This window comes from Malania oleifera, chromosome 2, assembly GCF_029873635.1.
Source record: "Malania oleifera isolate guangnan ecotype guangnan chromosome 2, ASM2987363v1, whole genome shotgun sequence".
NCBI classification, from domain to species: domain Eukaryota; kingdom Viridiplantae; phylum Streptophyta; class Magnoliopsida; order Santalales; family Ximeniaceae; genus Malania; species Malania oleifera.
In genome coordinates this window covers 91304739-91376827 of record NC_080418.1, presented here as the reverse complement: position 1 = coordinate 91376827, position 72089 = coordinate 91304739, and the positions used below count along the sequence as shown (strand labels likewise).

General features: G+C 36.6%; 1 protein-coding gene across 1 annotated transcript; it reads left to right on the top strand.

The window, feature by feature from the left end:
- Positions 1 to 12423: 12423 nt before the first annotated feature.
- On the top strand, positions 12424 to 69964 carry LOC131149063 (auxin response factor 6-like). Its single transcript, XM_058099130.1, has 14 exons — positions 12424 to 13061; positions 13679 to 13791; positions 15651 to 15749; positions 15829 to 15885; positions 15984 to 16142; positions 16242 to 16326; positions 28865 to 28955; positions 29344 to 29508; positions 29585 to 29707; positions 48935 to 49010; positions 49131 to 49278; positions 49399 to 50573; positions 68419 to 68609; positions 69433 to 69964. The coding sequence occupies exons 1-14, from the start codon at positions 13019 to 13021 to the stop codon at positions 69545 to 69547; spliced, it is 2640 nt and encodes an 879-aa protein (XP_057955113.1). The 5' UTR covers positions 12424 to 13018; the 3' UTR covers positions 69548 to 69964.
- Positions 69965 to 72089: the final 2125 nt, after the last annotated feature.

Here is a 72089-nt window from a genome sequence, read left to right as displayed (position 1 = left end):
GATTTTTCAGATGTCTTTCTAGATGAACTACCTGGTTTGCCTCCTAATCGTGAGGTAGTTTTCCCTATTGATCTACTTCCCGGGACAACATCAATTTCTAAAGTTCCTTACAGAATGGCTCCAACAGAGTTGGAGCTAAAGGATCAATTGCAAGACTTGTTGAATAAAGCATTTATTCGGCCCTGTGTATCACCATTGGGAGCTCCAGTGTTATTTGTAAAGAAGAAGGACGAGTCTATAAGGATGTGTATAGATTACAAGAAAATTAATAAGGTGACAATCAAGAACAGGTATCCTCTACCCCGTATAGACGATCTATTTGACTAGCTTCAGGGTACGCAATTCTATTCCAAGATTGACCTCAAATCAAGCTATCACCAGGTGAAAGTAAAAGCAGAAGATATCTTCAAAACAACCTTCAGGACTAGGTATGGGTATTATGAATTCTTTGTTATGTCATTTGGTCTGACGAATATTATATTGAATGTTATTATAAAAAAAATGGTAAAATAGGCAGGTCATTACATATACACTGCGTGGATTGGATATTAAATAAACTAAAGATTAATTTGATTTTGGGATTTGCGGAAACTGAAAGGAAGTACGTTGGTTGATCAATATAAATTGCAGAAACTGTCAAGGAGTACGTTAATTGGTTAACACCCAAGACTAATTAACTGAAAATTTATCTAAAGTCCAAGTTCTTGGAAGGAGTGTTAAAATTCATATTGAGAAATCAAATCCATTAATACAAGGCTTACATATATTCACAAGGCTATAAATAAGCAAATATCCTAAATTCTTGCAAAAGCTGAAATTGCAAAAGAATTGTATATTATATCTTGATTTGGTATTTTGTGATCAATTACTTTAAGTTGTTGATTGGTTGGATGCTTGTTTAAGTATTGGGTTGCGGATTGCTTAAGTAACTAAGCTTTGCTATGTAATTGTTGAATTAACAAAAGGGTTAATAATTCTTGAAAAGTGTCAAAAGAAATTTTAATAACCCAATTCACCCCCCCCCCTCTTGGGACTACACCTCAACTTTCAATTGGTATCAGAGCGGGGTTGTAGCAAATCCTAACTAGTAGCTACATAAAGATCTATATGGCACACCTAGGAGTACTCCTTTTGGGGAGGGTCAATTCTCAACTAGGCCTCCCATCTTTTGTGGTAAAAACTATACATTTTGGAAACAAAGAATGAGGATATATATACAAACCATAGATTGGGAAGCATGGAAGGTTGTCACACACGGTGGCTACATTCCTACTAAAATCGTAGATGACAAAGAAGTCCCTAAAGAAGAAAAAGACTTGACCGACATTGATTACAAAATGATGCAAGTAAACTCTAGTGCCATGAATGAACTATATTGTGCTTTAGATGTTAATGGGTTTAATAAAGTCATGGCATGTAAATCAGCCAAAGAAATTTGGGACAAGCTAGAAGTAACCTATAAAAGAATTATAGAGGTTAAAGATAGTATAATTGACATACTCACAAGCAAGTATGAGGCTTTCAAGATGAACCCGAATGAAATCATAACAAATATGTATACAAGGTTTACACATATCATAAACTTCCTTAACGCTTTAGGAAAAACATACTCAGCCTATGAAATGATCCAGAAAATGCTTAGAGGACTTCCTCCAATATGGGAATCTGAAGCTACAACAATTACAGAAGGAAGAAATCTCAAAAATGCATCCCTAGATGAACTCATAGGATCCATTTTCACGTATGAGATGGCTATGAATGAGAGAAGTGGAAAAACTAAAGCCCAAGAATCAATTGCTTATAAAGCATCAAATGAAAACTCTAGTGATGAAGATGAAGAAGAGATGGATGAAAAAGAAAGTCTTCATATCCAAGAAACTTGCAAAAATCCTTAGAAGGAAGAATAAATTTACAAGAAAAATCCGCAACTCAAAATTAGATGAAGAAGAAGAAAAGGAAATCAGTAAAAAGAAAGCAAAAGCTGAACCTCCAACAAGCTATAATTGTAAAAAAGTTGGACATATAAAATCATATTGTCCACAACTAATAAGAAAGATTCCAAAAAGAAAAGAAAAGGAAAGAGGCAATGAAAGCAACTACTTGGGATAATATGAGTACAAGTAGTTCCGATAATGAATCAAGTGACCAAGAGGTCGCTTGCTTTATGGCATGGGACGATGAGAAAGAACAAAGCTCCTCATCTAAAATCATTTAATGATTATAGTGATGATTCATCTAATGAATCCAATGATGAGAGTATGCCATCTTATAAAGAATTACAAAGTGAATTATTCAAGGCTCATAAGATTCTAGTTAAAGTAACCAAACGGTATGCATCATTGAAAAAAAAGAATGAAGTTGCTATGAAAGAATTAGAATCTCTAAAACTTGCTAAAAGAGAAAAAGATTTAACAATCAATAGACAAGAAAGCAAAAATGAGAAGATGATAAAAGAACTAGAAGATCTAAAGTCTAAAACTTCTATGGATAATAAAAAAGACTTATATATTTCTGAACTAGAAAATAAAATTACCAAGATGCCTCAAAACCAAGAAAAGCTGCAAGAAAAGGGTAAAAATAGTTTAGACTCAAGAATCAATGATCTTAAGAAGAAAAATGAGGATCAAGCTAAAATAATGTACAATTTCACAAGAGCAAAAGAGAACTTTGATAGAATGATTGGTGTACAAAGAATGTCTTTGAATAAAGAAGGTATAGGGTTCAATGGAGTTAAAAATACAAGGAAAAAGAACCTCTATATGAGGTACTTTACGAAAGCCTCCAAAGACTATGCTAGCACCTCCTCTAATGCCTATACTCACACTACATGTTTTCTATGTAAGAAGAAAGGACACATTTAGTTTGAATGTCCATTAAAGAGGAAAGATGTGAAAATTAGACAAGTTTGGAGAATAAAAGAAAAATCAACTCCTAACAAACCATCCGGACTCTAGAAAGTATGGGTACCTAGATAAAAAGCCTAGTTCACAAACTAAGGACTCCAAAGATATTAGGATTAGTTGTTCCTTTTTAAAAATTAAGAAAGCTACTTAATCTAATTCAATACAAGGATAATGAACTAGTTGAAATAAAGAAAAGCTTATGAGATAATTGACAAATCATAAAATGTCATTGGTAGCCTCAAATCAAGAGAACCTTAATTGAACATGGCTTATCTTCAAAGAACAAGGAAGCTATATGTCTCAAAAGGCAAAGCTAAAAAGATGCTTGAAGCCTAATAATTTGGTAAAGCATGGTAGGGAAGTAATTTAGGAAGGTTTCAGGATAAGAATAGAAATATTTTTGAAAATTTAGAGACTTCAAACGACTGAGCTTGTAATCTTAGACGACTAAACACTGTAGTACAAAAGGCTCATACGACTGAGCCTGAACCTCAGACGACTGAGGTGCTACTGCTTATTCAGTTTCCTAATTCTGAAAATCTTCAGAAGACTAAATTAAATCTTCAGTCTTCTGAGGTCACAGGAACTATATATTTAATACATTAAGAGCTTATTGACGACTATAAAATTGAATCAAATAAAAACAAAAATAACATTGTTGGCCAAAATCATAGGATGATTCATACAAGGCTTAACTTAGAAAGTATTAAGATTTGGAAAGCAATATGAATTTTGGGAATTCATATGAAATCAAAAGAAAGAAAACCTGAAACAAAATTAAGCTTATTGCATGAGTATTTTTTAGAAAAATGAGAGATATTTGAGAATGAGAGATACTTGAGCAGCATGAGAACAATTTAAGCAAAATTGTAGCACAATGAACAAATGATAATAATATGTTCCATGCTTATATGATATGCTGATATGCTACATACTTACATGTTAAATGCTGATATTCTGATATGCATATGTGGTGAGATACTGATAATATGATAATATGAACTAAATACTGAGCTATGACTATGCTAAAAAGCTGACATGTATGATATCTTGATATTGCCAAAGACATGATAATGACTTGACTTATATTGATGATTTATGGCTCACTATACATTGCAAAATTGAGCATGATTAAGAAGCATAAATCTTGGTATGATATGAAATTAGCATTGGTATCTATGAAATATATTGGTATCCATGAGTATGTTAATTGATACTTGAGCATGACAGCATACTTGTATCCATGAGTAGCGTATGATATGATATTGGTATTATTATTGATATTAGTATCCATGAGTACTTACATGAAATAAATTAATATTTGAAGCATGGCATGATAAATTTAAAAGCACAATTGGTATCTTCATGAATACATAGTTTACAATTCACAAATGAAAGTCTGAATTTATTGAATATTAGATACATTTCATTCAGGGGGAGTTAGATTTGTTAAATAATGATATCATGATTTATGGAAATCATTGAAAATTATGATATACAATCTTTTGTATTTCTTTCATGCTACTTTGAGACTTTTTGTCAATCTTATTATGCATGTTGAATGCAAAAATTTTGTTTTGAGCCTTCACTAGATCTATACTTTTTGCTTATGGTTGCTTATTGCCTTGGTATTTATACGTTTTTCTTGATATCTTACTCTTATTGTTTGATGTCAAAAGGGGGAGAAATTTTGGGCAAAAACTGAGCATGATATTGCATACCTAAGCATGTATATTGGTTTAACTATGAAAATATTTGATCTTGAATGATGTGATTTTGATATATGAGCATGATATTGAAATTGATCTTAATATTACAAATATTGTTAAGTTGATGCTTATTATAAGGGGGAGTCTTTTTAAGGCTTAATCAATTTTTTGCTCCTTGTTTGTCATCATCTAAAAGGGGGAGATTGTTGGCCTTACAAAACTTAAAATCTTGTTTTGATGATAACAAATCAGAGGAACACAACATATTTGGTTAAGTGATGATATTTCAGAACTCAAGTATGTGAATACAAGGTCAAGTGCTCAAAAGGATCATTGAAAGCTTATACTCCAAAGAAAGATGCTCAAATGAAACCTAAAGAATATTAAGGCATGGATTCAAAGATGATCTAATAAAACTTGAAGATCATGAGAGCATAATATTAAAGGGAACTTGCTAAAAGCTTAAAGTATATTAAAGCTTGAAAACAAGATGGAATCAAAGAAACACAAGCATGAAGACTTAAGTGCTTAGAATGTCAAAGTCTTATGAAGTCTTTATGTAAATACTTCAAAAAATTTCAATATGAGTGCATGAAGCTCTTAGGTTAATTTCTTGGACCTAGATACTTTTTAAAATACTTGGAGAGGCATTGCTCTGGCCTATTGAAGGAGTGACCGAGCGTGGGGTATCGCTTGGAGAGGCGTTGCTCTAGCCTACTAAAGAAGTGTTTGAGCATGGGATATCGCTTGTAACGGTTTATTCCGCCTGGAAAGGAATGGTATAGTGGAATCCTTTGGTGGTATTGGCCAAAGGTGAGGATGTAGGTTGGGGATAAGCCGAACCTCGTAAAAAATGTGGTGTCACTCTCCTTCCTTACTCTCTTTACTTTTCAGCATATATTAACTGCGTGGTTGAATTTATTTTTGATCATATATATTGCGTGGATTGGATATTAAATAAACTAAATATTAATTTGATTTTGGGATTTGCGGAAACCGAAAGGAAGTACGTTGGTTGATCAATATAAATTGCGGAAACCGTCAGGGAATATGTTGATTGGTTAACACCCAAGACTAATTAACTGAAAGTTTATCTAAAGTCCAAGTTCTTAGAAGGAGTGTTAAAATTCATATTGAGAAATCAAATCCATCAATACAGGGCTTATATATATTCACAGGGCTATAAACAAGAAAATATCCTGAATTCTTGCAAAAGCTGAAATTGCCAAAGAATTGCATATTATATCTTGATTTGGTATTTTGTGATCAATTACTTTAAGTTGTTGATTGGTTGGATGTTTGTTTGAGTATTGGGTTGTGGATTGCTTAAATAACTAAGATTTGATTTGTGATTGTTAAATTAACAAAAGGGTTAATAATTCTTGAAAAGTGTCAAAAGAAATTTTAATAACCTAATTCACCCCCCTCTTAGGACTACACCTCAACTTTCAGTTAGGGTTTTGCCTTGATTTCCTTTTTTCCAAAAATTCTCCTTTGAGGAGTAAGGGACTTCCCTCCTTATCGCAAGGGACGTTTTGGTAGATCCAGTGGTGTTAGCCTTACAAGACTTAAAATCTTGTTTTGATGATAAAAAATCAGAGGAACTTAACATATTTGGTTAAGTGATGATATTTTAGGACTCAAGTATGTGAATACAACGTCAAGTGCTTTCAAGGATCATTGAAAGCTTATACTCCAAAGAAAGATGATTAAATGAAGCTTAAAGAATATTAAGGCATGAATTCAAAGAAATCCAAAGATAGCTCAAGCAACATCAACTTGAGTAAAGTATGTAGAAATCTAAAGCTGACTCAAGCTCAAGTCAAAAGAGCACACAAAGCAATATACCATGGAAGACTTCAAGCTTAGAGTTTTAGGCTTTAAGACCATGTTGTAAGTACTTCATATTAAAATATCTTATAGAAATATGTTGAAGCTCTTTAGGAGTTATTGTGACTTAGAGACCTTATTTAAAACCTCGGAAAAAGTTTTATAAGTAATCAAAGTAAGAGAGCAAAAAGAATTTTTGAAAACTAAACTGAAAAACGAGAAAAGTGACTGCCTAGACGACTGAAGTGCAATTCCAGAAGACTGAAGAATTGCCTCAGAAGACTAAAGTTAAATTCAGTCTACTGAAGAATTTCCTCAGAAGACTAAAGAATAAGTTTAGTTTGCTAAAGAATTTCCTGTTGGAATACAGAAGAGGTAGTACACCATCAGAAGACTGAACCTTTCACCCCAGTCGTCTGACCCTGTATCCAGACTAAATTTTTCAATGATTTAAAGTACTTCAGAAGACTGAACCTGACACTTCAGTCTATTGAACACTGTTAATGGCTAATTTTTTTTTAAAGTTTTAAAATTCAAATTAAGATTTCTTGTGCTCCAAATTTAATGAAAACTTAGGAAACACTCCAAGTAATCTTGGACAACATGAAAATACTTTTAAAACCCTATAAATACATGGTTTTAGCAAATAAAACTCACCAAGAAATTCAAAATTTGTTTCAAAGCTGAAAGCACACTTGCTATCTCAAAGCTCTCTTTTGCTTAACTCTTTGCAAATCTGAATTGTTGAGAAAAACTAAAGTGACTCTGAGTTCTAATTGCTGATTCTCATTTGGAGAAGGAACTTGGTGAAATCACTCTTGAGCTTCAATCTATTTTAATTTGATATTTGATATTGAAGTATATAGTCCTTTAAATTGTACAAATCTGCTCTTTTGAGGGTGTTATTGTACACAGGAATTATTTCTTGTTTCTTGTAGTTGATTGACGATTCAAGGATTGTTTGGATCGTTGGATCAAGCATGGGGTATTGCTTGGAGAGGCGTTGTTCTAGCCTATTGAAGGAGTGACCGAGCGTGGGGTATCACTTGGAGAGGGGGCTCTACCCTTAAGAAGGGATTTGTAAAGGTTTGCTCCTCCCAGAAATGAGTGTTTTAGTGGAATCCTTAGGTAGTATTGACTTAAGGCGAGGACATAGGCTAGGGATAAGCCGAACCTCATAAAAATCTCAGTGTCATTCTCTACCCTTTCTCTTTATTTTCAGCAAACATATATATTGTGTGGTGTATGCAAAGTGTAGGTTGCTGAAATTACAAACCGTAATTAAGAAGAACTCTTAATTTAAGAAAGTACATTTTGATTAAACTTTTGTAGAAACCCAAAAGGGAGTACGTTGTTTAATCGTTTGCGGAAATCTTAGTTGAGAGAGTGCAAACAAATTTCATTCTTTATAGGGCTTTAAACAAACGTATATTCACAGGGCTACAAACGAACTCTACCTTGAGTTCTTGCAAAAAGCTGAGATTTACCAAAGAGCTTAATATTATATTTTGATTGAGTGGTTGAGTGCTTTAGTTGCTTAATTGGTTGTTTGATTGCTTGAGTATTACTTGTGTTGTGTTTAAGTGTTAGTTTGTGGATTGATTGTTAAATTAAGGTTTGGTTGTGTAATTGCTAAATTAACAAGAGGTTAAGAATTTATAAAAAGAATTAAAAGAAAATTTTAATAACCCAATTCACCCTGTCTTGGGATTTCACCTTAACTTTCAGGTGGCTCCATTCTCATCAGGAAATTGCCAATCCGGTTAGGAATAACCTTCTATTTTAACAATTGAGGGCTCAAAAAGGTAAAATAAAGACACAACCTAGACTTGAGCTCGGGATATGCTCATGATTTCCTAGAAGGGGATTGAAATTCTCAATTAATTTCCCTATTTGACCTTTAGTAACTCAATCAACTAAGAATTGATCAAATCTCAACAAATTGACCCTACATGGTTACAACAAAGTGCCAATAATCCCCCAAATATTAGGGGTATTTTGGTAATTTCCCCAATCAATGATCGAATGGCCCTTGTATCCCTAAAATAAGTATATGAAACAGAGGAAGGGACTCTAAAAGTTATAAGCTCGATTAGAATGGCCATCAACATTTGGTTTTGCACTTATTTCTTCACCATCTTTAATGTTTTTTCCTAATTTGTGATTGCCTTGCAATTGATTTATTAATATGTAAAAGGAAACAAAAAAAATGCAATAATCTTTTATCCAACCTTCAAGAACACAATAATCCTTCTCCCTCTTGATCAAACCCATATGTATGTCTCTATATATATATATTGTCTCGAAGTGTTCAGACCAACAAACTAAAATCATATTTCAAGAACAAAAAAAAATCTATTTAGTCAATTAATAATAAAATATTCAAGAGAAACTTCATCTAAAGGGTTCAATCTATTCATCATTCTATAAATTTGGGTTAAGCTCTTTCAATTGATGAATATAACTTTGGAACAATAACAAGAATTTCAAAACAATAACAACTATCCCTGAGATCAATCATAGGCACATGGACATGAAAACCTTAAGGAAAAAGATTCAAGATGTGTACCTTACACCATGGATCCCATTTTAAGGTCTAAAATAATTCTACAAATGTCCAAGGAGAGCTTACTACCCTTTTAATTTCCTTCTCTAAATATATGACTTGATGAGTAACCATACTAAATTAGGATGAGGGAAGGTCCTCTCCTTGTTGCTTAAATGTCATCATAAGGAAACCCTATCCATTATGGGGCCTTTGTGCAAACAAGGCCCATACATTACCAAAATCCCATAGATTAGTACTTTAGTCTCGTAACTAAAATATGGTGATCACTTATCTTAAGACTCATTAGTTCTAAGCTCCTAAAATGTTCAAAATTCGTTTATTTCTTAAGGCAAATTAATTTAACATGTATTCACTTGTGGCTAGGTTATACCCAGGAGAACATTAGTAACAACTGCATCTAAAGTATAAACTTGAGATACATCAAATGTATGGTAAATTTTTCTTAAATGGTGACCTAGAAGAAGAAATTTATATAGAATGACCCTAAAGGTTGAAAGTTCTGGGAATGGAAAATAAAGTGTGTAAAGTTACTCCTTATAAGGTCTCAAACAAGCACCCCAACAATGGAAGGAAAAAGCTTAACATTGCTCTCATTTCATATGGTTTCTAAGTAAATGATGCATATATATATATATATATATATATAAGTTTGTTGATAATTTTGGTGCTATCTTAACTTCATATGTAGATGTTATGTTAATAATGGGAATCAATCTTAGTATTGTATAAACAACTAAAGAGGTGTTAGCTTCTCCTTTTTATATAAAAAAACTTAGACAAAGCCAACACTATCCTAGGAATTAAGATTACAAGAATTGAAGAAGAATGTGCCTTTTATTTTAGTTACATTATTTTGAAAATCTAGCTACTTAAACAATGAATGCTATTTGAATCCAACATACACTTAAGAAGCACACATGGTGATAGTGTGACATAAAAGGGGTATATTAGAGCCATTATGAGTTCAAAATTATTTGATGAAGTATTGAGGTAGATAAGGCTTATGTTATTCACAAATTAAGCAGGCTTGCATGTAATCTTGGTCAAGATCATTGAATGGTAAGATTGAAGCTATTTTGATTATTAGGTTTTGGCTTTCACTATACTGGTTATTTAGTAGTATTGGATTTTTTAGTGCTAATTAGATCTATGACATTACTGGAGTTATATTTTTATATTTGGAGGTAGTTATCTCTTGGAGGTTTGTCAAAAAAACTCGCAAGGCACTATCTATGAGTGTGAATTTATGGCCTTGGGGTGGGTAGGTAATAAAGTTGAAAGGCTAAAAAATGATCTTTTGACATTTATTCCATTGTGGGAACTCACAATTCCACCTATTTAATTATATTCATAGTGATAGCTAGATTGTGAATAGCTCAAGCTGTGCTAAAGACTTAGAATTATGAAACAACTATTGAAACATGGCATTATCTCTTTGAGTTTTGCAAGCTCAAATGACAACCAAGTTGAGCCTTGGGGATTAGTATGAAAGCTAGTAAAGGAGATACATCAAGGGAGATGATATTAAATCCAATTATACAAGCTATCTAAAATAGTAACCCAATTGTAAGAATGAGTTTCTTGGGTGATCCGCGAAAACACCTATACTTAAAGCAAGCAAATAACTTAATTGTCCTTATGGTGAAAAGCTTGTTGCAATGACAAAGGTTGAGCGATAATCATTTTTATATATTCAAAGCTCTATATGGATGATTTTCTTGTGGAATACATTTGATGGAATCCACTTATATAAGTGTGAAGGTATAAGTCATGAGGCATCTTTTATAAGACTTTGGAAAAAAATTCTAAAGCACTTGTAAATTATTTATGTAGGGCACATGACTGATATGACAATTTGAGAATATAAACCCAATAACCAGAATAAAATATGTGAAGATTGTATAATTGGTTGCAAAACAAAACAAAAGAAATGTATTTTGGTATAATTTTTTTTTTCCAGATTGTATCGTCATGCACATCATCTATTCAAGTCTAAAATACATCTGGGGCTTATGCATTCTACTTAATCAAACTTGAGTCATTTCTTTTGTTATTTTTATATTTCTTATTTAATTTGTAGCATATGGGAATTATTAGCCTTTGTGTGTTCATGCTTCAAAAAAAATTTCACTTTTATTGCCTTGTGTTTGAAGGATAGGAAAATGTTTTACTTCTTACATATTGTTTCTTATTAAGCACGGTATCCTCTAGAGTTGTGCTAGTTAATAGAATCCCAAGCATCAAATGTGACGCCCGACCCAACAGGACTTGCGAAAAACACGACCCTCTTGACCTAAACCTGCCCAAGACCCATTTCTTTAGCTAACCCTACTTGGCAGTGTGCATAGCCAGATACCTACTAGAACCTTTCTATACCCAAGGGCGGAGAGCAATGCTTCGCACGAGCAGACCTTAGGCAAGCCCAAGGCACACACAAATTTCAATATCCTATAATTCAATTCATATATTAAATATGATAACCACTAATTTCTTGCAATTAAATTGATACATTAATTTTGATGTATAATTTTCAATTTTGCTACAATTAAATTGAGATATTAAATTCTAATTTTAAATATTTAGTTTTTTTTGCAATTTAATTACAAATTTAATTATGGATTTGTGAGCAGCAATACAAAAGAAAATGTTTCACTCTCATCAAAACATTTTCATTTGCTGTCTACTTCTCTCAGTTATTTTGAAGTTCTCTCTCGTTTGAACACTGAAATTATTGATAATGTTTAATATCACTGATTTATTTAATTTCTTATAAATGTTTTCTTTCTTTTGTAATTTTTATTTTCCATGTTATATCAACTTGTGCTTTGTAGATTTATGTGATGATGATACTGCTGTTGTCATCATCATTATCATGACCAAAATCTTTATAGGATGCATATATTTATATTACATCATTGCACAAAATAAGTTTTTTTAAAAAAAAAACTTTCAATGAGATGAATTTTTAGGTACAAAAATACAATTCATTATTTATAATTTTTAAATAATAAAATCTTATTTTCCAACAAAGTGTAAAAAATGCAATTTATTATTTTTATTTTCGAAAATTATTTAATTAGATGAATTTTTAGGTGCAAAAATACAATTCATTGTTTTTCAATTTTTTTTCGAACAATAATGTAGTTTTTGAGAGCATAAAATTTTTGGGTCTTAAAGTTATATTTATTTAAATTTGAAAAAAAAATCATTATAATTTTTAATTATGTTTTATTTAAATTTATATAAATTTAATCTAAAATTCAAAATTCAGAAGGTTTAAAATTCATTTGCCAACAAAATGTATATAATACAATTCACTATTTTTATTTTTCTAAGACAATAATCCGGATCTAAGTTTTCCCAATCTACCCTCCGATCCCCATTTCCATATCGTTTCTGACAAGCATCCGCAGCCCTCGCACGCGCTCTCTCACTCACTCTCTCTCTTCAAGCTCATGATCATATAAATTCGCACTCTAAAAATAATGTCGACTGCATTAATAATAATTGATTGAAGTGCCGAGGGGGGGGAGAGAGGTGCCATCAGCAGCTTCCCTTGCTTGGCTATGGAGCAAATCCAGCTCTGTAAGCTTTCACCCATATCTCTCTAGCTCTAAACAGTCTTTTGCTCGAATGCTTCTGAGCTGCTCAATTGGCTGCACGCTGGATACCTCTGCTCTTGCTTGGGCATTTTGGTGAATGATTTGTGCTGAAACCCTAAGGAGGAGTAAGCTGTGAAGTGTGTGGAAATTCGGAATTGTTGGGGTTGATTTTTGGGGGAGGGGATTGTTAGGGTTTTGGGGGGGATCTCGGGTGCTTGAGGTTGTGGAGGATGCGGTGGTGTAGTGAAAGTGGGTTTGGATGAGTGGGGGAGTGGGGGGTGGGGGTGGGTGGGGTGGTGACTAGACCGGCTTGCCTTTGTTTTGGAGGGTGTGATCCGAGATTGTGAGAGTGGAGGGGTGAGGTGAAAGAGATTTAGTAGGTGAAAGTGGAATTGAGATTGCAGAATGAGACTGTCTTCGTCGGGGTTTGCTCCTCAGCAGCAGGAAGGTAAACTTGAAGTTTGTTTGAATTGTATTTTCTTGAAGCTCGGTGTGTATATCTGTGGGAGGGGCCGAGGAGGTTTACGTTTGTGGTTGTTGAACTTTACATGCCTTATTTGCTCTCTGTGAATGTGGCTTGGGTGGGCGTGTGGGTGGGCGTTATTTGAGCTGATCGAGTCATACTTTATTTGGATGCCTTCCTTGGCGTGGGGTGTGTGTGTGTGCAAAATTCAGTTTTGAGCCACGGACACATAAATTTTGGCGACTGACAACTTGCATTTATGTACTTATTATCATTATTATTATGAACATAATTGTGCATTCATGCGCGTTTGTTAAGGTTAAGGTGATTGAACCCCCGGACTACATCCCCTAGATTTGTTCATCTGTGCATGATCACATGCAGCTTTGAGATGACTGAAACTGAAAATTTAAAATACGTATGTTTCTGCATGCTTTTTTTTTCTCCTGAAGGTTAAGCTTGGTTTAATCAAACAAAAATTGTTACAGGTATAATTGTTTTTAGCTCTACGAGCTTCTTACTGTAAACTGAACAATAATTTAATTTGAACATGTGCCTGCTTCTCTCCATGAAAATTTATGTAAAGTGGAAAATATGTGCAGGGGAGAAGAAATGTTTGAATTCTGAACTATGGCATGCTTGTGCGGGTCCTCTCGTATCTCTGCCTGCTGTTGGAAGCCGTGTGGTCTACTTCCCCCAGGGCCACAGTGAGCAGGTTAGTTGAAAAGACAAAAATATGTCTGTTTGTGGGAGAGGGGCTTTCTCATTTAATGCAGATTGGGTGGCATATGAACTTTAGAAAGTTTGCCAATTCAGCCAAGGATATTGTCTTTGGTTGGTTGCTGAATTATCAATGCTGTTCCATTTAATCATGATGACATGATCTAATGAAGTCCTTGGGTAAGACTGACATTAAAGCACTTATGGTACCTTGCTTGATGAATGTTGCTCCTAGAAATAATTTTTTGGATAGATTTTTTCTAAGCTAATAAATTATTTTCCTAAATTGGCTTGGCCATTATCTTTTTTGGATTGATTGTCAATGCTGTTCCATTTAATCATGATCTAATAAAGTCCTTGTTGCCAATTCAGCCAAGGATATTGTCTTTGGTTAGTAGCTGAATTATCTATGCTGTTCCATTTAATCATGATCTAATAAAGTTCTTGTGTAGGACTGACATTAAAGCACTTACGGTACTTCGCTGGGTGAATGTTGCTCCTAGAAATAATTTTTTGGATTGATTTTTTCTAAGCTAATAAATTGTTTTCCTAAATTGGTTTGGCCATTGTCTTTTTTCTCATGATTAGATTCTGAGCATAACTTTTGAAATTTAAAAATTGTCTCCTTATTTAATATGATCCCCAAACCTCAATTTAGAGAGAATATGAGATTGTTATGGATGTCGGATGGGCACTAGTGAATTATAATACAGATTTGCAGAATTTCCTCTTTTGGTTGCATTTGGCATAACTCATTTCTGACTTAGAAAAAATGCTTTTGGTATGATAAATACAGCTTGCTAGCGCAAAAAAAAAAAAAGAGTGCTTAAAGCATCATTGTTTCCACTCTTACCTTGCAAAAGTAGTTTTGAAAATGAAGCTTCAACCTGCAATTGGTAAAACTGTTGAGGTGTTAAGTGGTTTTTGCAGCTAATGTATGGTCATGCATAAAGCAAATTACCAAACATAGACGTGTATTCAAGTTGAATCAAATCAACATTCTACAATGCTTGAACTTGACTTGAAAATTTTAAGCTTGAAACTCAACTTGAGCTTGGTTAATCTTAAAATTATTGCACTCAAGCTTGACTTGACTGCCAGTTCATAAAGTTCAAGCTCAACTTGATTAAGCTTGATTTAATTGTAGAATAATATTTTATTAATACATGAAATACCTGTAACTGCCAATAAATTATATGTATAAAATATATGGTATATTGCTTATGTAATATAAAATAATAGAACCTCATAAAACTTGATTATTCTTGACGAAAGTTGCAAGTAGTATTGCTAAACTTTAACTTGACTCATCAAGCTAAACAAGCAGCTTAAGCTCAACTTGAATTCAAATGGAATCGAGCCGAGTCAAGTTATATTGCAAGTCTAAACCAAGCACCTCGCAAATCTGCTTGACTTACACCCCTAACCAAAATGCTTTCAGCAGTTTTTTTATTTTGCTCTTGGTTGAAGCTTCCTTAGGGGCCTGTTACTTGGACTTGCAGGCACTCCATTAGGGGCGTGGTTCATCTTTCATTGTCGTATTGATGCTTTCGAAGTCTACTTTGGTTTTTTATCAAGAAATACATGGATTTTGTTTTAGTATATATCAGTGTGTCACTGCTTTGCATATCTTAACTTAATGATTTTCTTCCTTTATTATTTATTCTAAGAAAAAAGCCTTTATGCCCTCTTCTACAATGTGAATTCCTATGGAGAAAATTCTTTTGGCCATAGAACTCATACTTCTAATAAGAAGATATCCTCTTTGGAGTAAGCCTCATCTTCCAAACTCCAAAGCCCTAGATTTTCTTTATTCCCGTTCTGATCTGACAGTCCTTAATATTGCTTCTGCAGGTAGCTGCCTCAACAAACAAGGAAGTAGATGCTCATATCCCTAACTATCCTAGTTTACCCTCGCAACTTATTTGTCAGCTTCACAATGTTACTATGCATGTGAGTGGCTATCTGATTCGGTTACTTTGTGAATGTTCTGGCGCTGCTCACTCAAATACCAAAACTTTTCTGAGTGCAGGCAGATGTGGAGACAGATGAAGTATATGCTCAAATGACCCTGCAGCCACTAAGTCCAGTAGTTCTCCACTTCCCTTTGTTTTGGATTCATGAAGCTTATGGTATTGCTATTATTCCTTCATGCCATGACGCAAACTTTTTTCATTTTTTGAGTAGCAAGAGCAAAAGGATGTGTATCTACTACCTGCAGAGTTAGGCACTCCTAGCAAACAGCCAACAAACTATTTTTGTAAAACGTTAACTGCAAGTGATACTAGCACTCATGGAGGATTCTCTGTTCCTCGCCGAGCGGCTGAAAAAGTCTTTCCTCCTCTTGTAGGTTACTTTTAATTATAAGCTTAACTTTATGATTTCCTGTGAGTTATAGACCTGATTTGTGTGCATTGGTCATTTGATCATTTATTGTTGTTTCAGGACTACTCTTTACAGCCTCCAGCCCAAGAATTGATTGCAAGGGATCTCCATGATAATGAATGGAAATTCAGACATATATTTCGTGGTGAGTTTTTTTCTTCTTTCTTTTTGGTTTTGTTTTGTTTTGTCTCCTTCAGTGATGAATTTTTTCACATATGTTCCTTCAAATTCATGAATATGAAATTGTAAATGTTCAACTTACAAGCTTTCCTTACTTGGCAGTTTTTCTATTTTGCGGTGACTACTCATTGGCTTTCTTTTTAATGTACGAATTTATTTGAAAATATGTTTTAATGTTTGAAACTATTGCTGCGGGTACATGGCAGTGGAAGTGAAGCAAAATTAGTGAAACTATACTTTCTCCATATCATTGCTTGTACTTCCAAAAAATTTACATCACTAATTTGCAAGTAAGGCGCCTCACATGCTAGTGTTTATATATTGATTGTGCTAATATCATTTATTTGCTCAGCCTGGTAAGTTAGCTAGATAAAATTATCCACTTTGGAAGCCAAGGGCTAAGGTCATAAGTTCTTCGACAAGGAAATCCTTTTGGTTCAATGGAAGTGTCCTTGTTACTTGATATAATTATATATCATGAGTCCTATAAATTGTTAGTTTAATTGAGTTTTTGGAATCAAGGGCTATTTCAGTAATTTTATTATTGTTGACAGTTAGTCATTGATGTGACCCATGGTACTTGTTGGGTTCTAGTATTCAGTATGGATCTTATGGGTGTAGTTGGGGTTCTAGGAGTCTCTTAATATACTTCGTTAAACTTGGGTTTCAAGTTTACTTGGTCCCTGAGAAGTTCTTGGTCCCCAAGTTATGTCCTTTGCATATGCATGCAATGTTTTAGCTGTATGAAGAAAGAGTTGGGTGATTGTAAACTTCAGTTTGTAAATGTGTCAGGGTGCTAGCCACTGGTAAGGGAAATCTCTTCTCTCTCCTCTCTTCTCTTCGCTTCCCCTCCCTTCTTTGCTTCTTCCTTCTTTGCCTGTTGTTACAGTTCTGTCTTGCTGATAACTGTAGAACTGCTTCTGCCTCCTTTCTTCCTCAGGTAGAATCAAATCCCTTTTCTTTTATCATTCAAACCTGGTAACCTGTACATACTTGTATACTGCCTATCAATTAAAGACTCCAACTACATGAACTAATCTTGTTTTTCTTGACAGAGGAGGATAGGGTCCATTGTGGAGAAGGGGACTAATCGAGAAATCCTATTCCTCATATGAGAGGATATATTAATTTTGCTTTATTTTATTTTCTCTTGTTTATTTCAGGCAAGTATGTCTTCTTACTTTTCGGAAAGTATATTTAGGAAAGTATTCCTTCTATTTATAAAGGTTGTAAGCACATTGAGGGTTTGTTTTTTGAATTGAATACTTGGATTTAAGTTTTGGGTTTTACCTGCGAGCTCTTGCTGATCATTTGGCAGCCGTTGTGGAGCTTCTCAGCCTTCATTGTGTGATGATTACCAGCATCATCTGCCATGGTCTACCATACCAAGAACCAGCCACCAATGGCCATCATCTTCCCAAATCAAACCCAATATCTGCCATCATCAATTTCCAGATCAAAACCCCCACCCAATGTTGTGATTTCCAGCCAATTCACTGCTCAAAATTGAACCACTGAGTGCAACTGTGCAGTACCGATGCCCTTTTTTCATTGTTACTACAAAACTGGCCCTTGCTGCTCATTGGCATATTCCTCAGGTTTGTTAGCCCAATCAACTCCAACTTGAAATTGGTGCCATAGCCTCGTTTTCCGTCCTTTTTTCCATAACCTTTCTTCTTTGTTATTACCATGTTCAGAGGACAAGCAAAGAGACAATATTAAGTTAGCCTAACCCAGTCGAAAACTCTCCCACTTGAGTATTCAAAGCCTGTTGGCCTCTAAATTTATGTTTACAAGTAGCTCAGGCTGTCCATGGTTTAGTTTGTAATAACTAATAACTAAAACCAAGCTGCACAGCCCCGAAGTGCAGGAAGACCATCCTGCCACAGCAACCCCAGCCCACACCATATCTGGCCAGTCAAAAAAAAAGAAAAAAAAAGAGCATCGTGGTGGCCAAGGATCAGTTTGAGCCAGTACAAGGGGACACCAGTACAAGGGGACAGCACTAGATGGAAATCCAAATGACCTTCCACGGAAAATTACTGACGTACATTGGCAGGCAGCTAAGGTGATTAAAAGAAGACTTGACCATGAAAATTCCCTCCTTGCTCAGGGACCTCTTGGGCTTATTGGAGGAGACCTGCCTGGCTCTGAACATTGCAAAGGCTGCTGTAAAAATTAATTAGATTATCAATCTCCCAATCAAAAATTTTTTTGATCAAGGGAACATTCCAAAAGGGTCCCATAGTTCGTGCATTCCTGGTGTTGACAAATGAGGGCATCTTTATCTCAGGCAAGCCTATATGTGGATGGGAATGGAGTGCTAAGCTAGGAATTGCCACACTGAATATCATGCCAAAAAAAAACACATCGTCCCCATTCCCATTTTCCATGCTGAAATGAATGTGAGAGAGAAAATTTTCCCACTCTCCCCTTATGAATTTCAAACACTTGTACCATAGCATTTGGTCACCTCTTTGGAGGCTCAACCTTTGTGATTAAGGCTGTATTTAGTTGCAATAACTTCCCTTCTGACATAATTTTTCTCAGACATGAACCTCCAAAGCCACTCCCCTAGAGTGCCTTGTTAAAAGTTAGAAGGGATCTAAGGCCAAACCTCCCTTTTGCATGGGTTGTTTGACAATCCCACATCTTACAAAATGATATTTGAATATAAAGCATTAGTTTGGCGGAGTTGGTGGCGATAGGAGGGGGATTGGACCTAGGATAGCTTGGATGGAGGAAATTGAATTTGGGAGGAGGAAACTAGTGGCAAATGGAAGAGAGTAGCTGGATGTGGAGAGGAGCCTGAGGAGCTTAAAGAATGGTGCAGCACCTAAATAGGTTGAAAAATGGAGCAGCCCAATCTTAGTCCCAACATAGGCATATGGCTGAAATTGAGTTGGATGTATGAGGTTCCAATGCTAAATATGATAACTTGAGTTTGAACTTTTAATGTGGTTGTTGAGCGCTTATAGTTAAGTATGTTCCACTGCAGGGTTGGGTTGTAATAGTTGGTATCAGATCCAACTCTCCTCTAGTTGACTGCAATCTCGGTAGCTGGTGGGATTGTGAGACCTCAATGGTGGATAATCTCTTCTAGTTGGAATTCTTAATGCTAGGCAAAGGTTAGTCTTGCTACACAAGGAGTGGCAGCAAGGAGCTTGCGGGCAGTCTCTAGCAAGTTTAGCAAGAGTATGATTGTGAAGTAACCTGCAGGTCCTAATGATTGCCCAACCTGAAAGGATGTGACAACGGGAGGTTCAAAGACAATATTCAGTAGGGTGGGAGGCATTGCAGTACCTTTGGATGTGCAGTGCATCCTTGGGGAGGAGTGGTAGCAGATGACAGTCCAGCAAGCTTTTGGGGCAGCTGGGTTTACGAAATGAGAAGGGTTGGGGCCTGTGATTCTAAGTGGAATGGTATGGGCTTGGAGTGGTTTGGGTCTGGTGTCATCAACATTACTTTGTATTTGGCCTAGATATTTGGTAAAGATTAATGGGCAGGCTGTTGCTTTTCTCAGCTCATCACGTCTGAATCAGGCTTTTATATCCAAATCAGACGCAACCCATTGCCTTTGTTAGTAATGAGGCCCATGGTTCAACTAAGTCTCTGTTTCAAGGTTTTGGGTCTGAACGGACTAAGTTAAAGAAGGGCACAGTTCAGGGGTTGGAAGTTCATTGCAGCGGAGCTGCTTGCTTGAAAACTGAGTTGAAATGGACAGTCTTCACTACAAGGCTTGGAGAGAAGCAGAAATTCAAGTCACCCTACTAGAGTTGCTTTGCAGTTGGAAAAAGGATTTCGCTGTATCTTCAACACAGGTGAGGGGTAATGACCCGGAAAGGACAGAATTGATTCTGATGGCTCTTGGAATTCAATTGATGCTTCTGCATCTTTGGTGGGTGAGGATTATTTGTGTGATGAATTTTTCCGGCTTGCATCCTTTGGGGACTCTTGTTGGGGGAGGCTTACTAAGAATCAGGAAGTTTGTGGGGATGATTTTTGGGGTAAGATTGATGCTCCAGGGGAAATGTTTAGTGAGAAGGGAAATAGTTTTCATGAGGCTAAAGGCAGCATGGTTTATTCTTGTCAGATGGCAATACCGGAGGGCTTTGAAAAGGACAAAAAAAAAAAATAGAAGAAAAATGGGGCAAGTCTAATGGGATTATGATAAAAAATTAAGAAGAAATTCCAGAGGAATTTGTTTATTCTGGATGTCTGAATGATAATAGGGAGACATAGATGAAAGGTTAGCAAGGATAAGGAGGAGAAGCAATGGGTATCTGTTGTATAATGAGAGAGATGTGTTGCCTGCAAGTTTGGTTGTGATGGCAATTTATTATTGGAAGAGGTTCAGAAACAATATGAATACATGCCTGGATCATCTGATTTACTTGGGGATATTTTACATATGCCACCATCTCTAATGGAAGGTTTGGAGGAAGTTCCAATTTTTGAGGATACCGGACTGGGTAAAAGAGCAGCAGTGTGGGGATGGCATTTTGCCTTTTCCTGTGGAGGAGGTTAATGGGAAGGAGTTAGAAGATCAACAACTTATGAATAAGTTGGGCTTGTGCCTGTTCTTGGAGGAAACAAAGTATGTTCAGATGGTTGTAAAATGAAGACGAAGAAAAGCCAGCATCAATCAGAAAATTTGAAGTGCTCTGTTAATTACAATGGAGAGGGTTTAAGAGGGGTTTTCTAATTTCGTTTTTTTTCTTTGAAAGTTTCTTTTTTCCTTCTTTCATCTTGTCTTTGGCTGGTATTTTCTTTTTGAGGATCGCTTGCCATCTCCAGGTTGTATTATACCCTTTCTTTTATTATTAAAAAAGGTTATTTTTGTGAGTCATTTGTTTGGTAATTTTAGAGTCCTTCAGGGAATTTAACTGTCAAATTATATGCTTGGAAGTTAGGTCTTTGGTTGGTTTTAGAAGTTCTCCCCTTTTAAGCAAGTTGCATCCTTGTCAGATTGGTTAGTGTGAAGTCTTGTGATTTTTGATAGATGAATGGAAGTGAATTTTCCAGCATTCTTCTTTCTCTTGGCCATATGGATTTCGTGGTGGTTGAGAGTGGATTTCTCACTCTGAATTTCTTGGGTATCCTACTTTTCTTCTCGCAGGTCTTGTTCAAGCACTGGTCACAGAACCTGAACTTCACATTTTTCTAGTCTATGCTATCCTAATCACTATTCCATCTTTTTGCCCTGTAAAAGCCTCAAGACCCTTGAATATTTCTTGCACTTTACACTCATAAAACCCTAATTTCCTAATTGCTACAAGATCCTCAAAACCCCAGTCTTCTTGCTGCCAGATTTTCCAGCTACCTTTTCCAGAATTCTTGTGATTAAATCCCAATTAAATCTAGCTCTTGTTCATCCCTAGTCCCGATCCTTCTTTCTGTCATAACCACGGGCTCCAAAATCCTATATTTTTCCAAACCCTAGGTTATTTTCCACATAGGCCTATTTATCCCTACCATCTTGCATCAGTAAGTTGATAACTTGATTTAAGTTTTTACTTTTGTTGTTGTGTACTTAAATGAAAGTAAGCTAAAAATTATTCAAAACTTCTGTGATAGGTTGGGAAGTTGTGGTGACCGGTGGTGGAGGGAGTAGGAGCCCATCATGGAGAATAGTCCTGTTCGGGGGGAATATTCATCGCTCAAGAAATTTAGGAAATCTAGATTTATTTTAGTTTCAGTTATTGATTTGAGCAAGTATATATTTTTTCTTTAAGAAAGAGATTTTAGGACTATACACACACACACATATGTGGAGTAATCATGTTGAAGTTGGTTTATGGAATTTGAAGAAATTGGGTATTTGAAAATTTTAGGGTTTTACTTGTTGAGTTCTTTGGGGCATTCGGCATCAATTGTTATTAGAACCAGCCATCATTCCAAAACCTTCATTTGATGCGGTACCACAGCACAGCCAGGTTGCCAACTCCAGCCTCATGCCATCTAATCAAAAAAGGGCCGGGGGGGGGGGGGGGGAGGGAAGCCACATCTATCGTATATCACCTTAGTCAAAGGCCTTCAACATCTTTGTCATAAGTTGTTTGTCATCATTGATTTCCTGTTCTCATTCCTCACTGTTACTTTTTACGGATGCCCCAATCATTGGCTCCCATTTGTGTCCGTCACTGTCATGCATGGTTGGATTCCTCCATTGTCAGAGCTCTTGTCAGCATCTTCTCTCATTGGTTCGCTTCAATGTAGACCATCCTTACCTTGCCATTTGCTGTCAAGCTTTTGTGTCTTCATGTGTCATTCATCTCCACTTTGCCTGATTTTCGTGGGGAGGTAGAACCAAATGACGTTTATGATTGGTTTAATAAACTAGAAAATATTTTTATCCATACAGATGTGAGGAATGATAACAAGTTGTGTTTAGCTATTACTTGTCTTGCAGTATGCTAGTACATGGTGGGGAAAGATCGAATCAAAATGTACAAACTGTTTGGAGGGCTATAAATGTTGGAATCAAGTGAAGTTATGACCCACAAAATTTATTTCCTGTTAACTAGCAGGGTGGTCTATTCTAGATTATGTTTTCCCACTTAGCATGGAAAAGATGTTGATTTATGTACGGGAGAGTTCACGAGCTCATCATGCCGTGCTGGTTTGAGGAAAGTGAGCAACAATGATTTGATCTTTCAAGCGGCAGCTTATGCAATTGATGTATAAGGGGAAGTTGTTTACTACAAAGGACAAATGAAAGAAATGTGCAAGTGGTGTTGAGCGCAAACTTGTGACTACTCGCATTTTGCTTAAACAAGTTGATTCAAAGAAGCCAAAGTGTTATGAGTATGGCTAGAAAGATCATTTTTAGTGTTGTCCTAAAAGAAGCATCTCAATGTCATCAAAAAGTCTGAACATAAAGAGAGTTAGTATGCATGAGCCATTGGAGCTTGTTAGCAGCAAGGAAGTGTTGTTGAGTGGTGAGTAGTCACTTGAGGCCGTCTCTGTCAGGATTCAAGAAAAGTGCAGCCTGTAGTCATCTTCCAAGTTCATTGAGCTTTTCCATTGTGCTGTGACAGTTACCTACGAGTAGGGCACACTTTTGCGGACACTATAGCCAAAATTTATTTTCTTGTCATGTTATGTAACCCTTTTGTATTCGCATGATGCATGTATCTTGTTATTGGACATGGTTTGGGGGTTACTGTTTCGTCTTGTGTGGATATGATTTTGGTGCTTTGTGGGTTTACATTCTAGCTCTATTGTTATGTTTGTCATTTGTATGTATGCATATGACTATGATGTATTATAAGGATGACCATAGTAGTTTTAGTGTCATATAATCTATGATGGGCAGGAATGCCGTAAGCGTCATGATTATGACGAGCTATGTTTTTAGTGTTTATCAAGGGGTGGGAAAACAAGTCAATACTTGGGGTTCAAGTCGGGTAGCTAAGGGTGAGGCCTAAAATGGTTCAGATTTGGGTTGACCTGTTTATAAATAGGTGAACATATATGCATGACCGCATAATTAATTAACAGGTCAAACGAGGGCTTGTTAACTAGAAATATAAAATGGGTGCGTGGGTGGGTGTGGGTCGAGATGTGTTGGGTCATTAGTGATACGTTTACCCATTTATGACCCATTTATATAAAATATTGACCCATTTAAGATCCTACCCATTTACCAATGGGTCAACTAATTTACCCATTCAGTTTTAAAATAGGTGAAATCAATTCGTGGGTACTAAGTCAAACTTATAACTTAAAACATTATTGTCACCTATCTTCCCCCCATCCTTTAGTGTAATTCTATTGCTTAGTTGAAAAATATCCAAATTGTAGTAGTAATTATGGAACTATGTAATTACATAGTTTAATTTTAAATAGGTGTAGTCGATATTATAACTAGTGTACCTATATAATTATGTATATATATAAACTAAACCAATTACATAATTCCATACATTCATATTAATTGGTTTGAATAATAGAAACAAATTAATTATTTACATATATAATTGCATAATTACTTATATATTTGAACAAAACTATCAATGATTACAACATTATGTACATAGATCTTTAAATTATATAATTAATTATGCAGTGATGTATGTTAATTTCAAATACTAGGTGTAGGCAATACTATAATTACATTTATAACCATAGACATATCTAAACTGATTATGTAATTATGTATATGCATGCATATTTATTGGTTTGGAAAACCAAACCAAACTAATTACTTGCATAAATAATTGCTTAACTACGTACATATTTGAACCAAATTGTCCATAATTATGAAATTATGTCCATAGATTTCCACATTATAGTATTAATTATGCAATTGGGTTTAATTTCAAATTATAGGTATAACCATATAACCAATACTATAATTACATTCCTACATAATTATGAACATATCTAAACTAAATCAATTGCATAATTACGTACATGCATGAGTATTAATAGGTTTGGTCAACCAAACCAATTATATATATATATTGCATAATATGTATATAATTGTATAATTGCATATATATATATATATATATAAATATAATTGCATAATTACGTACATATTCAAACCGACTTGTCCATAATTACATATATATAATTGCATAATTATGTACATATTCAAAACAAATTGTCCATAGTTACAAAATTATGTTCATAGATTTTTCCAAATTATATTATTATTTATGTAATTGTGTAGTTTAGTTTCAAATGATAGGTGTAGTCAATACTATAGTTACATGCCTTCACATAATTCAGACATATTTAAATCAAACCAATTATGTTGATCCAAATTAATTGATTCGAATAACAAGACCAAACCGATTATGTCCATATATAAGTACACAATTATATACACATTCGAAATGAACTGTTCATGATTTCCAAATTATAGGTTTTAATTACTTAAATAATTATGTAATTACATAGTTTGATTCCAAAGGAGAGGTACCAATAAAATAATTATGTGCATATTCAAACCAAGGTTTCAAAAATTACATAATTATGTAACTACATATCTTAAATTATAGTATTAGTTATATAATTACATAATTTTGTTTGAGGTGAAGGTGCAATCAATTTTATTATTACAGACATGCATAATTGTGTATATGTTTAAACCAAACCGATTACAACCAATTATTTATATATATATATTAATTGGTTTGAATAATTGAACCAAATCAATTACGTAATTACGTACATAGATATCCAAATTATGTAATTTCGTACATATATATCCATAATTATGTAATTATGTACATAGATATCTAAATTATAATATTAATTCCATAATCATAGTATAGTTTTATATGTGGTGCATTAAATCAATTATTATTACAATTAGTTAGGTTGGAAATTGAAATAGGTTGATGGATTAAGCAGTTATAAACAATTTCACCCATTAAATTTTTGGTTCTAAATGGATCACCCAATTATGGCCCACATAATAATATAGGTGTACCGAAACCCATTTATTTATGGTGGGTGTGTTTGCGTTAATGGGCATGGGTTATAACGGCCATCACTTTTGTTAACTAATAGTAATAGATTTAATAAATTTATTTTACATTTTTTCTTTAATATTTGAACATGTTTAAGCAGAATTCTGAAAGAATATCGTACACATGATCTCAGCCCATTGATTTTCTCTTGAGACACTTTCATATCTAACTATTAAAAAGAAATGGCTAAATAAATACAGTTTAGGAGATATTTTCTTTCCTTTTTATAAATATGGGTTACCCAACAGATAACCAAATTCGGTCCCTTTAACCTATTACCTTACCAGGTTGGGTTTAGGTTTGAATTGACTCAATTTTGCTTGTGTTATTGCATAAAACCAAACATGGTTTAAATGTTTGGGTTGTGGTAGGCTAGCCTAGGCTTGGGTCCTTAACTACCAAAGATAAAATTTATAAACCTAACTACTCCCAAGTTCAGTAGAACAGTGAGTAAGTTGGGTGTCGATCCTCAGGGATTGGTGTACAGTTGTTAACCACTTCTAACCTAGTTTACTATACTTTGTGTAAAAAGAAAAAAAGGAGAGATTTCGATTGGGTTTTTCTAACAACTACTGAAAGCAGTAAATCTACATTAACACTACTCCTAGAAAGCAGATTTCAGAGTATATAAATTACGCTTAGACTGTCGTGCGCGCTAGCTATGTCCGGTCAGCTATCTATCTTGGGCTAACGACTAAGTGAACCATTCGATGGCATAGAGTAGTGAAGGTGCACCAATTGTCCGGAGCACGATCGGGAACCAGGGTATCACGAGATCACCCCGTACATGAACTGTAGCCTAATCCGTATTGGTGACTGAATCCCTAGCTAGGCTATCCTTTATCCCAGGGTATCATCACACTCAAAGATGTAAACTTGCATGGTATTGAAATGAAAGCAGTAAAGAAAGCATGTAAAGGAAAGTAGTAAAAGAAAGCATGTAAAAATCATTCAATTGCGACTCAAACGTCTGTCACTAATGATCGGGAATACAATCAAACGACCATGTATCTACGCGGTAGCACAAGGAACTCGCGGGTTGTCACAGGTCTTCGAAGAATCCTTGCACGGACCAATACAGGAATTGAAAGGAAAAGCAATAAATCCTAATCTACTTGGCTCTCAATGGCTTCCTAGGCCTGTCACTAACCTAAGAGAGGGCAAAGAGGAACCCTAAGAACATAGACGAAGCTATTATTTATACCCAATAGGGTTTACAAGGTTTAAAATTCAAAATAGGAAAGTTCAAAAAAAATCTCGCGAAGCAGTTTGCGTCTGTCGACCAGGTCTCACCACTGTTCTCCCCTGGTCGCGCCTTGGTCGAGGCTCATGGGAAATCAGGAATTTAAATTTAGGTCTTCTCGACCTAGTCGCATTGAGTCTTGTTGGTCGAGATGATGGTCGAGACTTGCAGGATCTCGGTCTTCAGGAAAGTTCAGGATCTCAACTTGGTTGCCTTTCATGGTCTCCCTGGTCGAGCTGTTGGTCGAGACTCAATATCTTCGGTTCAGTTAGCTTCAGTATCTCGACCTAGTCGCCCTTTGGGATCACTTGGTCGAGCACTTAGTCGAACCTTGCAGCAATTCACTTTCAGTCTTGAACCTTGGAGTCTGCAACTTGTGACCCGGTCGCCCCTTGTGTTGCTAGTTGCACCACATGATCGAACCATGTCTTCTTTCCTTTGATGCATTGAGGCTCTAGGGGTTTGGTTGAGCATCTGATTTGAGCTTTGTGCTTCTCAAATACTCCCTTGGCTTCTCGTATTGATTAACTTATCGGTTTTAACTAGTTTTTCCTAAAACATGAACAAACCTTGCACTACTCCGAACTATGATAACAAAGGGTATTTACAAGATAAATGAAGAAAAAACAAAGGTAAATGGGGAATTAAAATAGTGCATTTTAGGGACTCATTAGGAGGTTGGTCATCTGTGACATTGATGCTGCAGTCCACTCTGAGTACTGGCTCATTTTTTTTTCTTTTTTGTTCTTTTAATCAGTGTTCAAGGACGAACCATTTTGTGGTGGGAGAAACTGGAGGGAGCAGGAGCTTGTCATGGTGACGGGTTCTAGGAATCCCTATTCATTTCTCAAGTAATTTAGGAGATATTAGTGTGTTTTATTTTTCAGTTATTTATTCACAGAAATTGATTATTTATTAAAGTAGATTTTAGGACTATATATGCGTGTTTCTCTGTGCACATGAAATTAAATTGAAGTTGGCTTTAGGAATTTGAAGAAATTGAGCATCTCAATTTTAGGGTTTTACTTGTGTGTGTGTTTTTTTTTTAAGCTGTGTTTGGCATCATCGGGTCATTATACCTATCAAGAAATGAAGGATGATGAAAATGCTGAAATAACATTAGGATAAAAAAGCTGCTGTCAGCTGGATATACGTATGTTAATTTATTTATTTTCTTAGATATGACATGGAGCAAACTATAAATAGTAAAAAATAGAAATAGGGAGCTTCGTGGATGAGTTGTAGGAGTAGCATATCCTAGTTGACAAGGTGAGATTTTCTCTCATCAAAGAATTTTATGCTGGTTTTCCTCAACATATAAACATATTGGAAATGCAAACGATTATTTTCATTAATTTTTATAGTAATTTACATGCCTACATGTGAATGAATCTTTGTTAGTGCATTAAAAGACTTGAAGGGGTTGCTTAATGATCTGCTGTTCACTTTCTTTTTTAATCTATTTCTAAGTTTTCTCAAAAAAAAAAAAAAAAAAAAAAAAAACGAAAAAACACAGAAATGTACATTCTTGCCATCCAAATAATGGAAATGTAAGTGATAGTGAATTTCTGAGATAAAAATCCTAGCTTATAGATTTATTATTTGCTTAGATTTATCATATAACAATCTCATCAGAGCTTGATGATTTGTTGTTGTGCATAATCTATGCTAAACTGCTTACTTTTTGCGTGCCAACTACTGAAAAAGAAAATTGATGAAGAATTTCTGTGATGACTATCCTGGATTTTAATCATTTATTAAACTATAATATGCAGGTCAACCCAAGAGGCATCTTCTTACTACAGGATGGAGTGTGTTTGTAAGTGCAAAGAGGCTTGTTGCTGGAGATTCTGTCATTTTTATCTGGTAGCCATTTTTTTACATCTCCCTAAATGATTTCCAATCTGTTTCTTTTATAATGGAATATTCTTGGTGGACATGTCATAGACAGGACTCATAGAAGGAGCAGCCCTCTCAGCCCATGTTTCGCCTTTGGTGCTTGGAGCAAAGAACCTTATTGATCAAATTATTCTCCTTATTTCTCCATGTTTTGAGTTTTGAACTAGATACTAATCACACTGACTATGATTGAATTTTTAGATATATAGCATGGCATTGCCTGAATATGCATCCATATTTATAGTGCTACTACCGAGGCAGCTTTTTTCCTTTCCTCCCATATATTATCTTTTGAAATGTAAATTGATCATGTTACAATTATGATCATCTTACTTGTATTGTTCTTATCCATCAGGAATGAAAAGAACCAATTACTCCTGGGTATCCGGCGAGCTAATCGTCCTCAAACTGTCATGCCCTCATCAGTTTTATCAAGTGATAGCATGCACATAGGACTTCTTGCTGCAGCGGCTCATGCAGCGGCTACAAATAGTCGTTTTACTATATTTTACAACCCAAGGTTGACTTTCTTCTTGTGTTACACACAGAAAATATGAAGGTTTTCATCTTAACTGTTCATATTTTGTTGATACTAGGGCTAGTCCATCAGAATTTGTCATACCTTTGGCAAAGTATGCGAAAGCAGTTTATCATACCCGAGTTTCTGTGGGCATGCGGTTCAGGATGCTGTTTGAGACGGAAGAGTCAAGTGTTCGTCGGTGGGTCCATTTTTTTTTTTTTTTTTTTAAATATAGCAATAATTGTTTTTACATGTTCATTCGAGATGACCTCGAGGCTCGAAGTAGCCTGTTGAGTAGTAAATGAATTCAAATGATAGTGGAGTGTTTGATAATCGATAGTCCGGTCATACTAAGGTTTCTGTTTGGGGATCAGTATTCTATTATCTTTTATTCTTCTAATCAATATCCCATGGTTGGTTCCCCATGATGCAGAAAAAAGGGGTTGGGATATGATTCTCAATATTTTCCGATGAATAAAACAAAGGGGAGGTTTCTTGGAAACCTATGTAGCAATCAGCATATAGTTGAGTTTTGAATCTAGAGTTTGAAATGTGACTCCTTGTTGAGCAAGGAAAGAAAATAGGTAAGATTGTACAAGTGTTGTAGCTCCTCTCACACTCTAAGCCCACACATTCAGGGGTCATTTGGTATCAATATTGAATATTATGGAAACAAAAACTAAAAATCAGGAAAAAAACTAAAATCTGAAAATCAGCATCGTGTTTTGTTAATATTTAAAAAAAAAAAAAAAAAAAACTTGATTAGATAAATACTCATTTTTTTCCTTGAATCAAATAAAAATTAAAAAATATTAAAAGAATAGAACTTAAAACTATTAAAACAAAAATAAAAATATTATAATTATCTTAATTATTATATTTCAAAACTCACTTTTTAGTGCTATAAGAACAATCTTATTGTACATTACTATTGAAAAATAGTAAAAATACAAATTCCGTGGGAAAGTAGTCTTCTCTCTCGTGCATTCGCCCCTTCATCTCTCTCTCTCTCTCTCGTCTATTATCATGCTATTGGTTAGGTGTGATTGTGGGGGTTCTCTCTATTTAGATCGAAGGGAAATCCTTTAATTTGAGGCTGAATAATGTAGGGAAGGCTGGAACTCTGTTTGTTCTTGAGAAGAATCGAAAGTGCAATCAATGGGTTTGATTCTCTTGAAGAGCAACTTTCTGGTTTTCTTAGGAGTTCTCAAATTTTGTTGAAAGTTTGTGCTAGGGATGTCAAAGATTCAAGGTGGGTTACGTTGATTATTGTATGGGGATTCATGTGACTAGGGCAGGGAAATTCTTGGAATTAGGACATGGATGGAGGGGAAAGAAGTATTCCATCTTTGTTCTTGAAGAGCTGGAAGGGCAAGGGTGGACTTGGTTTGGGGGATGCCTTTGTTGCTTTCGAGAGTTCTTGTTAGTCAAGCTTGAATGGAGTAGATAGTATAAAGATTGACAGAAATTGCTCATGGATCCAGGTCGTTGCTGGAAGCGTAGGAGATGGTGGAGGTTAGTCGACTTCTAATAATATACAAGAAATGGTTTGTGCTCGTTGCAAGAGAAGGTTGCAAGAGGAGTTCATTTTGTTAGCTTCTCAAGAAAAACTAATGGTGTTGAAGGCTTAGTTGAAAACAAAGGTAGCTAGGGTTTCTTGTGTGGACGGCTGGAAGACAAAGAGTGAGGCAGCTAGGGTTTCTTGTGTGGAAGATGGGTTGACGAAGATAGAGTGGGATGGGTCTAGCGTATTATCAATTAACATTGATTTGGGCTGGCTATTTGAAAATAATAAGAGCCTATTGAATTCTCTGTGGGACCTATTGGTTAAGGAGGCCCAAAATCTATCATTTGATTTAGAACTAGGCTTGAGTAGTGGCCTATGTTCAGGGAGTTGCTTCACCTACAACTAGGGAGGATACGGAGGGTCATCGTCCTTTGAAGTAGCAACAAATTGAATAGCGTCCATCTCCAAATGGTCTACAAAGTGATTCGTTATTTTGTTCTTCTAATAACATCTTTGATGGCCATGATGAGGGATGTTCCAACTATGATAAAGTGCAGTAGACGAGAGGAGGAAGGTTTGGTAGGTATGTTGCTTCTCGTCGGCTGGAGGGAAATGACACTATGGGGAGCTCTAGGATTAAAAAAGGGCCCCGGGGGGGGGGGGGGGGATTTTTTTATAAGAATTTTAATTCTTGTGATTTTGAGAATCAGGATTTCATTTTTGGTTCGGTGGGTAATCAAGCTGGAAAAAGGAGTCTATTTGAATAATTTGAGGAGTGGTAAGGTTTATGCTCATCATGAGGAAATGCAAATGGGTTTTGAAGGGAGGAAATGTATTGAAGGTAAGTGAAAATTTTTTGGTGAGAAAACACATAAACTTAGAGAGATTCCAAAGGGGTATTAAGAATACGGGAAAAGCCAATCAAGGAGAGGGAAAATTTGAGTAAGGAAAGTAAGAGATGGGGAGATGTTTTAGATGAGGACAACATAGGGAGTAGTGATTTTGAATGCGAAAAGGTCTATTATTGGACCATATTAAGGACTAGTGTGGATATTCCTTTGATTCTTTCATTGATCGTCTCTGGGATTTAACTTATGTTCCACCTCCTCCATTAGAAGGTTTAAAAGGGTTAAGGATGGAATTCTGCCTCTCTAATTCAATGCAAAATTCTTGAGAAGGGCATTGAAACTTAGAGTTATTGGATGACTTAGGCCTCATGTTGTTTGATCAAGGAGGTAATGAAGTCAGGCTTGATGGTGGCAAATCTAGGGTGAGAAAGGGGTCAAAGGGAATTAGGTAAATCTGAAGTGTTTAGTGAACTATGATGGGAAGGGTTTAAAGAGGGAATTCCTTTGCTGATTTTAACAGTTATTTTTTATTTTGTTTTCCATTTTGAAATTTTCTTGTGTTCTTTATTTTTTCGAGGATTTTGTTTCCTTGCTTTGATTGTACATTCTCTACCTCAATACATCTTCTTTTATTATAAAAAAATTGAAAATAGTAAAAGTATTAAATGACTTCTATTATTTTAAATTTTTTTACAAATTTTATGGTTATTATATAAAAAATTCACAGTGTCATTTAATATTAATTTTAATTAAAAAACTATGTATAAGACGAATGAGTTAATTCTAGATATTAAAGTATTCTGGCAAGTTGCAACAGGCGAAACAACTAATAACCATAAAATATGTTTTTCAATTTCTTTGAAAATAGTTGCATATCGACAACAAAAATGTGAATAAACAAAAGCTTTCTCATAATTTCTGTCTTCACTTTATAGAAATGATAATAGAAAATAGAAAGCAGAAATGATGCTGATTAGCCCTTAAATTACATGGAAAGTACTAGTATGCCCTTATTCCAAAATACCACTCATTCCAACACACCCCTTCTAGTTGGTGCACAAATGTCTTTCATGCTTTAAGATGGAAAACTTTGTTATTAACATCTTTGGTGAACATATCATCTAACTGCCCTCTAGACTTAACGAAGGGTATAAAAACCACTTTTGTCATGTTTTACTTTGAGTAAATGTCTATCAATCTTAATGTGCTTTGTCTTGTCTAGTTGAATTGGATTACGCACAATGTTGATTGTTGATTTATTGCCGCAATATAATTGCGTAGGTTCACTATTCTGAGACCTCTCATCAAAACTTGAAACCACACAAATTCACAAATTCCATGACCCATAGCTCCGTAAATTCATTGTGGATCTAGCCATTACTCGCATCTTGAATATGAGTTTCCCAACAAGTTTGTGATATCTTTCCTTATGGGCAAGAGCAACAACACCATTAGTGAGTCCACGTTTAGTCTCGGTTGGGGAATCTGTTGATTTACATCCTAACATACTCGTTTCCTTAAGAAAATCAAGAATATACTTCCTTTAGGAGCTAAGAATGTCATGCCTTTGTCAAATTTTGCAAAAAGTAATGTAGTGGACCCAATCCTTTGACTTCATATGCTAAAGCCTATTGAGTTTGCATTTATATGCCTCTTTCACATTGTTGCCTGATATCACCATGCCATCCACATTAACCATTAGAAAAATGAATTTAGCAATGATAGTTATCTTCATCTATGTTTAGTTTGCCAATTATAAGGGGGCAGGATAATTGGTATCTTATAAGATACACCCTTTGATGCCACAAATCGTATAGGCTAATTGATCATAAGACCTACATGTAATGCAAAATTATGAAAATTTATGTGTGACAATATGAATGTATCTGTAGATCAAATAAAAATTCATAACTAAATTCATAACTAAAGTAAGTCCCAGCATAGTTAATATCTTTTGTACAAAACCATAAATAAGGAAAATAGGCACTCAAACTATATACATTAAACAAAATGGCCTCACAAGTGACAACCTATTACAAATTTGATACAATAAAATCAACTCTTTCTGCAGCTTCTATTGGTTATGAACTTTGTGTAAGGATGATCTTACAAATAGGCATTCAATGTTTCATTATGGGCATTAGTTTTGTTTGATTTGGAATCCCAAGATAGCCACCTTTGTTGCAACAAATCGATGAATGTACCTTGATCGCTTTTCACACAACTCATCTCCTTTTGCTCAAAGCCTAACATAGGTCCCATCATGATAAGAGCGGAATGTTATATCATAGAGAAATTGGGGAAATTGAAAGAAAGGATGGTACTAAAAGAAAGTAGGGTAGATCACAGGAAGGTACTAAAAGAAAGTAGGGTTGATCACTTTGAGGGGATCTGCCTCCAAATTAGCCAAAGGCTATAAATTATGTTATTTCTTAAATGAAAAAAAAAGCCCCATAAGGTTACATATATATAGGGTCGGGAACCTCAGTCCTATTAGGAATGTAAAATATCCTAATCCAAGTCCAAAATGGACTCAGTCCTACTTGATTTTGGAATGATAACACATTAATTGGAAATCCCAATTGACTTGGGAATTCTATCACTAAATAGAAAATCCCAATTGATTTGGGAATCCTAACGCATTAATTAGAAATCCCAATTGAGTTGGGAATCCTAACACATCAACTGTAGTGTCTCTCTTGTAACGTCTTCTTCCAATCTCATTTAGGTTTGCAAAAGCCACAAACAATGCTAACATTTTTAAGTTCATATTTTTGAATGGTAATTGGTAAGGCGTCCAGGATGTTGCTCGCATTAACAATCCATTCTAACAAAGAATGATTTTCAAATTCATGTTCCAAAAAAAAAATAAAAAATAAAAAACTTTCTATGTTGATTAAATTTTCAAACATTAAATTTATTGATAGTGACAAGCCTAGAAAGCTTTTGTAGCTTATGTTAAGCTCCCATAATGATTCTGTGTTTTTAGGGCTAATATTAAGCTCTTGTTTACTGGGCATATCAGAGTGCAACTGATTATAATATAGCTTCCCTCCATATTTACCTGGTATGGAGGATAGATTCTTGTCACACATTATTTGTCTTTTTAAAAAAAAAAATTTTTTTTAAATTCTGTATTTTAAATATATGGTCACACAAATTTCTGTACTAGAATAATGACATGCTTTACTGTGGAAACAAATTTTTAACAATTGAATAGCACTGAAGTTGTGTTATCCAACTTTAAACAGTGCTGAGGCACTGTGCAAAATGCACATTAGTATGCTGTTTGTATAAGTTCATTGCTAGGTAAGCTTACATTTATTGGATGACTTTGCTTATGGCATTTTTAGTGGTTGTACTGCCAACATTAGTCAGGGCTATCTGATCTCAATGAGCTTGAACCTGAATGGGTTCTGCTGTGCATATTAAGAGGAATGTGGTTTATAGATCAACTTGAACATGACAATAATGCTGATGACAACTAAATATAACAGAACATAATCCAAAAAATGTGAATAAAGGTTGGCAGACTCTTGAAATTTGGATACTATGTTGAAAATAAAAAATTCCAAGAAGAGTCAAGCAAACTGACTCAAACAATAACAGGATTCATTAAAAGAAAATAAGTATTTGTACCTATAAAATAATTAATATAGCAGAGCAAGTCTTGTGACCTAATTAATGTGCCTTGACTCACCGTTGAACATTCAAGAAAATTATTCATGTTTATAATTAGAAAGCAAATACCAAAACCAAATATTAAAAACAGCATCAGTAGGATTGAATTCCAGAATACAAATTCTGAATCCAGTAATCCTATGTCGAAACATTTATAATCTCGTCCTAGCTCTGTAATGTGCTTTTAGCTGTGCCTGGTGGTTTAGTCAAGGTTACTATATCTTTCCCTAACAGTACATAAGCAATAACTTGTTTGGATTTTTGGAAAAAAATTGGGTAGCCCTCTTATTTGTAGAAATTCACAACATTTATGTTCAGCGGTTTTGGGAAGCGGAAAGAGAGGAATGCATTGTGGTATGGTACTGTTCTGGCTATCGTTTGGTGTATTTGGTTGCAAAGAAATGCTAGAATCTTGAAAGGGGTGGCCACTTTTATTAGCATGCTTCGGAGCAGGGTGGTGTTCCGTGTGTCCCTTTGACGTTTGCCAAGTGGCTTCATTTGTCATGTGCATTTGGAAGATTTAGAGCGGGATCGGTTGGTATTACTTTATTAGAATTGTCTTGTAATTATTTTATCCCTTGTCTAGCTGCTTTCCTTTTTTAATGGGAGGATATCTTGTTCTCTCTGTTTTTTTTATTTTCTTTCTTTGCTGTACTTTTTTTTACCCTATGAACCTGCCATGGAAGGCCAAAGTTCTGTGATCTTCTTCAAATGTTGCATGGAGAGGGAGAGAAGCTGATGACGGAATTTGTTATTGTTTGTTCTCTAGAAGGATAGCTTTAGCATTTTATTTTTCATCTTTATACCTTGAAAACTAAAGCCCACATATGTGAACAGTCAGCATATTTCATGTGCTGGGAATGAGGAAACAGACTCTGCGTCCTACCAAGTTTTAATTTTGAGTTTTGATGCATCAAACATGGGGCACGTCAAGTTTATCTAGGCCTACTCTTTTTTGGCTTGTGAAAGAAATGCACTGTTGGGGGCTGTGTCAATCCATAAACATAGTTTCTCAATCAACACACCTTTAGTTGCAGAGGATGAAAGACATGGAGGAGTCTCCATATACACTTCCTTTTTTAGATCCCCATGGAGAAAGGCATTATTTGCATCCAATTGTTGAAATTTCCATGTCAAAGTAGCAGCACAAAAAGCAGTACACTGATAGAAATCATCTTTGCAGTCAGGGCAGGGGTTTGTTCATAGTCTATGACACAGGTTTTGGTGTAGCCCTCGCCCCTGGGCTACAACTCTTGCCTTGTTTTACTTTATTGATCCATTTGCACTGTGTTTGATTTTTAATTGTTAACCCATCATGTCACCAAAAAGCTTAAGCTGAGAGATTGTGAGCCAACAATGTCAAGCCTTAACACTCCCCTGCACATGCAGCCTGATTGCACGTGGAGAGATAAACAAATGTTAAACAACATCCATCGCAGAGAATTAGATGATTTTTAACAACCAAATAATAAATGCTGGCAACACGATTAGAACCCAGGACCTCTTGGCAACTATACACTGATACCATGATAAACAACCAGTAAAGGCTTAAGCTGTTAATTTGTGGGCCAACAACGTTTCAAGCCTTAATATAAACATCCATTTACACCACATTTGATTCTTTCTTGTTTGAGGAGAGACTAACTCCCAAGTATCATTTTTCTTGTCTTAAACTTTCTTCTATGATAGCTTTTTTGCACTTCAGAATTTCTTTTGCTTCTTTCCAATCCTAAGGAATAGAAAGAGAAGGCAAAGACAAGACAAAATCATGACAAGGAGATGAGGACTTATTAGAGAGGAATTTAGAAATAGGGTCTTGGATACAAGACCGAATGCCTTCCCTGATTGCAATTATTGATGTCATTATAACTTGTTAGTCACAATTAAAAATTTCTCATCTGAAGGGACTGGGTTTTTGGTCAAAGATTTAGAGCTAGATTCAAGGGCAGAGGCTGAGTTCGTTGTTCATGGTTAGTCTACTTTGGAGAATAAGCTAACATGCTTTCATGTGTGTTACAAGTGACTAGTTCCTTATGGACCAGCTCCCTAAACCAATTACTCCTTGTTTTTGTCATTTCTTTTCTGCCCCTTGCTTTTAACATTGCTGGGAATAGGATCCTTTGAAGATGAAAGATTAGGAGTCAAAATGAGAAATATAATTTGTAGTTAATGGGAAGAGGACGACTTCATGTCCTCACCACCATTTTCCCCCTGAAGAGGTTTCATTGAAGAAAAGAAAGCTAGAGATCCATAAATGTAGCAACCATGGAAATAAACATTTTTCTAGGTTGAGGTGAATGGTTCTTTACTCTTTGTAAGCTGCAAAATAACCAATGAAGACACACTGGAATGATTTAGGATCAATAGGATCAAGTTTACCCTGAGATGGTCTATTATCATGAGTGAAACTGATACAACCAATATTCTGCTTGGAAAAGAAATAAGAGGAGGCAGAGCCAAATCCATAAATCAATAGGTCATTTTAATTGAAGAGTCCTCAATGACATATGATTAGTAAGACATGCAGCAGTGAGAATGGAATCTCCCCAAAAAAGATATATGAACCCCAGGAGTAAATGTTAAGCTCGAGGCTTGAGCAACTTCAAGGAGGTTTTTTTTTTTTTTTTTTTTTCTTTTTTCGTTTTTGGCCTCCCCATTTTTCTTAGGTGTTCCAATACAACTAGTTTGATAAAGGATGCTAGGGTAGAGAGAGATGCTCTGCTCTAACTTTCCATCAATGATTGTGTCTTATTACCACTTTGAAGAACTTTGGTGTTCGCATCCAATTGCATTGCAGCCAATTTACGGAAAACTTTACAATGAGCAAACACTTAAATTTTCGAGTAAAAGCAAAAAACCAACAATATCTAGAAATTGGGTTGCAAGTGAATGTTCCCACACATCAAAATGAACAAGTGCAAAAATAGAAACACAGCTATAATCGTAATCTCGATATGAAATATGTTTATGCTTGGCAAACTCACAAGTATCATAAACAAAATTATTTGTGATGTTCAGATAAATAATGAAACAATTTGTCTAGCACCCTGGAACAAGGACCCCCCATGTTTTATTTGTGGAATGTCTATTCCTAGGAGTAGAGTGGTTATAATGGAAGATTTTGATAGTTTACAACAAAAAAATGTGTTATTAACTTATTATCATAAAGCAAATAATAATACAAAAAAATTATGTATTAATAACAAGAAATAGACAAGGAATGATTATTCCCAAATTTAACCATGAGAATTTTTCATTTTCCATGTTGAATGGAAAAACACAAACGATTGCAGTGACTTTTTAAATTGTTGTTTCTCTTTATCTCAGTAAAATTTTCATTACATTCTCATTGTATTCCATCCTATTCCTATGAATAGGTATTTTGTGAAGCAAATGTAACCTTAGTTGCTTCACTAGTTGCTAACACATATGAACTAGGTTGATCAATGTTCGACAAATATAGTCTACTACGTGTCTTGATATTGCTTATCATTTTCCTTGTCTTTAGTACTTGCGAGCACAATGGGCGGTGTCATGAGCGAAGCTCGTTCATGGCATTTGCTTTCCTATGCACTTGTCTCGTGTGCTTTGTCACGAGCTGAGCTTGTACAGGGCATTGTGCTTGCCTGTGACTGCTTGTCTCGTGTGTTTGGAATGAATTTCGATCATGTAAATACTAGTGTAGGTTTATTTTCTAGTAGTAGTTTATCCCTATGCCAAATGAAGGGGTATGACTCCTCGGTCACTTTGATGTTTCCTGGTGCCAGAGTGAGAATTGCATAGAAAGCTCTTTAGGAGAGGGCGAGTGTTCATCAACTTATAAAACTCACTAGATATTGTTTACGTGTTTAGCCTAATTGCCTCCCTCGCTAGACACACAATGTTCACGGAGGTGTTGTTAATGAATTACGTTGCTTTAATGTTTACTGCTAACTTGCCATTGCTTTCATAATTACTTGCTGCTTCCGCTGATATTTGATTTAATGATAATAAAAGTGTTTCGTAAATGAATTGTGGTAAACGATAGGCTAGTTAGCTAAGCAAGAGTGCTTTAGCTAGCGCCGCACGGTCCTTTCACAAAGGTGTGAAATAGTCAGCTCGTGACATCTGGTATCAGAGCTCGACTAGTTGCTATGTGAATTCGGTTTCTTTCGTTGTGGGATTGGGAAAACTTTGGTGAATGACCATGTTACCAACCAATGCTGAGAGAATCAGTGTGCTGGAAGCACATGCTAAGACGGAAGCCAACAATGTGGCCACAGAGATGGCCCAACTGAGGGGACTTGTTGATGTAGTGATGGAATCACAAAAGCATCAAGCAAGTTTGATAGGTGATATGTCAGAAGATTTTCACCATATTGTGGAAACTTAGCAATCTTGGATAGCTAATCTGGATGCAAAGATGAATTTGATGGTTCTTGCTATGGGAAACTCTTAACACTTCAAGGTTTAGCAAGACCAAGGTACCAAAACCTAGGACGTATGAGGGTACTCGTGATGCCAAGGAGTTGGAGAACTTCTTGTTTGATATGGAGTAGTACTTTTGCGCTACGAGGACGAACTCAGAACAGGTGAAAGTGGGTGCTGCGACCATGTACTTGGTTGGTGACGCCAAACTGTGGTGGCGTACTAAGTACAGTGAAATTGAAAATGGCCGCTGTGTAGTGAATTGTTGGGCAAACTTGAAGAGAGAGCTCAAGGCCCAATTATTTCTTGAGAATGTTGAGTATAATGCTAGGAAAAAGTTGAGAGACCTCAAGCATACTAGGTCAATCAAGGAATACATGAAACGATTTTCTACTTTGATGTTGGATATCAGAGACATGTCAAAAAAGGATAAGCTATTCTATTTTCTTGAGGGGTTGAAACCGTGGGCAAGAACATAAGTTCATAGGAAAAGAGTTCAAGACTTGTCTAGCAGCACAAGCTGCTGCGGAACGCTTGACTGACTATGTTGGTGATAATACCTCCTTATCCAAAGAGTTTGGCGAAAGGGGAAACAATGAAAATTCTTTGAAGAAAGGCAAACCCAAAAGTGGGGGAGTCAACTATAAGGCCTCAACTTCAGAAGAAGCTTCATCGTCTCGAGGGTTCAACACACCCACTGAGAAGAGTAAAATTTTGTGTTACTTGTGTTGAGGCCCACATAGAGTTTTTGAGTGCCCTCACAAAGCAGCACTTAATGCCTTACAAGCTTCCATTGTAAAGCAAGTAGTGGAATGTGATGAGGAAGAGGAGGATACCCTGAGGATGTGTGCAATGCAGCTGGTGAACGCATTGGAAAAGCAGGCGAAAGCACCGAAAGTTACACAAGAAAAAGGACTGATTTTTGTGGACTTGAGGATCAATGGAAAGAGTACCCGCGCTATGGTAAATACCGGGGCTACTCAAAATTTTGTTTTGCAGCCGGAAGCATGGAGACTCAACTTATCCTTGGAGAAGGATTCATGACGCATGAAAGTGGTAAATTCTGTAGCCTAGCCTACTTTGGGAGTAGCAAAGCAACTGACTATGAAGCTTGGACAGTGGGCAGGTCATGTGAATTTCATAGCGGTGCCATTGGATGACTTTCAAGTCATTTTGGGAATGAAATACCTGAGGGGGAAGAAGGCAATGCGGATGCCTTCTGTTGGTTCCCTGTGTTTGATGGGAGATCACCCTTGCATAGTGCAAACCGTTGTGACGAAAGGAGATGATGGGGAGTTCCTTTCAGCCATGCAACTCAAAGAAGGGGTTGAGAAAGGGTGAGCAGACATATCTAGCCATGATGGTGGTAGATGAAGAAGTATGTCAAGAGCTGGTGCCTATGACCATCCAAGCGGTGTTGGATGAGTACAAGGGGGTGATGCCGGATAAGCTGCCTCACAACTTGCCTCCATGACGGGGTGTGGAGCATGAGATCGAGTTGTTGCCAGCCGTGAAACCACTTGCTAAGGGGCCATATCGGATGGCGCCTCCAGAGTTAGCATAGTTGAGGAAATAACTTTATGAGTTGTTGGAAACGGGATATGTTCGCCCTTCCAAAGCACTGTTCGGAGCACTAGTGTTGTTTTAGAGGAAATATGATGGGAGCATGCGGATGTGCGTAGACTACCGCGCGCTCAACAAGGTGACAATGCATAACAAGTATCCTATTCTGTTGATTGCTGATTTGTTGGATCAGTTGAGTCATGCCAAGTACTTCACTAAACTTGACTTGAGATCAGGCTACTATCAGGTAAGGATTGCTGATGGGGATGAGCTGAAGACTAATTGTGTGACGTGGTATGAGGCACATGAATTCTTAGTGATGCCATTCTGGTTGACTAATCCACCTGCAACTTTCTTTACCTCAATGAACTAGGTATTTCGTGAGTACCTCAACTAGTTTGTCGTGGTGTACCTAGATGATATTGTTGTCTACAGTTCCACTATGGAGGAACATGAAGAACATCTACGAAAGGTGTTTGACAGGCTAAGAGGGAACCGTCAGTATGTGTAGAAAGAGAAGTGCTCTTTCGCTTAGCGGAGCATCAAATTCCTTGGTCATGTGATCGAGTAAGTTAATATCCAGATGGATATGGAGAAGGTAAGGGTGATTCAAGAATGGAAGATCCCAACGATAGTGAAGGAGTTGCGTTCCTTTCTTGGCCTTGCTAACTATTACAGGAAGTTCGTAAAGGGGTATTTGCGGAGGACGGCTCCTATGATAGGACTACTGAAGAAGGGTCATGGGTGGAATTGGACTGAGAAGTGTCAGGGAGCCTTTGATGACTTGAAGGATGCCATGATGAGAGATCCGACACTTGCTCTTTCGAATGTCATGAAACCCTTTGAAGTGCAAACAGATGCATTAGTCTTCGCCTTTGGAGGAGTCTTGTTACAGGAGGGAAATCCTGTTGCGTACGAGAGCCGTAAGCGTAGTGAAGCCTAGAGGAAGTACACAGTTCAAGAGAAGGAGATGCTAGCAGTGATACATTGTCTCCATGTGTGGGGGCATTACTTACTTGGGTCAAGGTTTGTGGTGAAAACTAGATAACTCGGGTGTTTGCCATTTCTTCACACAGCCAAAGTTGACACCCAAGCAAGGCCGATGGCAGGAATTTTTGGCAGAATTTGATTTCTCCTTTATGCACAAGGCGGGGTGCCTGAACCAAGTAGCTAATGCATTGAGTAGGAAGGTCGAGCTGGCGGCCTTGCAGATGGTAGCACACTTGACGATGAGTATTGTTACCACGACGATGTGGGAGCGCATCAAAGAGAACTTAGCCAAAGATTCAGTTGCGCAGAACCTTATGAAGTTGACCGAAAAGCGGAAATCATGTAAGTTTTGGATGGAAAATGGATTGCTAATGACCCATGGTAGCTGGCTCTTTGTCCCATGAGCTGGTGATTCGAGGAAGACACTGTTGAGAGAGTGTCATGATACCATGTGAGCCGGACGTCTAGGATGACAGCGCACTTTGGCCTTACTGAAGCAAAAGTATTATTGGCTGCACATGTGTGATGTTGTGGTAGATTATACCCGAACTTGTCTCACTTGCCAATAAGACAAGGTGGAGTAGAGGAAGATTGCAAGGCTATTGGAGCCCTTACCAGTACCCTCCAAAATGTGGGAAAGAGTCTCACTGGACTTCATCACCAACCTGCTCAGAGTGGGAGATCTAGGGTCTATACTTGTGGTTATAGACAGGTTTTCGAAGTATGGAAGAGGGTTGCGCTAGGTAGCTGACAGCTAGCGTAAAATTTGTCAGATCACTATAATATGAATCCTTACTGAATATTTGCTGGGGCGTCCCCTATGAGCTTCGTGTTGCACTTGAACCATCTGGGTGTAGCAAAAAGTGGGCGAGGGTAGGCTAGGTCGTCACCCCCGAAGCGACGCACTGTGTCGGCGCCCGGGTACGGTGTCAAATATGCAAGGGTTCCTGCATCATTTTGGACATGAGCAGGTGAGGACGTAAGTTTAGGAAATTAGGATTAGATTAACAACTTAGAATGTAGGGACACTTACGGGTAAAAGCATGGAAATTGTGGATACAAGGATTAGAAGAAGAATTAATATAATTTGCCTTCAAGAAACTAAGTGGGTGTGGGAGAAAGCTAGAGAAATCGATAAATTAGGATTTAAACTTTGGTACACTGGAAAAGAAAAACATAAGAATGATGTAGGCATTATTATTGACAAAAACTTAAAAGATAGGGTTGTGGATGCCACTAAAGTAAGGGATAGAATTATAAAAATCAAGATGATATTAGGACGAGATAATAAATATCATTTGTGCTTATGCTCCTCAAGTTGGCTTAGTAGAAAATCTTAAGAGACAATTTTGGGAAGATATGGATAGTATTATACAAGGCATACCAATGACTGAGAAATTATTTATAGGAGGAGATTTGAATGGACACGTTGGAAGAGATAATAAAATTATGAGAGGATACATAGAGGATATGGATATGGAGACAAAAATGAGCCTGGGGAAGATGATCTTAGACTTTGCTATGTCATATGATTTTTGTATAATAAATATTTGCTTTAAGAAGAGAGAAGAACACTTAATAACCTTTAAAAGTGGACAAAATAGAAGTCAAATAGATTTTTTTTTAACTAGGAGGGTAGATCTTTTATCATGCAAGGATTGTAAAGTTATTTCAGGTAAAAGCCTAATCACACAACATAAGAGTCTTAGTGTTAGATATATGTATTAAAAAATGGAAGAAAAAGGATAAAATAAACTAGTGTAAGAGAACTAGATGGTGGAACTTAAAAGGAGAAAATATAATAAAATGATCAAAGATGGGAATTGGACCATAGAGGATGGGATAGATACAAATACTCTTTGGAATAGATTAGCTAGCTCTATTAAAAAGATAGCAAAAGAGAGGTACAAAAAATCATAAAGACAAAAAAAAAATGGTATAAAATGTGGCAAAAATGTAGAAACAGAGATAACTTTGAAAAATGTAAGGAGGCAAGAAAAGATTCAAAAAAGGCCGTTAGTGAAGCTAAATATAGATAATTTAATAGTTTGTATGATAAATTAGGTACAAAAGAAGGGGAAAGAGATATATTTAAACTTGCTAAAGCTAGAGAAAGGAAGAGCAAGGACTTAGGAAATGTAAAATGTTTAAAAAGTGATGATGATATTGTCTTGGTTAAGGACGAAGATATTAAAGAAAGATGAAGTTACTTTAGTAAGTTGTTTAACGAAAACCAAATTGAAGGCTTAAACTTAGAATTGTCAAATGGGGAAAAGACTAAAAATATAAGATTTATTCGAAAATTAGAGTTAACGAAGTTAAGTTTGCGCTAAAAAAGATGTAAAATGGAAAAGCTATGGGACCAGATAACATCCCAATTGAAGTTTGGAAATGCTTGGGTGATAACGGAATTATATGGTTAACTAATTTATTTAATACAATTGTAAAAACTAAGAAAATGCTAGATGAATGGAGGAAAAACAATTTAATACCTATATACAAAAATAAATGAGATATTCAAAATTGTAATAACTATCGTGGAATTAAACTTATGAGTCATACAATGAAACTATGGGAAAGGGTAGTTGAACAAAGATTAAGGTTAGAAACGAAGATCTCAGAAAATCAATTTGGTTTTATGCTTGGGAGATCTACCATAGAAGCTATTTATCTTTTAAGAAGATTAATGGAAAAGTTTAGGGAAAAGAAGAGGGACTTGCATATGATATTTATTGACCTTGAGAAAGCATATGATAGGATACTTAGGGAAGTTCTATGGTGGGTTTTAGAAAAAAAGGGTGTATGTTGTAGGTATACGGATGTCATTAAGGATATGTATGATGGGAGTAATGACTAGTGTAAGGACTATAGATGGAGAAACTAGAGAATTTCTAACTACCATAGGTGTACATCAAGGATCTGCTTTGAGTCCTTGTCTTTTTGCTTTAGTGATGGACCAATTGACTAAGAGTATTCAAAAGGAGGTTCCATGGTGTATGTTGTTTGCAGATGATATTGTATTAATTGACGAAACTAGGGATGGAGTAGAGGCTGAGTTAGAATTATGGAGAGAAGCTTTGGAATCAAGAGGCTTTAGGATAAGTAGAAATAAAATAGAATATATGAAATGTAAGTTTAGTAATGATAGGAGGAATATTAGAGACAAAGTTAAACTTGATGATGAAGAAATAAATAGCACTTGTAGATTTCGATACCTTGGTTCTATATTATGTAAGCTGAAGGAGAAATTGAAGATGATGTAATGCATAGAGTTAAAGTAGGTTGGGTAAAATGGAGAAGTGCTTCAAGTGTGCCATGTGATCGTAGAATACCCTTAAAATTGAAAGGGAAATTTTATAGGACAGCTATAAGACCAGTTATGCTATATGGATCGGAATGTTGGGCGACAAAGAAACATAATATCCAAAAAGTAAAAGTTGCTGAGATGAGAATGCTTAGATGGATGAGTGGTAAACATTGCAAGATAAATTAAGGAATGAACATATTCGTGGTAAGTTAGGTGTAGCACTTATAGAAGATAAGATAAAGGAGGGACGACTCAGATGGTATGAACACTTGCAACGTAGGCCACATAGTGCACCTGTGAGGACGAGTGACTTAGTTACTATGGGAGGCAGTAGAAGGGGTAGGGGTAGACCTAAAATAACTTGGGAGGAGATAGTGAGTAAGGATTTAATATCCTTGAATTTATCAAAAGAAATGGTCCATGATCACATAAATTGGCGGAAAAGGATTCATATAGGCGACCCCACTTAGTGGGACTAAGGTTTGGTTTTGTTGTTGTTGTTGTTGGTACGTTTATACCCACACCAAAGTACTGTTCGGCATAGGACATGACACAATGTTCTTTATGAATATTGTTAAGTATTGGGGTGTTTCCCAAGATATTGTTAGTGATTGAGACTCAAGATTTACCGGCAACTTCTAGACAGATTTTTTTAGAATCCTCGGGTTCACAACTTGAATTCTCTTTGAGTTACCATCCACATATAGACGGACAAACGGAGAGATTCAATGGGCTACAGGAAGAGTACTAGCGCCATTACGTCAACGCCAACCAGAAGAATTGGGTGCAACTACTTAATGTGGCTCAGTTTTGTTTCAATGCATAAAGGAGCTCAACAACCAAGAGCCCTTTTGATCTTGTTTCAAGCTAGCAGCCGTTGTTACCTCACACACTGGACGAGCCATATAGAGGAAAGAGTCCCACGACGTACATCTTCACCATAGAATGGAGACAAAATGCAGAGATTGCCCGAGCCTATTTGGAGGAAGCTTCTAAGCGGATGAAGAAGTGGGCAGATCAGGGGAGAAGACCACAACACTTCAATGTAGGTGGCTTGGTGCTTGTTAAGCTCAATCTTGAACAGATAAGGTCACTGCGAGGACGAGATAGGAGACTACTTCGCAAATATGAAGGACCAGTCCCCATTTTGGCCAAAGTCGGGAAGGCCTCTTATAGAATCAACCCTCTGACTTGGATGAAAGTGCATCTTGCGTTTCACGTTAGTTGTCTCAAGCCGTTCAATGCCGACACCAAAAATCCAAGTAGAATTCAATCAACCAGAGCATAATTGAACACACTGCAACCTGACAGACGTGAAGTTGAAGATATCCTTGCAGACAGAGAGTTCACATCCTCAAGAAAGAAGCGGCGAGAGTTCTTAGTGAAGTGGAAAGACCTTGGCGATGAAGAAATCAGTTGGATTTCTCCGGAAGATATGCAACCATTCGTGGGAAAAATAGAAGTTTACCTAGCGTCAAAGTCTACGAGGACGTTGATCGCATAGGTGGGGGAGCGTCATGAGCCGAGCTTGTTCAGGGCATTATGCTTGCCTGTGACTGCTTGTCTCTTGTGTTTGGGATGGGTTTTCATCATGTAAATACTAGTGTAGGTTTATTTTTTTGTAACAGTTTCTCTCTATGCCAAATAAGGTAGTATGTCTCTTTGGTCACTTTGATGTTTCCTGGTGCCAGAGTGAGAATTGCATAGAAAGCTCTTTAGGGGAGGGTGAGTGTTCATCAACTTGTAAAACTCACTAGATATTGTCAACTTGTTTAGCCTACTTACCTCCGTCGCTTTCATAATTGCTTATTGCTTCCGTTGGTATTTGATTGAATGATAATGAAAGTTTTTCGTGGATCAATTGTGGTAAACGATAGGCTGGTTAGCTAAACAAGAGTGCTTTAGCTAGCGCCGCATGGTCCTTTCACAAAGGTGTGAAATAGTCGGTGCGTGACAGCTTGGGATGGGTAACCGTCATATAAATAGTAGTGTAGGTTTCATTCTTTGATTAGGATAATGCCTTAGTCAAAAAGGAAAGTATGACTTTGATGTTTCCGAGTGCCAAATATAGAATAACGTAGACAACTCTTTAGGAGAGGATGAGTGTTCATCTATCATTGCAAAACTTGCTAGATTTTGCAAGTGTGCGCCTCCGTTGCTAAACACATGTTGTCTATAGAGGTGTGAATAATGAATTGGGGCTTCTTTACAATTTACTGCATGACTCATTTTTGCAAGCAAAGCTTGTTTAGGGCATTATGCTTGCTTGTGACCGCTTATCTTGTGGGCATGAGCTGGATAACCATCACATAAATAGTAGTGTAAGTTTTATTTTTGGAGTAGGATAATACCTTGGTGTAAATGGAGTAATTATAAAATGAGAATAGCATAGAAAGCTCTTTAGGAGAGGGTGAATGTTCATTAGTCATTATAAAACCAACTAGCTATTGTAAACATAGCCTACTTGCCTCCCTCGCTAAGCACATCTTGCCAATGTAGGTGTGAATGATGATTTGTGTTGCTTTGCAGTTTACTATGTGACTCTCATTTGCTTTTATATTTGCTTACTGCTTCTGCTTCATTTTCTATGGTTGTGAATTTGTTCATATAGCATTTATAAGTATTTGTTACATTCTAACTTCTAATTAAAAACTCTATTTAAGTTGTACAGGCCTGGCCCCACTATTCCTCATTCAGACTAAGCATTGCCCCAAGTACCTTTCTGTATTCTTCATCTATCCACATTTGAGCTAACATTGTTCTTGATTAAGCAGCATACCTTTTTCCCACTCACATCATGCCTAACTTGGTCATATATATTCTCAAACACTGTTTGAGTTTCTGCATTTTTGTTGAAAAAGGGCAGCCCGGTGCACAAAGCTCCCGCGTATGCGGGGTTTGGGGAAGGGGTGGACCACAATGGGTCTATAGTACGCAGCCTTACCTTACATAAGATTTTTTTTTTCCTTGGGTAAAACCAAGTCTGCATTCTGATGTTGTGCGCAGAAGTTTTGGATTACATTTATGCTCTATCCTTTTCCTCTAATATTTCAATTAAAACTCATAAGGAGTGGTACTTGTAAATTTAATACATTTTGCTTACACTAATAATTGCATGACCAGGTACATGGGAACAATAACTGGAATTAGTGATTTGGATCCTGTTCGCTGGCCAAACTCACACTGGCGCTCAGTTAAGGTTGGTTGAACACATTTAGTGATTTGCATCATCAAATTTTGCTAACCTGCTGCTTATAATTTTCTGGTTTAATTGTAAAATGTGAAACTTAATCGTGTAAGTTTTCGCTTACTGATGCAGGTTGGTTGGGATGAATCCACTGCTGGTGAGAGGCAGCCAAGAGTTTCTTTGTGGGAAATTGAACCATTAACAACATTTCCAATGTACCCATCTCCATTCCCCCTCAGACTGAAGCGACCATGGCCATCTGGGATACCCTCTTTTCATGGTATGCTTGTGAATTGCTACAAGGCTGGGAAACACACATTTCTTATTTTTAAGTTACATATGAAATTCAAATTTTAAATATCAAGCAGTTTTCCTCATCTGCCTAATTTGTCTAATTCAGCCCTCAAGGATGGTGATATGAGCCTTAATTCTCCGCTGACATGGCTTCGTGGAGATGTTGGAGATCAGGGCCTTCAGTCTATAAATTTCCAAGGGTTTGGTGTCACACCCTGGATGCAGCCCAGGCTTGACGCTTCCATGATAGGTCTACAGCCTGACATGTACCAAGCAATGGCAGCTGCTGCATTTCAAGAAATGAGGGCTGTGGATCCTTCCAAATGTGCACCTCAATCTGTTCTGCAGTTTCAGCAACCTCAAAATGTCTCAAGTGGGGCTGCTGCTCTTATTCAGCGGCAGATTTTGCAGCAGTCCCAATCTCAACACACCTTCCTTCAAAGCATCCAACAAAATCCTGTTTCCACTCGGGCTCAGGCCCAGTCTCAGCTTCTGCAGCAACAGTTGCAGCATCATCATTCATACAATGATCAGCAGCAACAACCGCATCAACAGCGGCAGCAATTTCAACAATCCCAACAACTACATTCACAATTAGCTAATCAGCAACATATCCCTAATGCAATCTCTTCTCTATCTCAATTTTCATCAGCCACTCAGTTGCAATCTCCATCTTTGCAGACTATTGTTTCCTCATGCCAACCACATTCCTTCCATGATTCTGTTGGGAACTCTATAACCACAACTGATGTTTCTCCCATGCAGAGCCTTATTGGATCATTTTCCCAGGATGGAGCATCCTACCCAAATAATTTGAATGGAACCAAGCCTATGATTCCTTCTTCTGCTTTGTTACCAAAGCAAGTTGCGATGGAACCACAGCTTCCTCCTGGAGATGCACAATGTGTACTGCCCCCTGTTGAGCAGATGGGAACACCACAGTCAAATGTATCTGAACTTGCTACTTTGCTGGCCCCATTTCCTGGTAGAGGGTACCCCGCATACCAAGGTGCTGCTGATCCACAAAGCAATCTTTTGTTTGGTGTTAATATAGACTCATCTCTCATGCTTCAAAACGGGGCGCCCAGTCTGAGAAGTGTGGGCAGTGAGAATGAATCGTTTTCTATTCCATTTGCATCATCACATTTTACGAGTGCTACGAGCACCGACTTTCCGCTTCATTCGGACATGACAACATCCAGTTGCATTGACGAATCAGGTTTCTTGCAGTCTTCTGAAAATGTGGACCAAGTAAACCCACCAACTGAAACCTTTGTGAAGGTGAATAACTTTGGAATTGTTTTATGCTATTTTGTCTTTAGTTTCTGTGGTTCTATGAATTGTCTAGTTGGATCACCAATCTTGACATGTTGTGCATTGTTTATTTGGAAGGATTGTACCTAGAGAGTTTTTCAATAAAACCTGAAATTGATATAAATCAGTCTTTTTACTGCACAGTTAATCCATGATGATGCATTTTACTTCACGAATCATTACTTTGAGCAAATAGTTCCCTGAACTTCTAACAAATGCAGCTAAATTGCTCAATGTCCATGAGATCATGTGATCTTCATATGAGTAAGTAAAACAAAACTGCACCTTATCCCTCTCTCTCTCCAACAATTGCATCCAAGCTCCCAACCGGCTCCTCCATTTCGTCCTGCTCCATGTTATTATTAGCCCCACTGTTTTTGATGCAGGGCAAATAGAGGAAATTAGGGCAAATTGATTCAGGATATGGTTTGTGGAAGAAATTGGGGAATAGGTGAATTAGGCTAGAAAATTAGGGACTCAAACCAGATTTGGGGGTTATTAATGAAAATAACAGTGAATATAGAGAAAAGCTATTAGCATCACCCTAGTAGGTTTTAGGAATCACTCGTAGGAAAGAAGAGTCTCTTAGTTTCTAGGTTTGAACGTTTTACAATAAATGTAGGCATATTTTCATTAGATATCAAGAGAAAATTAGTTCAGAGGTTATATATATTCCTCTTGGTAGCTTAAATCTCAACATTAATCGATTGACCGTTGAAACTAAGCTAATCTTGATCAAGGTCTTAAATTTCGATTTCAACTCAAATTTAGGAGCTCTAAAAGTACAGAAATTTTGATGTCAATTTCAATTTAGATTTGAAAAAATAACGGAAATCAATAATAAAACATGGAATATTTACTGAAACTTCCGAAATAGTTAATAGACATAATAATGTATGTTTTAGAACTAATATATTGCAAGTTAAAGTTGTGTATGAGGTGGAAAAGTTGTAATATAGTATGTGTATCAAACATATTTGTAAGATGATGTACATTAAACATATTCAGTTAATACAAATGAAATTCATAAATAATTTAAATGTTATTTATTATACAAATAATGATAATTTAGACATGAATGGTTAAATAAAATGTTGCTGTAAGTATATTTTTTCATATAATTTCAAAGAACTTGTAATAATATTTGTTTTGATAAAAATAAATAAAATAAATTAAGAGAGAAATTTCACTTCACTACTAAATCTCACATTTTAATTTTGAGGAAATTTCATTGTGTAGTTAAAATTTCAACAAGTTTTGCTAAAATTTTGAGTTTTCAATAAATTTTGGATGATTCATTGAGATTTCGACGGAAATTATGCAAGATGGAAATAGACTGCCATTTTGATTTCGAGGGATGGAAATTTAGACAATTTCGTGGAAATTTAAGGCCGTGATCTTGATCACGTGAAATGAACTAAATGAAACAAAATAAAAATCCAGGAATAATGAAAAAATAAAGACCCAAAATAAGACTCAGTGAAATAAGAAACCCCAAAACACCTTTGCAAACAGTTATTGTACAGAAATCATGAACAGTGCTTACACTTCAGTACTATGATTTTTCTACTGTGCTTATGAGCAGCCTTGAGTACAGTTACACAGTACTATTAACAGTAATTGAAGGCAATGGTCAGTTCAACTCCTAAATAAACCCTTCACCATTATCCCACCTAATCAAATCTTTTTGTTGATAAAGCTTCCCTTTATTTGCATCCTTTCCCTGATTGCTTAAGTCTTAATCTATTTAATTAAATAGTAGAAAGGATTTTTTGAGAGAGAGAAAGCGAATCATTGTTGCCCCAGTTGAAGCTTCTTCCCTACAGTCATTGTCATGTTCCTCTTCTTCTTCTATTACTATTGTTGTTGTAAATCTGAAATAAATTGAAGAATCAAAGAAGAAAATACAGCACTTTGGGTTAGAGATGAAGAAAAGAGGAGTAGAGGGGGAAAAAAACAGTTGGCGGTTCTCCTGGAGCCTTACTTACAGCTCCATGTCTGCCCTCTTATATATTAATGAGTATAAAATAATTACCTAATAACATATTATATTTCAACATTTCCCCTTAAGCTAGAGGTGTATAAATATCACCTAATCCTGGCTTGTTACAACCATTAGACAGGACAGGCTTAAATAAAGGTTCTATGAAAACATTACCTAATTGATCTATAGATTTCACAGAGTCCTCACGTCTTCTTTTACACAACATCCCTCACAAAATGAGAGTCAACTTCAATGTGCTTTGTGCTGTCATGAAATACTAGATTGCCAGCGATATAAATGGCAGCTTGAATCGCTTGATTATCATGAAACGTATTTATTGGCTTCATTATCGAGAGTAGGGGGGTAATCAGTTTAATTCGGTTTGGTTACTGGCAAAATCGAACACCAAACCAAAATGAAGGTTTTAAGATTTCATGAACTGAAATTGAACCATAAACCGTGGTTAATTAAAAAAATCAAACTGCAGATTTGGTTTGGTTAAACTTTGGTTTTTAAAATTTGAGACTGTATTTTGAATCTTGCAGAAGGGGCGGTCGAAAAAATACTAGTAACAAGGGTCGTTGGCCTTAAATGGGTGTACAACACAAGCCCATGATGTGGGCAGAGTTGTGAAAGCTGAGCAGGGTATTTGTATTTATAGGAAAGGGAAACATTCCTTTCCCTTCCATAATCAATGCGAGACAGTGAGATGGAATTTTTGGGAGGTGGGGCAGCGGCATTAGCACAGCCTTTCTGCTTTAGTCAAACAGCTCAACAGCACTGAGCAGTGAGCAAGCTATTTTTAGTTGTTCCACATTGACAATCTACGAGTTGGGCAGACTCTCCATGTGTATATAATGCCACCCAGGCTGCCTATTTCTCCTAGAGATCATCAGATAAAAAGCTGTTGTTATATTTTTGTGCTATAAAACAAGGGCACTAAGCATTATGATTTGAGATTAAAACATTAACTAAGCATGAATATGACTGCCAACAGCCTTTAACCATTGTATCATATATAATTACACAATATCTAATTTGTTAAGTCAGTTTTCAATTTTTTTGGCTTGGTTTTGGGCCAGAACCAAAACCAAAACCAAATTTCTTTTTCTCAAAGCTGAAATTGAAACTGTAAACTAAAAGACCAAACCGAAATATATTTCAGTCCGGTTTTTGATTTTTCAGTAAATTTTGTACACCCCTAATCAAGAGTCCCATCTCTAACATAAGAAACTTCAGCCACATAAATTCACTCACAATATGAGCCATAGCTTGGGATTCTGCTTCAGCACTAAATCTCTTTATAGTAGTTTGTTTCTTGCTATGTCGGGTAACCAGAATACCTTTTACAAATACATTGTAGTGGACCTTCGATCATCAATAGAGTCAACGCAATTTGCGTCAGAGTTACCCATGATCCCATAGTTTTTACTACATATATATATCAAACCGTTGTTGGGAGAGCCTTTGAGGTATCGTCAAATCCTACAAATAGCATCCCAATTTGGTTGTTTGGGATTTTCCATAAACTGACTCACGCCCACTGCAAAAGATACTTGAAGTCTTGTGACCATCAAGTAGATCAATTTGCCAACCAACTGCTTATATCGACATTTATTATCAAAGAACAGTTAACATCCATGGACAATTTCACACTCAGACTAGCAAACCAGCCTCACTTAGCAAGTCCAGCATATATTTTTGCTGAGATAGACTCAATCCTTTTCTACACCATACAATCTAAATACCAAGAAATAAAGTCCTTGATTTAAAGTTTTTCTTGAAGCCACTGTTCAACATCTACAATCCCATTTTGCCAGTGATAATGATATCAACATAATCATACTAGATGTACCGTATTCTTGTTCGTTTTGTGGACAAAGATCGAATAATTAGATTAGTACTGGATAAAGCCAAATGTAAAGACCGCCACACTAAACTTGTCAAACTAGGTTCGAGGAGGTTGCTTAAGATCATAAATAGCCTTATGCAATGTACATACTTTACCATCCTCCCCCTTGGCAACATATCTAGGTTTTTGGTACATGTATACCTCTTCCTAAAAATTTCCATAAAAAAGGAATTCTTCACATCCAACTGGTAAAAGGACCAATCAAAATTAACTGCCACTGAGATCAATACAACAGAATTTAGTTGAGAAACAGGAGAGTGGGATCTCAAAATAATTAATGCCATATGTTTGGGTGTACCCCTTGGCAATCAATTGAGTCTTAAGTCGTTCCACAGAAGATATTTGATGGTTTAGACCCAACGACACCTAACCAACTCCTTACCAGGAAGTAGATCCAAGTCAGATGTCCCCCAATTGGTCAAGGCATTATTTCTACATCCATTGCATGCTTCCACCTAGGGTTAGCAAGGGCTTCAACATGTAAGAAAGGGTAGAAACAGAGAAAATGGTCAAGGCAAAAGAACACGTAGGACTAGGAAGGTGAAGAACTGAAACATAATGAGCAATAGGATAAGCAACTAAGGTTTGCTGAATACATGTTTGAATAACTTTCTGATGAGCATGGCGGATCCAAGTTACACTGGGATCTCCAGATCCAAAATTCGAAATAGTGATGGTTTGAAGAGGTGGCTGCATGATAGTAATGTTTGTGCTTGCTTTACTTCATTCATAAATCTTCAATTGTTTCACTAGGTTAGTAGTTGTTCAATTTGGAAGAGTAGAAGATTTGTTGGGAGGGATGACAGTGGGGATAGGAGGATCAACACATGAGGGGGGATTATCATTGATTGATGGACTCAAAATAGATTCATCCAAGGAGGACCCTACACTAAAAAAATAAGATGTCCCCTAAAAAAAGGTGGCATCTACACTATTATATTTCCTGCGAGTGTGGGGATCATTACGTTGGCAAACTCTTTGAGTTCTTGAGTACCCTACAAAGACACATTTAATAGCATGAGGGACAAGTCCATAATGTCTGTAAACTCTTTGAGTTCTTGAGTACCCTACAAAGACACATTTAATAGCACAAGGAAAGAACTTGTCCCAACCAATATGTGGAACATGAACAAAATATGTGGACCCAAAGGCATGAGGCACAATACAAAACATGGATGTTTCTGGGTACACAATGGAGGAGAATTTGTCCTCCTAGAACATTGGAGGGCATGAAGAAAATTGGCTGTAAGAAGAGCATCATTTTAAAAGTTTTTAGGAACATGCATATTAGAGACCCTGCTATGCCAAGTAAATGTCTTTTTTTTGTTTTAGCTGCTCCATTATCTGATTGAATACTCATGCCAAACTGGGTTTTATTTCCTGGTAGAATTGAGTAAATAGATTAAAAAATTCATCACAATATCCGAATAATAGAAAATAATGATTTAGTACAAGACTCTGTTCAAGATGGAAAAGATGTCCAAACATGCTTTCCCAACTGACATGCTGAACACTCAAAATGAGAAATAGACTTGAACATGGGAAAATCTTGTTATAGTTTTTGAAGAGAGAAATGACTCAAATTAGCGTGGCACTGAGCAAGAGAAACACCATGGTTATAAATGAGGAAGTACAAGAACTAGATCTACTACCACCACCATCAAAATAGTACAAGCTGTCTTCTCAAGCTTGTCATCAATGCTTTTCTTTGTCTAGAGATCTTGAATAACATGCTATGAGAAGGAAAGAAAGTTACATAACGGTTATGAGATTCAGTTAATTGACTAACTGGTAACAGGTTTGAGGAAAATTTAGGCACATATAACACAATTGAAAGAGGCATAGAAGGAAATGGAAGAATGCTGCCATGACTAGAAAATGGTGTAACTTAACCATCAGCAAGAGTAAAGTAGTGGGTTTCAAGGACTAATATAAATTAGGACTACGGAGGAGGTGCTAGAATCAAATAACCCAGGGTGAAGAGGAGAAGAGGCAAGAAGCGCCGCTGTAATTGAATGGGCCACAGAAGTATTAGATGTAGGAAGATTTGAGTTTGGAGTTGTTGGATCATGTGGGAAATATTGCTATACCTCTCCTAGGACATAGTAGATGATGTGCACAACTCCCCAATGGAGTGACCAAGTGCGCTTGAAGTTTGAACAGTGGAATCACCCTCGGCAAGAGGCTTATTGGCCCAAGTTGGTTTCCATGGAGATTCCATTAGTGATCAACAGTATGGTTTTCCTTTGTAATGTGTGCAAATGCATGAATTGCCACAATGAACTCCTCATATTGATACACATCCTTTGCCACGACAAACCACGTCCTCATCCTCAATGCTTCCCTTACCACCATTGGAGGCAGTACTAAGCATGGTTGAACTATAACATGGAAGAAGCTTGAGAAAATAGACCGAGAGCTGTCTTTGATATACATTAGATTATAGCATATGCTTCATTCATGGATGGTATAGATTCATTGGCAAGAATTTGATCACGAATGGGTTGAGCTCAGGACTCAACCCGTACAAAAATATGTTAGTCAAAAACTCCGCCGCTTGCCTCGTAATCATCTGAGCTAACTGGTTGCTAGATGTTGTGTTCCTCCCACATACCCTTCAAAGTTCTATAGTACTCAAAGTGAGCCTATCTTCTTGGTCATATTTGAAAAACCTCTTATATAGGTCGAAAGCATGAGTCATTTTAGTTGATAGATCCAACCAATTTGATGGCTATGACATGTAAGTTATGTGTAGAGGCCATCAAAACTGCTCCCTATACACTACAATCAGCACACACCAATATCAGGAATGAATAACACAGCAACTCTGCAAAATCAGGCAGCACACCCTCACACAGAACTGCACTCACACCCAGACATTGTACAACACTGTAGATCTTAGAAGTTCCAGAACTCTCAGGAAGCTACGATCACAGAACTGATGTTACAGTATCTTAGGAGGAATTACAAACATAAATACTTACTCATCCTGTCAAAGTTGGCTTTGAGCACACAGAGCAGAGAAGAGCACATTTTGACCGCACAGAACAAGGCAGATCACAATGAAGCACGACAAACACATAAAAAGTAGACTCCACAACCAACTTGGCAGCAGCTAGAAGCATAGGCATGCATGAAAACAGAAACTACATCATAGCAGCATGAAACATTAGAACAGCAACAGCAGTCTGCAAGAATAGTAGGGTCCCTTCTGTATATGAATGAGCTACCACGAGCAGCACAACACCCAGAAGAGTGGCTTACGGCTGAGAGGAGAAAGAAAAGAAACCCCAAATTACTGTCAAATTAGGAAAAAAATAAGTTCTCTACTTTTTAAGGGTTGACAAGGGAGAAAAAAAGGAGAGGAGCTGAGGAAGAAGAGAGAACTTGGCTCTGATACCTTGTTGTAAATCTGAAATAAATTGAAGATTGAAGGAAGAAAATGCAGCACTTGAGGTTAGAGATGAAGAGGAGTTAAAAAAAAATTTTGCAATTTTCCTGGAGCCTTATGTACAGCTCCAGGTCTGCTGTCTTGTATATTAATAAGAATAAAAAAGATTTAGGACAGTAAACCCCACTCACATAACATAATTGCGAAAATAACCTATTTTCTTCTAACAATTATTATTATTATTAGCAAAAGAATTTTATTGAATGGCATCAATGGGATGCCACCCAATTACAGTGAAAGTACAACTATATAAGTATAACTAACATCCCCTCACTCTAGGGTGTAAAAACAATCAAGGATTACATTAATATTCCTTGCAACCATCCCACTATGCCAATTAGATACCATAGTTAACCAACGATCCTTGACAACACAAGAGGCAAAGCTAATCCTCAAAAGCTCTCCATTTTCTTTCCCTCTACACCAACCAAAAAAAGGCCAGGGGGATGAGGGAAGGAGCCTTCTTCCTTACTGGAGTGTATACCTTGCCAAGCCCATAGCTCACCCTCCACAGTTTTAGCAGTGACCACTTCTGCTTGATCAGGGGAATAGGCAAGTTCCAAAAATTTCTAGTCCAGGAGCAATAGAAGAGAATGCACTCAACTAGTAGCTCCCATTAACGAGATTTAAGCCCTTTTTCTGGACGTTGTTAACAGTAAGAAATTTTCTGAGATTTGCCACCCATGCGAAGAAAGCAACCTATGTGGGTGCTGTATTTTTACAAATGAGTTTCCAAGGGAATTTGCTGCTGTTTTCTGTCGGAGAAATGAGATGTTTATTGTAGGATCTGAACATAAAACTCTCATCTTCATTCAAGGTTCGCTTGGCTTGTTTTGGTGTTGGATTTTATAAAGGCTGGTGTAGAATTATTTCAAATTATCAATTTCTCAATAGAACACATTAGCAAGTTCAAGGTATTGGCAGGGGAATATTCCAGAATATCTCATGATTAGTGAGTTCAAGGTATTGGCTAGTAAGGGCATCTTTTTCACAAGCCAGCCTGAAGATAGAAGGGTATTTTTTGCTGAGCAGGCACTTGCCACACCAAATGTCATGCCAAGAAAAAACATTCTCCTCCTTTCGAATGCAATTATTATTTTTCTTTTATCCCCATGAAATCAAAGAGCACTGAGGCTTAGATAGAGAATACAGCCAACTGCCATTCTTGAATATGAACTTGGTGAACTCGCACACATCTGAACTCTGTACAAGCATGGGATACTTTTACCGATCCATAGTTATGACACTGGACCTGTTATGCAAAAATACTCTTATTTGGGCCTACCTTTAGTATAATATTATAATTGATAAAAATCTTTTCTAAATTTGTTTATATAAAAATACTCTTATTTGGGCCTACCTTAGGCAATGATGCTATTATAAATATCATATTTATGGATTGCTCATAAAATAAAACTTTCTTCCACAGGAATATCAAATAAAAAAGGCCTAATTTTACACAAGATTTTGATAAAATGGTGTGAAGATGGAGGACACTAACAACATCCATCTAAAGATTTTGTTACTAAAAATTTTACATTTTAAAATCACTTGCTTAAACCAAAAGAAAATGCATTTCCCTCTTTATAATTTTGATCCAATGACTTAAGGGCAAAATATATGATTACAAACAACTCTTGAGAGAATTTAGCATGTTCTGTAGTGACATTTACTCGCTTTAATATTGTTCATAGAAAAAAAATTAAATTGTGTACAAAAAAGTAAAATTTAATCTTATCCATATCAAACTTCGCTTAATTCGCGTTTAATAAGACGATTAATAAAAATAATATAATTTTAAATAGATCCTTATTGAATGCCAAATCTTGTGTTACATTTTTTGTGTTTTTGTGTGTGGGTGTGTGTGTTTTTTTTTTTTTTTTGTTGAGTTTTGGTTTTTACCTATACGAGGTATGTACTAAACTCAACTTTCCTCATCTTCAATTTAATGTTTTAATGTTTTGCAATTTTCACTGCCATAGGATAGACAATGCTACGCTAAATTTATTCAAATATCCTAAACATGCTTATTTTATGCAGCCTATTTTTTTTTTTTTTTTTTTAAGCGTCCCTTACAAAATATAACTGAATGCCTATCACTGATAATCTACTATAGGGTGAGTTGGAATTTCTTGGATAAGACTTTTAATGAAGAAGTTTTTTGGAGAGATGGCGGAGGTGTATGAAAGGGTGTATGTCTGATGTGTTTTACTGGGCATTAGTGAAAAGGGGAGCTTTAGAGCTACGAAGGGGCTTAGACAGGGAGACCCTCTCTCCCCTTTTTTGTTTGTCTTAGTTGTAAGATTCCTTGAGTAGGATGGTTGATAGAGCTGTGGTTAGAGGTTTAGTGAAAGGCTTGCAAGTAGGGAGGGAGGAGGTAATGATTTTGCATCTTCAGTTTGCTAATGATACTATCTTCTTCTTAGAGGATCATAGGTCATCCTTTTCAAATATTCTGGGGCTTCTTCATATTTTTGAAAGGGTTTTAGGGCTTAAGATCAACTTAGGGAAGAGCAGTATTGCCACTATTAATTTTTCGGAGGAGCATGGTAGGGTATTAGCCTCGTAGGTTGCATTGCTTTGGATTGGCCGTTATCCTATCTAGGAGTGCCTTTGGGGGGTAATCCTAGATCTGCTAGTTTTTGAGAACTTCTTGTCGAGAGAGTGTCTAGGCAATTAGATGATTGGAAGGATGATTTTTTTTCCCCCCTTTAAGAGGTAGGATTACTCTCATCCAAGCTTTTCTTTCTAGTATCTCACTAAATTTTTTGGTATATTTTCAAAATTCCTATAGGGGTGGCTAGTAAGATCGAGAGAATCATGAGAGATTTCCTTTGGTGAGGGGTGTTAGGCATCATTTGCCGAGTTGGGTTTGGGGGGGGTGGGTGTGGGGGGAAGGGTGGCTTGTATGGCTAAATCGGAGGGTGGCTTGGGTCTTGTTTATTTGGTGCCTAAAAACACGTCTCTCTTGGCCAAATGGCTTTGGCGGTTTCCTTTAGAGGCCTCTTCCTTGTGGCATAAAGTTATAAAAAGTAAATTTGGAATTGATGGGAATGGGTGGGATACCAATTCAGGTCTTAGACGTTCAATGGAAAGTTTGTGGAAAGCCATCTCTTAGATTTATCTGTCTTTATTCCCCTCCTAAATTTATATTGTGCAGGGGCCACAACATTCGTTTTTGGAAAGACCTATGGTTGGGGAATGCTGTTTTTTCTATCTCTTTTCCTCGCCTATTTCACTTGAGCCAAGAACACAATGGATCTATTTCTTCTTTCATTGTGGAGCCAGGTGGTCCTATATCTTCTTGGGATTTTCATTTTAGGAGACCCTTGAATGATTGGAGATGGAAAAGCTATCCTCCTTGTTAGTCTTGTTGAATAATTGTCGAGTCTCTTTGGAAGCCGATAGCCGTTCTTTGTCCCTGGATCCTTTGGGGTTGTATTCCTGCAAATTATTTTTTGAGTTCTTTTCTAGCTCTAGTTTTTCTTTCCTCTCCATAAAACTATCTGGGAGGCCATAGTTCCCTTTAAAGTCGAAGCTTATCCCTGGCTGGTTGTGCTTAATAGGATCAACATCAATAACTTGTTACAGACTAGAAGACCATTCAAGGTTCTATCTCCAGATGTATGTGTGCTTTGTTTTAATTGTTCTGAAACTGCTTCACATCTTTTCTCACATTGTGACTTTGCCCAAAGGATTGGAACAAGCTATTTAATTATTTTGGGGAATGCTGGGTTTGTCCAAAGACAGTGGAGCAGTTTTTGGCAATTCATTTTGTTGGTTTTGGTAGGAAAGAGGGTAAGTAGTTATGGAATTGTGCCTTGTTTGCTGCATATTTGGGCTTGTGCATGGAACAAAACGCACACATTTTTACAGGGAAAAGGTTGTCTCTTTTGCTGGTTTGGGAGAAGATTCAACATTTGGCTTCTCTTTGGTGTGTGGGTAATCGAAATTGTTAATGGTTATTTTAGTCTTTAAATATTATTATGTAGTATGTTAATTAGTGAGAGTTAGTAAGGGTATTATGGTCACTAGAATGTATTTGATTTGTATTATAAATAGAGGGAGAGACCTATCTTCACGCTAGGCCATTCATTTAATCAAAATCTCGTCATGGTATCAAAGTGTGATCCAACCTAAACCCTATCAAACTCAACCGTTATCAGAAAACACCCTTCCGCCGCTGCCCTACTAAGAACCACCTCAGCCCTTCATTATTTCAACCAACCATATAGCCAAAAACAGAACCCTATGAAACATAACCCTACAAAATCCCACCACTGAAAGGTCCCCATGTGCTGTTCAACTGCCAGCAGTCCCGACACCGCTTGCATGTGAGAGAGATTCTGGCCACCTCTTTCTGAGTTTTTTTTTCCATGTTCTGATTCCTTTCCTAGACCATATCATCAAGCTGTTGGGCATGTTTTTTGCTCAAAGATCCAACCTTTTTTGGCCATGAACTTGTGGTACTCTGTTAGTTGTTGTTCAGTGTTGGTAAAGGTTTTTTGTGAGTTTCTTGGAGCAACAGCAGTGTTCATAAGTTGATTTGTGAGGCTGTGGCAGTGCTGTATCAGTTTGTAGGTGGTTCACCTCATTCGTGGTTGTTTCGGTGTTTCACGTCGTTTGTGGTTGTCATGATTAGTTTTGATTGTTCTTCTTGTTTGACATTGGTGTGGCTGCTGGTTTATGGGTGTCCTGATTAGTTTTCATTATCCAACATCGCTGCTGTAGATAACAACTGAAAAGTTCGATAGAAAGAACTATATTCAGTGGTCTAAGGTTGTTTGGGTTTATTTAGTAGGATTAGGAAAATTTGAAGTGTGGATTCAGGAAGATGCCTTGATTGTTTCCCTTATGTGGAATTCAATGGAGCCCCACACTGCATAGATGTGCATGCATCTAGATACATGCAAGGAGATTTGGGATTATGCCAAGTTTCTGTACTCTAATAACATTGCACATATGTATGATTTATCCCAGGTGTACTTTCAGTTACAATAGGGAGACAGGAGCATTGCAGATTATTTTGGAAAGATGTACGTTATCATGAGGAATTTAACGTCGTGCAATCTATAATCACTGACGTTCGTGAGATGCAGAAGTGGAGGGAGCATATGACAAGTCTTCGGGTTTCTAGCAAGCTTGAAATCCGAGTTTGAGGCATTCTGGTCTCAGATACTTAGTACTTCAGAGGTGCCATAATTTGCCGATGTTTATTCTCGTGTCCTACGTACTTCTTTTAGTACACATTCTCTTGCCCTTGCATCTGGCTATGAGAGGACAACCTTTGCCGCACAGGATGATTCTAGTTCTCTACCAAACAATCACAGAAGTTATCGAGGTAACTCTAGTGGTTGTGGTGGTAGAGATGGATGAGGTAGAGGCACTCCTTGCAAGTGTGCTCATTGTGGATGAGATAATCTTACTATTGACAAGTGTTGGGATCTCCATGGTAGACCTTCACGTGTTGCCAATGTAGCCACCACTGACTCCAAACCTTGGGGCCAAGTGGAAGGCAACATACTGTATCCATGTCAGAGGAAGAGTATTCCAAGTTCCAACAGTATTAATCATATCAACAAGCTTCTCTTCCCATTGCATCTCTTGCCCAAATAGGTAATCCCACGACATGCTTGTCATTCAATACTTCTCATCCTAGTTGTTAGGCTATAGACTACGCTGCCACTGATCATATCACATGTATGCCTAATTTTTTTCTCTACTCTTCAGTATCGTACAAATTTATCTTGTGTTACTCTTGCTAATGGATCCTCCATTGCTGTAATGGGAATCGGGATTGTAAATCCCACTTCTTCTATTTCTCTTCCTTCGGTTTTGTATATTCTTAAGCTTCCTTTCAATCTTATGTCCATTAGCAAGATTACCAAATCCATGAATTTTTCAGTAACCTTCTTCCCTGATTCTATGATTATTTAGTTGAAGACGAGGAAGTCAAATGGCAGAGGATGTGAAGCTGGTCGACTTTATCACTTTGAGTTGCTATCTCCTTCTACTGCCTGCACTGCTGCTGCCACTCTCCAAATTCATTGTCACTTTGGTCATCCTTTGGTGGAAAAATTGAAGCTTCTAATTCTTGATTTGAGTTTTGTGTCTAGTCTTGATTGTGAGTTTGGTTAGTTGGGAAAGCATCATCTTGTCCCTTTTGCTTCTTGAGTCAATAAACGGGCTGCAAGCCCTTATATGTTAGTCCATTATGATGTTTAGGGTCCTAGTAGAGTTGTGCCAAGTTGGGTTTCCGGGACTTTGTAACCTTTATGGATGATTATTCAGGGATGACTTGGTTATATTTAATAAAAGATTGTTATGAATTATTTCATATATTTTGTGCCTTTTGTTCTAAAATGAAGACTCAATTTGGTTTTCCAGTTCAAATAATTTAGAGTGATAATGCTAAAGAGTATTTTAATACTCAATTCACTACCTATGTGACTCAATTTCGTATTGTTCATCAATTATCCTGTGTCCAGACTTCTCAATAAAATGGGGTTGCTAAGAGGAAAAATAGACATATCCTTGAAATCGCTTGCACCTAACTTTATCAAATGCATGTACCGAAGGTGTTCCAGAGTGATGTACTTACTGCTTGCTATCTTATCAACATGATACCATCCTCAGTTCTTAGTGGTAAAATTCCCTATTCCATTCTCTTTCCTAATTCATATTTATTCTCTATACCTCGTATATTTGAGTGTGTCCTTTGTTCATAAACTAACTCTTAGGGTGGATAAGTTGGATCCTTGTGCTATAAGATGTGTCTTTTTGGCTACTGATATACTCAAGGGGTATTGTTGTTATAGTCCTACACTGTGTTGCTTCTTTGTTTCTGTAGATGTTACCTTCTTTTATTCTACACTTACTAAACACTTGCCCCCTGAGTGCTCCTAGTCTCAAAGAGTCCCTTCCTCTACCTAATCTTCCGGACTCTAATTTGTTGTCTTTGCCCAATCAACCACCTATGTATCCATTTAGCTTGAGTCCTTATCGCCCGATCATTCTAATTTGCAGGTGTATTCACAAGGGCGGCTCCAAGGAAGAGAGTCCCCTCTAGCTTCTACTTCCATGCCTTCGTGGTTTCCTCGTCTGATGATCATATTTTCCATGATGTCGATCCTCCCATTGCTGTCCAGAAAGGTAAATGTACATGTACACAAGATCCCATTTGCAACTATGTTTTCTATGACTTCTTATTACCCTCCTATTATTATTATTATTATTATTTTACTGCTCTATCATTTGATGCCTTCCTAAATCCATTTTGGAAGCCTTAGCCCACTTTGGGCGGAGGAATGTCATGGCTATAGGGATGAATGCTTTATATGACTGATAATTGGGACTTGGTATCTATTCCTATTGACAAGTTTGTGGTTGGTTGTCATTGGTTATACATTGCGAAAGTTAACCTTGATCATTTTGTGGCTCACCTGAAGGCACCTCTTGTTGTGAAGGGGTATACTCAGGTGTATGGTTTGGATTATTCCAAGCACTTTTTCTTTGGTTGCCAAACTTACATCAATACGTCTATTCATCTCCTTGCCTACCACTTGCCACTAGCCTCTGCATCAATTACATGTGAAGAATGCCTTCTTGCATGGTGATCCTGAGGAGGTCTATATGGAGCAACCACCTGGGTTCGTTGCCCAATGGGAGTCAGGCTTGATGTGTCAGCTCAAGAAGATATTGTATGATTTAAAGCAATCTCCTAGAGCATGGTTTGGTTGATTTCGTGCTGTAGTACTTGAGTTTGGCCTTTAATGGTGTGTAGTGGATCACTTTGTGTTTTATCATCATACTTCATAGGGTAGGATCCTTTTTATTATGTATATGGATGATATTGTTGTTATAGGTGATGTCGTGATGATGAAATTGTTATTATAGACTAAGTTTCAAACTAAAGGTTTGAGACTGTTGAAATGCTTCTTGGTTATAGAAGTATCTAGATCTTGTATGGGAATTTTTTTTGTCATAGAGGAAGCATGTTCTTGATCTACTGGATGAGGTTGGATTGTTGGAATCCAAACCGGTTGATACACCAATGGATCCTAACAGCAAGTTAGTGTCGAATATGGGTGTTTGTCGAATATGGGTGATTTGTTGCCTAAATCGGAGACTTGTTTGAAAGTTGAATTATTGCACAGTCTCTTGGCTGGACATATCTTTTGCAACAAGTGTTAAGGGTCAATTTATGGATTCTTTGAGGACAAGCCAGTAGGACGAAGTAGTTCGCATCTTGAGATATCTCAAAGGTGCACCTTGGAGAGGTTTTTTATATTGAGATTAGGGTCACACTTATGTTTAGGGATATACAAATGCATATTGGGCTGAGTTTCCTTCTGACCGAAGATCCACAATCGGATACTGTTTCTTTGGTTGGTTGTTTGGTTTCTTGGAAGTAAGAAACAAACTATGGTGGTCAAGTCAAGTGGTGAATTAGAGTATAGAGCTATGACTGACACTACTTGTGAACTTGTTTGGTTGAAGAACATGTTGGAAGAATTGTGTTTTTCATATTCTCAATCTATGGAGTTGATGTATGATAAGCACACTGTTCTTCATATTGCCTCCAACTTAGCCTTTTATGAGTGAACAAAACACATTGAAGTTGATTGCCATTTTGTCCGGGGAAAACCTTGTGGAGAAGCTCATTACTACTACTTATGTGAAGCCCAATGTGCAGCTTGCTAATTTGTTTACCGAAGCTTTGGGGGACGTTCGTGTTAAATTTATTTGTAACAAGCTCGGAGCATATGATATCTATGCTCCAGCTATGCTCCTAGCTTGAGGGGGAATGTTAAAGGTTATTTTAGTCTGTAAGTATTCTTATTAAGTGTGTTAGTATGTTAATTAGTGAGAGTTAGTAAGGGTATTATGGTCATTAGATTGTATTTGATTTGTATTATAAATAGATGATGAGGCTTATCTTCAATTTAGGTAATTCATTTAATCAAAATCTCAACAAGAACTTCTGGGGGATGCACTTTTCAGATGTTCAGCGTGATTGGATTTTCTTGTTGAAATGATGGGGCCTGCTGATATTTTTGGGTTGTTTCCCGTGTTCTTTTTGGTTTTTCATTTTTGTTATTTTTCTGGGGTAACCTAGAGTTTTGGAAGGAGATGGCTTACTCTCCTGCTTGTACATTCCTGTTCTATCAATGATTTCCTTTGTAATAAAAATAATAATAATTTAATCCTAACTTCACTTGATTTTTTGATGTCAATAATTAGGGTCTTGTATAATTTTTTTGCATACTATTTAACCTTTATCTTTTAACATTTTGATTTTAATAAAATAGGATATCTATTGTTGATAGATATTAGTTATACCAAAGTCAAAATAAGTCTAATTACAAGAAAGAATTGTCAAATTGTTGAAAAATATTGACTACACTAGATTACTACATTGCAGGTTTGCATAAAATAGGGCAACTCATCAGTTGTATAAAAAATGTGAATGTAACATCCAGTGCATGAAAATCCCACACCATCAGGGGTCTAGGATGGGCATTATATATGAAGTCTAACCTCTACACCTGGAGAGATTGTTTCCATGACTTGAATTTTGATATGACAAAATTTAAAAAATTATATTTAAGAATTGGCTGCATATTAGTTAACCTTATTCTAAAGATGTAAATATAAAAAGAAAAAACAGAATTCATTGGTAATATCTGTTCTAAATATTGTATTTTAGTTATTGCAAAGAATCTGTTATGTGTGTTGCATAGATACATTATATAACATGTTTGCATTAGCCTCAATTATTGGTATTTTAATTTGTAAAAAGAATTATCGGCTTGTTTATGCATTGCAGAGGTAAATTGTATAATTTATCTATATTAACATCGATTATTGGTACTTTAATTTATAAAATGAATTATAAAATTGTTTAAAACATAAAAACTGAACTAGAAATTATCTGAATATTACTATTTGATAATTATATATTTATAGAGTTGATAATCTAGAAATTGAAGAATTTAAACATATGTACTCAAAATTGTTCCCTTAAAATTTTTTAAGTTGTGTGCCTGTTTCTGTTTGTTTGTGTGCGTGTGTGTGTGTGTGTACATATTCATGCAAAGGGGACCAAGGGGGTGTGAGCAACATGCTCTCTGTTGAAATGACCCTTACATTTAGCCTAGTGAGTTGCTTTTTGGATTTAAAAGCATATATAATCTATTTTTGTGCTGGAGGTATGCAAACTTCTCAGAGGATTTCCATCTGGTCACAGCCCATGGTTACTCGTTTAGCTTCTTCCCTTCTTTATTATGAAGGATAATTTCTCTATGCATTTCTGTGTTTTACTGCTGAATGAGTCATTTGTATTTGGTTTTGCATTTTTGCTCACCTCCTGGCTTCTTCTATTGCTATGTCTTTCATTCCCTTGTTCAGTTATGGTTGGTGTATTTTTTATGGTCACTTATATTGTTTGATCTCATTTTGACAGGTTCATAAGTCAGGGTCCTTTGGAAGGTCACTGGACATTTCCAAGTTTAGCAGCTATAATGAGCTGCGCAGTGAACTTGCTCGCATGTTTGGCCTTGAAGGCCAGTTGGAGGACCCTCAGAGATCAGGCTGGCAGCTTGTATTTGTTGACCGGGAGAATGACGCCCTTCTCCTCGGTGACGACCCTTGGCCGTAAGTATCCTACTATTTGTAAATGTTCCTTTGATGCTTGTAATTTCCTTAAAGTGCACCCGAGCATTTCATGGCATTTCAATGTCTTCATCTTACTGTTTTCACTTAATGATCACAACTTTGAAAATTGTATGTGTTACAAGATGGATGATCTGTTTCTGAGTATGCAAATTACAAACAGAGGACTTGTTAAAGTTACTGCTCTAGGGCTGGCATGCATTGCATTGCGATTTTTGTTACAGTTTACTTCATGCATAACCTGTTGTGGTATCATATTTTTCCTGCCTGCACGATGAGTTCACTAATTGTAAATAGCCTTCATTTACTGTTCTGGATAAAAAACTTGTATGAGCAATGTGACACTTCTACCAAAAAATGCTAGACCTTCAGTCCACTAAATTCTCTAAGCCTTCAGTATGTGCCTTATTTCCCATGGTTGCCTTTATTAGAAATCTACGTCTTTGGGATCTAATTGGTGACCAATATAATGTGGTGTGCGTTGAATGGAAAGTGCGGGGCAACATGTTCTGTATTTCAGACCAGAATATGGAGTTAATGACACAATTCCAGTTCGAACACACTGAATCTTCATGAAATGCAACATGGTTTGGAAGATTTGAAAAGATGCCAATGTGTACCATCATTGAGAGTCCGTAAAAGATCATTTAAACAAAATCATTATGTTCTGATTGTAGTTATTTGCATTAATATTTTAGCCAGCTTCAAAAACTGAATGGCTATGCTTTATTTTATTCTCTATGCCGTTTCAATTATCCTTGGGCACTGATCATTTCATACGGAGTTCTGATATGTTTTTTTGCAGGGAATTTGTTAACAACGTATGGTATATTAAGATACTTTCTCCACTTGAAGTTCAACAAATGGGCAAGGAAGGTCTTGAATTGACAAATTCTGGCCCGAGATCAATGCCTATGTGAGTAGACAGATCTCGGAATATCTGAGTGATGGGTTGCATTTGTGACATCTCCCGACCACTAGGGGAATGACTTGGGAATGGGAAAAGTGGCTGCTGAAATGTGTCTTCTGTTGCAGTGCCCATACTGTTTTCTTGAGTTGTTAGCATTTTTTCTGCCCTCGCCATTCGTGGTGTGGGCATGCCGGTATTTAAAGCTTGCATCTCAGTTCATTAGTGTAAAGTGTGACAAGAAATGTTTTGAGATTTATCATAATATTAGGAGCAGCACCTACCTGGTAGTAGTGACTTTACCGTAATAGCTGTCAACTTGCAATCTCATAATTTACATGTAGACTAGCTTCCAGTACTTCGACTGGGATGCCAACTATGTATTTGGCTCACCAAGTAATTTATTTTCTATTAAAATTGTTGAATTGTTCATCGATTTCTGCATGCTAAATATATGGAACTAAAGCTCAATTTGTTTGGGGTTTACTTGCAATGATGCAATCTAGAATTGGAGCAGATTTAGTTTGTGAAACGTTTTTAATTGTCATCAAATGCCTTGCAAGAAGACACTTTGGGGACTAGAAGCGTACGTTTTTATTATTTATTTATTGTTTTTCGTTTTTGAGTGCATTGCTTTAAGGAGTTGAGAGGCCTTTTTTTTTTTTTTTTTTTTTTTTTTCTGGCTGTCACGGGACGCTTTGCCTCCGATATTTTGGAATTGCTGAAATGTTTTATATGATTGAGCCCATTTCATCTCGCGAGAATTGCGGCATGGTGGAGAATCCATTTAATTATGCAGGAAGTTATAAATCTCTGTGGATTGTGACTGAATCCCTTTGTCATTCAGTAGTTTTTTAGGGTGGAGAGCTTGACCCGCTGAACTCATTGTGAGAATTGGGTTTTCTTTGTGCTTGGGATCTTTTGCCCCATGTGAAGGTCCCTTGTAATGAAGTGTGATACAATTCTACTCCCAAGACCCCTAGGGTTTTATAAAATGGAGTCTTTGGTTGTTCATGTTGGGCTTTGTGGAACCTAGTTGTGTTTGATTTGGGTGATATCCTGTTATGAAATAATGTTGTGTGATTTTTTAGTGGGAGATTCTTCTTTATGAGGCCTAGTCCATGAGCGCTACGGCTTGGGGTTGTCCTTGGGAAAATTTTTTTGGCTCATCTTGTAGCACATTGTGAATCTTGCGCGCAGGATATAAAAACTGTTGTTTTGGTGATTAGGGTTGATGCATTGAAATTGTGCGGTTGCACTCTGTATTTTTTTCTTGATAATAGTGAAATTCCTGTAACTCTGTTGATATAGGCAAAATTACCAAACGACGTAAATGCTGTCTTGTGCGTGTGATTATTTTTCTTTGGCGTGTGTTTTTCTTTATTTTTATTTCTCATAGGATTTGGGAATTTCGTGATAATTTCCTTATAACTGGTATCAAAACCTAGAGTTAGGTTTGAGTGGGAGTAATGGTAGAGGAAGCAAGAAAGACGTTTGGAATAGAAAAGTTCGATGACACAGACTTTGGATTTTGGAGGATGCAAATCGAGAATTATTTTTATGGGAAGAAGTTGCCTGTCGCTTCTAGGGGAAAAACCTGCGACTATGAAGGATGAGGAATAGACTCTTCTTGATTGTCAGGTTAACTTTGTCTAGGTCTGTTGCACACAATGTTGTGAAGGAAAAGACCACAACAGATCTGATGAAAGTTTTGTCGGGTATGTATGAAAAATCGTCAGTAAACAATAAGGTGCATCTGATGAAGAAATTGTTCAATTTAAAGATGGCTGAAAATTCATCAGTAGCACAACATCTGAACGAGTTTAACACTATCACAAATTAATTATCGTTTGTAGAAATTGATTTTGATGATGAGATTCGTACACTGATCGTTTTGGCTTCATTGCCAAATAGTTAGGAGACAATGAGGATGGTAGTAATCAATTCTACAGGAAAAGAAAAACTAAAGTATAATGATATACGAGATTTAATTCTGGTTGAGGAGATTCGCAGAAAAGATGCAGGTGAAACCTTAGGAGCTAGTTCTGCCCTAAACCTTGAGACAAGAGGCAGAGATAATGACAAAAATTCAAATCGAGGCAGATCAAAATCTAGAAATTCTAATTAGAATAGAAGTAAATCTAGATCAGGCCAACAAGTACAATGCTAGAATTGTGGGAAAACAGATCATTTTAGGAGGCAATGCAAAAGTTTTAAGAAGAATGAAGATAATTCTGTTAATGCTGTAACAGAAGAGGTACAAGATGCATTACTTCTTGCAGCAGGCAGTCTACTTGATGATTGGGTTTGGACTCCGGAGTTTTGTTTCATACCACTCCACACTAAGAAATCATACAAAACTATGTTGTAGGTGATTTTGGTAAGGTGTATTTAGATGATGGTATAGCCTTGGATGTTGTGGGTATGGAAAAAGTCCAGATGTTGCCCAATGGGTCTGTTTGGTTACTAACGAATGTTCTACATATTCCTGACCTAAGGAGGAATCTGATTTCTGTTGGACAACTTGATGCTGAAGGGCATGTAATGTTGTTTGT

What these genes read in the sequence shown, in the direction of transcription:
- LOC131149063 (XM_058099130.1), top strand. Translation starts at nt 13,019, where the DNA reads ATGAGACTGTCTTCGTCGGGGTTTGCTCCTCAGCAGCAGGAAG. An exon ending in ACTATATTTTACAACCCAAG is followed by an intron (nt 29,509 to 29,584) that starts GTTGACTTTCTT and finishes TGTTGATACTAG; the next exon opens with GGCTAGTCCATCAGAATTTG. An exon ending in CACACTGGCGCTCAGTTAAG is followed by an intron (nt 49,011 to 49,130) that starts GTTGGTTGAACA and finishes TTACTGATGCAG; the next exon opens with GTTGGTTGGGATGAATCCAC.